At 39.4% G+C, this 72,089-nt stretch overlaps 1 protein-coding gene across 7 annotated transcripts; it reads left to right on the plus strand.

Annotated features, from left to right (window-relative positions):
* Positions 1-4,969: 4,969 nt before the first annotated feature.
* Positions 4,970-54,434, plus strand: PARP11 (poly(ADP-ribose) polymerase family member 11). 7 transcript variants are annotated; one of them, XM_087442886.1, is made up of 9 exons: positions 4,970-5,163; positions 25,083-25,203; positions 26,955-27,083; positions 27,940-28,060; positions 30,610-30,685; positions 33,721-33,793; positions 33,870-34,000; positions 41,916-42,067; positions 43,619-54,434. In XM_087442886.1, exons 3-9 carry the CDS (start codon positions 26,958-26,960, stop codon positions 43,933-43,935), a joined length of 996 nt encoding a protein of 331 aa, XP_087299012.1. In that variant the 5' UTR covers positions 4,970-5,163; positions 25,083-25,203; positions 26,955-26,957; the 3' UTR covers positions 43,936-54,434. The 7 variants fall into 7 exon arrangements, with proteins under 7 accessions (XP_087299012.1, XP_014649453.1, XP_014649455.1 ...); XM_014793967.2 differs by lacking the exon at positions 25,083-25,203 and adding an exon at positions 25,267-25,492; XM_014793969.2 differs by lacking the exon at positions 25,083-25,203 and adding an exon at positions 25,270-25,492.
* The last annotated feature ends 17,655 nt before the right edge of the window (positions 54,435-72,089 follow it).

Here is a 72,089-nt window from a genome sequence, read left to right on the forward strand (position 1 = left end):
GAGGACCATCCTGACTACTCTCAATATCCCTTACCTTGATCTATGGTTTTCTATAGTTCTTATCACCTTATAACATACTACACTATGTGTTACATTACATTATCTGTCCCCCTGCCAGCCCCAGCCCAAGGCCTGCTCCCCACCCCTAGCATATAAATTTCACAGGGGCAGAGATTTTTCCCTATTTTGTTCACTAATATATCCTAAGAGGCTAGAGACAGTGCATGGAACATGGAGGGTGCTTGCTAAATATTTGTTGAGTGAAGAATTGAAGAGTAATTCACATTAGTAGATCTTTTGTAATTTCTTGACCTTCCTGGATGTGCTCATTGGGAACAGGCGAAAGCCCCACATGTCTGCAATGACCGAAGATCAGGCATTACACCCTCCGGCTGCCCTTTTCACCACCCAAGGCTTTTACTTGCCTCCCTCTCACCTCATTTTTAAAATTATTTCTTATGGAAGTGTTTTCCTGCTTTCTGCTTTTAACCTCAAAGCTTCTCACACTCTTTCCTAAGTCATTTCTGTTGTCCCTTTCCGGATCATTCCCATTAAGTCCTTTTTTACAATGTGATGACCAAAACCCTAATGTGGCATTCCTGGAAGGAAAGCCCCAGCCAGGAATGTCACAGCTCCAGAGCCTTTTCAGAATTCTCCATCCTCTAATTAGGATGGCCACACATCTCAGCTGCTGCTTTTGACTGCTGCTGTGAGCTGAATGTTGATGCCCATCATTGTGCCTAGATAATTTCCCTGAGCAGCTAAAACTAATAATCAGTGGTATTTTCAATAGAGCCTTCCTATTTAGTCTGGGTGAGTTATTTAGCACTTCATTTTTTTTCAGTTGAATTTAATTCCTTGTCATGTTTCCTAATTAGAAAGATTTACGGGATTCATTTTGATTTTTTGAAAAATTCCTTCCCAGGAATGCTTATCTCAGCTTCAGCAAATGTTTCATCTGCTTACTTCACCTCTCAATTCCTGCTGGGGTTGTTAACGTGTCAGACTTCAAGAGCAGGGCTGATTCTGGGGCTGCCTCATTGTTGGCTCTTTTTCAGACGGAGGCTGCGTCTTTATATTCAAGGCCGAGGGGCACAAATGCAGCTTTTTCTCCCTTACTCCCGCACCCTCCTGTGGCCCCTCGTCTCTCCTTTAGCGCCTTCTTCCAGTCCCCTGCGTCTCCTTTCTGTCGAATCCAGGCTGTCTCCCATATGCATTCCTAGTGCTCCCCCATTTCTGGCTGTAAATGTGGCCTCTAAAAATAAAAACAATTATGAAAATAACATTAAAATAATAGATACTACTATATTCTGCATCTTACACTTACTTGGTTCTCTTTTCTCCTTCGATTCTCTTAAGGGAGATTGATTTTTTTTCCACACATTTACCTTGCTGCTTTCTTCATTCATCTACCTGTTTCCTCCCCCTGATTATTTTCATGCTTTCCAGCGACAGGTCTCCTCTGCTCCTTTCTTCTCTTCTCTCCTTTCCCTTGGGCATTTCCTTCCTCCCTTCCTGGCATTCAAAACGCTAATAAACTCAACCATTCAGGGTCCCTGGGCTGGGTTGAGCACAGCTTAAAAACACCCCCACCCAGAACACACATTAGAAAACAGGACAGATAAAGTGAAATGTCTTGCATTTGTCTGGTCTTCCCGAGAAAACTAGTGAGGGCAGGCGGTCAGTATGCACAGTTCCTACTGCTGGGCACTTAGCCCAGAACTGTGATGCAGAGGGGAGCATTCCCAGCGCCAGACTCTGTGTAACAAGGACAATTTCAGGCATCACATGCAGAGAGTAATCTACCGAAAGACGGTGAGAGGTTGAGCCCAGTGATGGAGCCCACCCTTCAGCAAGTTATAGGAAAGTGCAGTGACGTTTTCTACGAGGATATTTTAGAAAGTCCCAGATTCATTACATTTCCACGGCAAAATAAGAAGTGGATTATTGTTACTTACAAACCCAAATACCTAAAGGGCCCAGGTAGGTAATTTAAATGAGGATAAGAGATATTGGCCTGGTAGCCCGAAGTGAACCCTGAGAGCCTGAGAGGCTACAGGGGTCAGTGTGCCTTTGGCCAGTCGTTGGCATCTGAGAAAGTGTCTAAGGGAAGCTGGAGAGCCACGTTATCTAATGTGACACTTCCCAGTTTGAATATAGTGGCCACATATCAAAAAATTTTAAATACTTCATATGTGCTAAAGCTCATTAGCTACCAGTTTGCCACCCCAGGATTAAAAGACCATTAAGGTCCCTTCCCACATTTGCTCTCTAACTCAGTGGTCATAAATCTGGAATAATAAGGAAAAACATTATTTCTAAAATTTGTACAGCTATTTTCAGTTTATGAAATATGTTCCTTTCCTACTACATTAGAATATAGCAGTATATTGTAAGGCTTATCCACCTGATATACATCCAGATCACTGTGTTCTCTCCATCCCACTCTCTGCCCACCAGCCCAGGCAACCTCAAGGCTGCAAGGAAATGAAGTATTGCTCCAACCCACAAAAGGCTGAGGACCTGGTTCTAATTTTTCCAGTTAAACTTGCTTTGTAAAAATTTCCTCTATGTTCGAGGAAGAGCTGATTCCTAAATTACTTAAACTGCTACTGTTCACTTTACCAAGGGTGTTAAAGACAACCACAAAAAAACACCAGTAACAATAGGCCAATTTCATTAATCATAAATAAATTTGATTTCTAAATAAAAGATTAACAAATTGAACCCAACAGCGTATTCAAAGAATAATGAATACATGACTCAGCAGAGTTCATTTCAAGAATGTAAAGATGAGATGAACATTAAGATATCTACTAGTATAGTTCATTATATTAATGAGTCAGAGGAAAAAGTGAATATAGTAATAGAGTTTAAGAGACACTTGATAATATTTAACATCCTTTCCCACTTAAAAGCTTGTAGTAAACTAGGAACAGAAAGAAATTTCTTTAAAGATGATAGTCTATTTAAAGACTATCTAGCACCAATTAAGGGCAAATACTTGTCATACTACATGAAAGACTGAAGCCCATTATCTTGCCCTGTATTCTTCAAAAATTTTCGGAGGTTTTGGCCAATGCAAGAGGAAGAGTGAAAACTGCGTTATTTGTAGGTGAAATGATTGTCAACATAAAAATTCAGAGGTCAGCTGATGAACTATTAAAACTAATAAGACATTTTCAGTGTGAAAGGATACAAGATAAATACACAAAAATCTATAGTTTTCCTAACTTAGAGCAATGAAAACTATCTCATTCACAATAACAATAAAAACTATAAAATATCTAGAAACAAACTTCACATGAATTGTGCAAATCTATGTAAAAAAAAAACATTTTTAGTGTATTTAAAGATATAAAAGACCTAAGTACATGAAGAGATGTAATGGGAAAGACTAATGGAAGACTAATGGGAAGACTCATGATTTTGAAAATTTTGAAAAGAATTAGGAAAGGAATTGCTTTATGAGAGAGCAAATATATTACAAAGTTATAATAATTGTAAGTGTGGCATAGCATAGGAATGAATAAGCAGGTAGTTAATAGAATAAATGAGAATGTTCATAAATAGATATATAAATATGTAAATTTAGTTTGTGATTAACAGTGGCACTTCAAAGTAGTGGGGAAAGAATGGATTATTCAACAAGTGATATTGGAGCAACTGGTTAACCGTTTGGCAAAAAGTAAAGTGAAAAAAAGGTAAAGTGAAGATCACTGTCTCAATCCATTTACTAGAATAAATTAGAGATTGCAAATTTACACACTGTTCTTGAGTGTAGTTTGGCAATATGTATCAAAATTTGAAATTTCCATAATCTCTTATTAAGCAATTCCATTTCTAGGAACTAATTTCAAGGAGGTAAATGGACAAATTTACAGAAATGTCTGTATAAGATTGTTTATTGCTGCATTTTTTGGAATAGTAAAAAATTGAAAACTACTTAAATATCTATCACAATGAAGATTATTTCAAATGTATATTGTGTAACATACATACAAACTATGGGATGCCATGAGTCTACTTTAAAATGATGAAATCGATTTATGTGTATTGGAATGAAGGATAGCCACATCATATTAAGTGAAAAAATCAGGTTCTAAATCTGTAGGTATTCTTTGATCAAAAAAAAAATTTTTTTAATGTGTGGAGGTATAGAAAAGCCCAGAAGGATATTTAACAATTTGTTTCCTTTTCATTTCCTATGGGTAGATTCTACTTCTTTGCCTAGAAGATTCTTCCCCTCCTCTAGCTCTTTACCCAGGTAACTTCAACAGGAGCACACCCTTGAGTTCTTAGCTTAATCTTCTTGTGGGGAAGGGGGGGGGCGTGGGAGGTGGATACTCTATCCTAGGTAGGCATGCTCTCAAAGAACCCTGTACTTGCCATACTACCTATAACCCATACTGCACTTTTTTATCTAAATTACTTAACTTTTTGCTTTTTCTCTAGACTGTAAGCTCCATGAGGACTGCATATGGCTCAGTCCTGTTCCCTCCAGAGCCTGGCACTGTGTCTGGCACTTATTGAGCTCTTACTGGATGCCAAATACTGTGCCAGGTGTCTTAAAAGATCTCACTACACCCTTAGATGCTATTGTCCTCTCCTTTCTGAGGACCAGGACACTGAGTCAGATCGTGAAGTCTGTCCCCAATGCCACTGGCCACGCCGGCATTAATTCCCAGGCCTCTCTGACTCTCGGCCACTACACTCACGATATGGTGATCAATAAATGTCGGAGGACATACAACCAGCCGCGGCTTGCAGACCACTTGGTAAGGACATTGCAGTGGGGATCTAGCACCAGAAGAATGGTTAGACTAGACGCCCTTTCAACTCCGTTACAAACCAGAACCTCGCAGACCCCGCCCATTACGAGCCGCCCGCCGAGCCCGGAAGTGAGCGGCAGGGGCGAGGCGAGCTTCCGGGGCGGGGCGGGGCCAGCGCTGGTTGGCCGGCTTCGGGCGGAAGTCGGGAGGTGGCCCGAAGACGCTGGCTGGTGACAGGGAGGGGGAGAAAGAAGCCCTGCGCACAGGTTGTCTCTCCATCACTTCGCTTCCCGGGACCCCCGGAAAAAAACCAACACCCCAGCCCTGCGGCCGGCCCCTTCCCCAGGCTCTCTCCGCTCATTTCGCCACCGTGATGTGGGAAGCGAATCCGGTGAGTAGCCGGGGGACGGGGCGGACCCAGTGGGCGGGGTTGATGGAAGAGGGGCGGGAGGGGTTCCCGGGAACTGCTCCCCCTCGCCCGCCTCAGGCTGAGTGTTGAGTTCCGGAAGCCCGAAGATCCGGCCCTTGCGGCTTTTCCGGTCTCTGCGTTTTGAGTGGTGGAGAGGGCTCGGGGGTTCGCCAGAGCTGTATTGCTTTCCTATTACAGTTATTTGTTTTCCGTGCTGTGGTTTCTCCGCCTTCGTCCCTGCACCGTGTTTTTAAATTTTGTTTTGCTCTCCGATTGGAGTTCCTGGGCTTCGAACCTGTGCCTCTTCCTTTGCCTCAGGTGTACCTGCCGGTCCCTCCGTCTAAAGCCCGGGATTCGGTCCCCGGGTCTTGAGTGGCCTGAGGGGAGCCATCGGCCCTCCTCTTTCCTTCCTGGGGACAGCCATTTAAAGTTCGGGGACCGCGAGTGTGTTCTAAGCCTGCAGGCGGCGAGGTTCTTGGATGCTTTTCGCAGCGGGCAGAGCCGAGGGCCGGGAGCGTTTTAGGTCTCCTCTCGCTCCGTGTTTGACTCCGGTGTTCGCTTGGTGCCTGCGTGTGTTTTTGTTTCCTTTGCTTTTATACGTGTATTATTCAGTGTGCAGCCCTCCGAGAGCGGACTGTTTGCCGGGAGTGTTCCATTCATCTTGAGTTAGGTCGAAATCGCCGGTAGCGTGGCAGACGTTCGCTGTTGACACCTTTGAGTTGACTGGAAAAGCGGCAGGATCACATTTCAGCAAATTGATAGACTAACTATGTGAAATTACCCCATACGCTGAGATAACTGCCTAAATGTGCTTTAATAACCCTGTTTCCGTGCTTGCAGTAACTCCTGTGCTGTACTCAGTACTTCTTTTCTTTTCTTCCGTTCCTGGAACGTATTTCCAGATAAGTTAGAGAGTTTATCAGTGAGTTCCCTTATCTTTTTAAGTTTTTATCCAGTAGAAACTAATCTGTTGGTCTGGATTTTTTGGTTGCATATTGTGTTTCCATCCCAGACCATCATGTAACAGTGGTCATCATCTAAGATTCTTTTTTTTTTTCTTTGGTTCATACATGTAATCCTGTAATATAAGGCCACGTCAGAGGAAAGCAGTTTCTGGTATTTGATTTTAGCAAAAATAATTTAGAATTATGATAGTGTGCTCTCTGCATATATATTCAGTTTCATTATCTGTCATCAACAGTCTTCATTTTATATCATTATACATATGTATCTGTTTGTATATATTCAATTTTTTATTAGCAGTCCTTCTCTTCTTGATTTCTCCATAACAAATCCTTTAGTCACCCAAGTACATATCTTGCTCAGAGTCACATGTTTTAAATCCGTTATGCTGTGGGCAGGGATTTGTCAGTTTTGTTCAGTACAGTATCATCAGACTAGAGAACAGAGCCTGGCATATAGTAGGCGCTCAGTAAATGTTTGTTGATTTAGCAAAGTGATAAGGTCAGTATTAGAAAGAGTCCTTTGTTCCCGCTGTTCATTCTCCTTCCCCCATCACATATACTATATCAGAATTTGCTATTGGATCATTTCTATGTTTGTGAGGATTATAAAAGCATTAATGAATATCTCATGAATTTGGTTTGTCTCACCTCATTTCTTTGTAAGAAATCCTCAGTTTTCTCTGAAATCACTGTAACAATTTTGCGTGATTTCAGTGGAGCAGGCTGACTTGTGTTAATAGTGGTGAACCTTCCCCATATAATCCCACATTTTTTTTCTTGACCCTTATCATGTCCCCCTAATATGTCTTAAAGGTACTGTGTTTTCTTACTCACTGGTATTTTTCTTCCTTTGAGGGTATGAATGCTGTCAATAAGGACGGTGTAGTTTTTAAAAGTACAATCAACATTCTGCATGTGGGTTTCTCTAGTAATTTGTTAGTTTCTTTTACTAGATGAGGTTTCTGGATAGTCTGTCCAACTTTGCTCATGAAATGAAAGTTAATTTTGATGTTTCCCTAAGCCAAACACAATTGGGAAGATGAAAAAAAAAAACCTACAGTGCATCCTAAAAATAAATGCAGATGACTTTTGTATTATCCCCAATTTAAATCACTGTATACCATTTTTTTTCATTGAATGAGAGAACAAATTCTGCTTCTTGGAGGAGGGCCATTGTGAACTGCTTAAATGAAGACTTCTGCCTTGTTTCTTCCTGTATATTTTCGGTAATATCCATGACTAGTATGCCACGTGTGATCTGCAAGTATACCTTCTGTGTGATGCTGTATTCCACTCCCAAGTGTTTTGAGGAAATGGTACACTGACCCTGGCCATGGTACCACTCAGAAGCAGCTGTTCCTTCCAGGCGAAAAGTCTCCGCGACGTGGTTTGAGTGTGGAAAATCACCATTGAGCTTGCAACATTTGCTTGGAGGGAAAACCCGAAACTAAGAAGCTATAAATAAACTTTATCTCAGTACACAATTTTACTTTATTTTTTAAGACAGTCAAGAGGTCGGTGATGATTCTACTCAAGCCTTTCACTGACCGGGCACCTTGAGGTAAGCGTTAGATCCCTGCCAAGGCAGCCCAGATTGACAGAAGCAGCAGGCACTCGGTTCTGATGTGAGCTCTTGGCAGTTCCCACCCAGCTGGGGGAGGTAGCCCTTGACTAATAGACCCAGTTTAGGAAAGTGGCAAAATCTGTAGAAAGGAGTTGGAGAGGATGCCATCGCTGCCTTGACTCTATATACCCTTACTTTATCCTGCCTTTCTCTGTCTCTTTGTTGTTTTCTCATTGCTCTGTGCTGGGATTGGAATGAGTTGATCACTATTACATAGGAGAAAGTTTCGGCTTCTCTCTGTTACACTGATGAGGGAAACTGAAAATGACAGACATCTCTTCAAGCTTACGAAACATCTATTGCAGTAATAAGACCTTACTTTCAATGATAAACTCTTCCGTAATTCTTTTCCACTTATTAACTCATACTACTAGAATAATCTGATGAGTTAGCTAAGGGAGGGGAGAATGATTTTCCCAAGATCGCACAGGTGAGCAAGCAACAGAGTTATATAGATCCCCATGTCCTCTTTCGCTCCATTCTGTTTGGCAGTAGCAGTGGTAACGTTTATATATTGGTGCAGGGCTTTCCCTGCTGAACCACCTTTTTCTCTGATTTTATATTCACAGCTGCTTCCAAACTCCCTTGGGACTATAATTCCATCTCTCCTTTTCCCATCAAGCTTCTTGCAAGAGTAGTCTTACATTTTTTGTCATTCTTACTCATACCTCAGCTCCTCCAGCCCCGCTTCTGCCCCTAACACCTTACTTGCTAGGAGGTCACCAGGAATTTTTGAATGACTACATACAGTGGCAGCCTTTACACTTTTCACCTCTTCTGTCTTTCTGCAACATTAATGCCATTAGAGGTGTTTCTCAAAACTCTCCTTTTTGGTTTTCCTGGAACTGTACTCCTTTGGATTTCTTTTCCTCTCTATGATTTATGCTTGACTCATAATGTTGACTTAGCTGCATTGCCTTCTTCCATCCCTGAAAGTTTTCTCCTTAACCTTTTTATTCTCTGAACACATCCTTTATTGGTGAGCTCCAAGGCTTCAGATACCACTGTAGTGAATATGCCTGCCAGGTGTACATCTTTAGTCCCGACTCCTTTCCTGAGCTGAGTGATGGACAGCTCTACTGGTTGCCCCTCTGATAGTTCAAAGTTACTATGTCTAAACCAGAATCACCAGTCATTGATTCATTACTTCACTCAGTGGGTCAACAAATATTTAGTAAGTATAAAACACCCTTCCAGATGCTAGAGAGGGAGATTACAAACATGGATCAAATCAGAGCCTGTCCCTCAGGGGCCTTGCAGCATAGCTTGGAGGGAAAAAGTGATCCTAGGGGGTATCTGGGGGACTAGGAAGGTTTATTGAAGTAGGGTACATTTGAGCTAGCTGTTCAAGTTATAGAAGTGATCTGTAGAAGGACAAAGGAAGCCAAATGACAAAGCCCATGAAAGTGAAAGAGAATGACAAGTACAGTTTGGATAAAGGGGTGAAGTGGAGAAAGTGGATATCTGATGAGTGGTCTCAGTATGGGCCTCTTCAGAGAAGGAGGATGGAGGGATTGTGGGTGGTGGTAACTAACATCTGTGTACTGTCTCTTCCGAGTCAGGCAGTGTATTTTATAGGCATACCTTCAGGCTAGGGGGAGGGTGGAGGTAGGATGTGTTCCTGGAAATGAAAGTTTCTTAGAGAACATGGTGTCTAAGAAGATGTGTTCCTAGGATCAGCATACAATCAGAGGTTTCATAAACTGGTATCTTCATCTTTTTTGCATTCTTTATGGTTGTTCTCATAGTGGATTTAGCAAAACCTAGAGAGTGGTGTGATGTGCCAGTGTTGGGTGGTGGGGGCAGTGCTAAGCAAAGTGTGCCCACACGTGGGTTGTTTAATACCTCTATGAGGTAGGAATTAATAAATTATTATCTTCATTTCTTTAGTGCAATACTAAGACTCAAGGTTTGGTGAACTTTCTGAATAAGGTCAGAAACAGGTTTTAAATCCAGAACTTGCTGGCTCCAGAACACATACTCTTTCCAGTGTAACTTAGGATATAAGAGTAGTAGAAGACCTGAGGAAAGTCACAGGGAGTCTGAGATTAAGGAAGGATTCCTGAACTGCAGAAAAGCGTGACCTTTTTATGACACCAACTCCCATGTCTTTAGAACTTTTCTAGTGATGTAGCACATGAGCAGGAGTGGAGAAATAATGTGGCCTTTCCAGGATTGGCATGGCAGATACAGCACAAGTTAAGGAAATGAGTCTAATAGTTTTTGGTATCAGAGAAGGAAACAGAGTTTGGGATACAGGCTGGAGGCACGTGTTTGTGATAGAAGTTGGAAGGAATCAGGTGAGACGATATGCCAAGTGGGACCCGTTTGTCCTGAAACGCTCAGGCAGAATGTTGAGGTCTTTGGCTTCTGCAACTCACCCTCGAAGAGGTAGACCTGCTTTTGAAATAATGTCTGATGGCTGTCATTTATTTATTGAGCACCTGCTATAAGCCAGGCAGTTCTGACTCCCAGGGTTTATGGGGGTGAACAGAACAGGCTAGGCCCCAGCCCTCATGGGTTTGCAGTCTGGTGCGAGGAGGCAGATGTTAAACCAATAATTACACAAATAACATTTAACTCCAGTTGTAGTTAAAGCTCTGAAAGAAGAAGAGTACAATGGAGGAGCTAGGACTAGATGAGAAGATGAGGTAAGGCCACCCAGTGAAAGTCTCTTACGGAGATTTGAAGGATTGAGCAAGAGTTAGCCAGATAAAGGTTGGATGGGAGGCAAGGAGGGCTATTCAGACAGCAGAAATAGTGTGGGCAGAGACCGTGAGGCAGAAAGGAGCTTGGTGTTTGAGGAGCAGAGAGAAGCCGTTTGTGGCTGGAACATAGTGAAAAAGGAGACGAGGCCAGTAGGTAGGTAGGAAGGAACTAGGCCATGCATGTCTTTGTGGCACACTTAGGATTTTGAACTTTGTCCTTAAAGGAGTGGGAAGCCATTGAAAGATTTTATATAGGAAGTGACATGAACATATTTGTGGTTTAAAAAAGATCATTCTGCCTGCTGTGTGGAAAATGAGTTATGTGATAGAAAGTATGGTAGGCAGAATAATGGCCTCCCAAAGATACCCACCTCCTAATCCCCAGAAACTGTAAATATGTTAGGTTACATAGCAAAGGGGAATTAAGATTGCTAATCAACTGGCCTCATGATAGGGAGATTATCTTGGATTATCGGGGTAGACCCAGTATAATCATAAGCGTCCTTAGAAGTGGAAGGTGGAGACAGAAGGGAGTCAGAGAGAGATGTGACTATGGAAGAATATAGTCAAAGAGATGCAGCGTTGCCGGCTTTGGGGATGTTGTAAGAGGATGATAAGGCAAGGAATGTGGGTACCTTCTAGAAGCTGGAAAAGCCAAGGAAATAGATTCCCTCCTACAGCCTCCAGGAAGGAATCAAGCCCACCTTGATTTTAGGTAGATGAGTCCCATGTCAGACTTAACAGAACGGTAAGATAATAATATTTGTGTTATTTTAAACCACTAAGTCTGTGGTCGTTTGTTCCAGCAGCTATAGGAAATTAACACAGAGGGGCATCAGAAAGGCTGATGGAGGACCACTTAGGAAGCTGTAGTGTAAGTGTAGTCCAGGGTGGAGATGAAGGTGGATTAAGTGAGTGGTAGTGGGGAGAGAGAAGTGGATCAATTCAAGCTGCACTTTGAATCATGAACGCTAGGTTTCTGGCACAGGCAGCCAGGAAGAAGGAGGTGTTTTCACTGAGATGTTGAGATTGGAAAAGGGGAAGATATGGCATACGTGGAGAGTTTGGTTTGGGGCCTCTTATAGGTTTAATGCGTCTATGAGGTGTTCAAGCAATAAAGTTAAAGAGGCAATTGGATAGGTGAGTCTGGAGCTCAGAGGAGAAGGCTGGGCTAGAAGTTGCAGTTTCGGCCTCAGCCTGTGTAGATGGCCTTTAAAATTATGGGAGTAAGTGAGATCCCTAGGACAGTGTTTCTCAAACTTTCGGCACCCATGCAGATCACCAATTTTAAACAATAAAGCAGTATTTTAAAAATTAATAATGTTTTTATTATTGAAAAGGATGATATTTTTGCAGCCTCTTACAAAGTATGTATCTAACTTGATGGATAGCTTGAGATGTAGGTTAGACCTAAACACGTTGATTTTTTTTACCCTACATTTCTACTAAATTAGGAAATCCCATGTTGTAATTGTACATTGTCGAGACTTGCAACTGGTGTTTGCTGGCTCTGTCAGATGTTTTGGAATACCAAGATCAAACACAGACTGAGAACTTGTGGGAAGATTTCTCCCTAAAGACTATTCCTAGTGCTCTGTTATCAGTTGCCAAATTGACACGCTTATAATATTAAATAACTGGGGGTGAATGTTTCAACCAGCCTGAGTGTTTGCAAGATAGGAGCAAATGGAGTCTTCGTCCTTCTTTGATTACTTCAGTCTCTGGAAAGTATCTGTTCATGTTTCCTTGTAACATTTGGGTGTGTTCTTTATGTATCCATGATAATAAAATTAGTCTCTCTGATGAGTAAAGAAAACCATCAGATTCTGGGAAGGAATCACACCCTAGCAATTGAACCATTTGCAGCATAATTTGGTGACTTTGAAAAATCTGGTATCTTATTCTCAGCATTAAAAATTGGAGTATTTTGGCCTTGAAGTAGCAGGTTCAGGTTATTTAAGATGCTGAATATATTTCAGCTGTACACTTAAGCAGGCCTCTGGAATTCAAGAATGACTATTGGCATTATCAGCATCATGAAGAAACGTTTTTGTCTTATCCTTCCTTTCAGAAACTCTTGTCAGCACTTTTTCACTTGTCAGCCAGTAAACTTGAGTGGAAGAGTAATCTTGTAAACACTGCTGTTTCTTTCCTCAACATCTGAGAGTGCATACTCTTAGTCAAGATTTGCTGACGTTCAATTTTCATTATTTCCTTCAGTACTCAGTTACAGTCAAGAGGCGTATTGTTGACTTCTCACTGTTCCATATGTTTAAAACAGCTTTTAGTAATACAGCAACACCTTTTCTTGCTGTTTAGCTCGTGCTCTGTCAGTTTTGAATGTTTGCACCTTTTTCCAACCTATGTCACAGCTCACAAAAGTATCATTGTCTAAATGAAAACCGTCTTCTCTTGTGTTGTGAGTTTTCACTGGTAAACAGAGCAAAAAGTTGCTGATTACTTCTGCCTCATGACATACTATCTACACTACAGGAACTGGTTAGTATTTTCTCCACAAGTAGTTTGTTCAGTTTTAAAACAATATTTACTGAAACACTCATGTGATAATAATTGTTCTTCCATTATCATGTGCCATTGATATTATGTGACTTCCAACAGAGTCATTTAATAAAGAAATTTTGTCAATAGCTTGTTTTTCTCACAACAGTTAAGTTGGGCATTAAATTTGGATTGACAGGTTTCTCAGCAATATCAAGACTTACACCTGCTTTAGCTCAAGAATGGCCTCTTCTCTCTCCTTATCAACAAAGCAGGTTGATTTGGGGCTTTGTTTGAAAATGATGTGGAGGTTTACTTGGTTTTACACCACCATATTTGCTGAGTAGTAGCTGATATAAACTGATCAACACAGACTGAACATAATCAGATATTGTAATGAGTTGGTAACTTTGAAGAAAATAAGGAGATTTTCATGAAAGTCATCATTAATCTTATATTTCAACTTTGCAAAATGTATGTGAACAAATTTCTTTCATTACTTTTTCCTCTGAAAATGCCTGTGAACTACTTTATAATTCTTGGGGACCATGTTTTGAAGATGCTGAGAAAGACAAGAAAAGGGACTAGGACTGAGCCTGAGGAGCCCTAAAAGTTACAGGCTGACTAGAAGTCAAAGTGCAAAGGAGATTGAGAACTTGGGGCCGAGATGATCTGGAGAGTGTGCTTTCATGGAAACCAAAAAAAGAGAAGTAACTCAGGACAGAGGGTAAACTGTGAAATGTGATGGCCAGGTCTGGTAAGATGAGGACTGATCAGAGTGCCTGGGATTTACCAACGTTGCGAAGCTCATGGGAGATCCTAGCCAAGTGCCTTTTGTTTTTGGTGATGGTGGTGAGAGATATTAGGCCAAAAGCTAGAAAAGCTAAATTAGAGTGGGTTTTAGAGTGCATGGAAAGTGAAGAAATAAACAGAGTGTGTGTAGACAGAGTTATAGTTAATAAGCCACCCAAAGGAGTTAAAACACAATCTTAAAAATACTCAGTCCAAAAGGTGAAAAAGGGAACAAAGAACAGATGGGACAAATAAAAAGCAAATAGCAAGATGATACAGTTAAACCTAACCATATCAATAATCATACCAAAATAAATACTCTAAATACCCAAATTGGAAGACAGATTGTCAGATTAAAAAGCAAGACTTAACCATAAGTTGTCTCCAAGAAACACACTTTGAATATGAAGACACAAATAGGGTAAAACTAAATGGAAAGAGATATACAGTGCTAACACTAGTCAAGAGAAAGCTTGAGTGGTATATTAACATTAAACAAAATCGATTTCAGAGATAATGATATTATCAGGGGTAAAGAAAATCATTTCCTAATGATAAAGAGGTTACTTAATCTGTAACAATCCTAAACACTTATACACCTAATAATAGAGCTTCAAAATACGTGAAGCAAAACTAATAGAACTCTAAGTAGAATTAGACAAATCCTGTTAGAGTTGGAGACTTTAATACTCCTCTCTCAATAACTGATAGAATAAGTAGACAGAAATGAGCAAGGATATAGAAGACTTGAACAACACTATTAACCAACTTGACCTAATGGACATTTATAGACCCTTACACCCAACAACAGCTAAATGCACCTTTTTTTCCACCTACACGGAAAATATTTAATAAGGTAGACCATATTCTGGATCATAAAAAAAAAATCTCACTAAATTTAAAAGAATTCAAGTCATCTAAATTGTGCTATCTGATCAAAATTGAATTAAATTAGAAATCAATAAAAGAAAGATCTGTAATATCCCCACGCATTTGGTAAATAAAGAACACACTTCAACCCATTGGTCAAAGAAGTAGAAGGGGAAAATAGAAAGTATGAAAGCAACATATCAAATTTGTGATATGCTGCTAAAATAGTACTTAAAGAGAAATTTGTGGCTATATTAATGCCTATATTGAAGGAGAAGAAATGTCACAAATCAGTGACCACAGCTTCCTTCTTAAGAAACTAGAAAAAGAAGAGTAAATTAAACCCAAGCAGGAGCAAGGAAATAAAGTTTAGAGTGGAAGTCATTGAAACGGAAAATAACAGAGAAAAATCAATGAAACTAAAATCTCCTTTTTTGGGAACCAATTGATAAACCTCTAGCCAGACAGATCAGGAGAAGAAGAGAGAATGCAAATTATCAATACTGAGAATGAGAGAGAGAACATCGTTACATATTCTACAAACATTAAAGGATAATAAAGGAATATGATGAACAACATAATGTCAATCAATATGACAACTTAGATGAAATGGACATATTCTTTCTAAGAGAGCAACTACTGAAGCTCCCTCAAGAAGAAACAAATAATATGAATAGCCCAATATCTATTAAAGAATTTGAATTTGTAGAACAAGCCTACACACAAAAAAAATTCCAGACCCAGATGGTTTCACTGGTGAATTCTAACATTTAAGGAAGAAATAATACCAGTTCTGCACAAACTTTCAGAAAATTGAAGAGAAGGTAATACTTCACAACTCATTTTCTGAATCTGTCAATACCCTGATACCAAAACCAGTCAAAGACATTACAAGAAAACTACAGAACAATATCCCTAATGAATGCAGATGCAGAAATTCTAAACAAAATTTTAGCAAATCACATCCAACAATATATAAGAAGGTTAATGCATCATTAGCAAATGGTGTTTATCCCCAAAATTCAAGGTTGGTTTAGTATTTGAGCAGCAGTCAATGTAATTCACCATATAAACGAACTAAAATGAAAAACTATATGATCATTTCAATGCATGCAGAAAAAGCATTTGACAAAATGCAGTATGTTCCTGATAAAAACTCGCAGCAATCTAGAAATAGAAGTGAACTTGCTCAAGCTGATGAGGGTTGTGGGGAAAAGGGGTAACTCAGCAGGCCTGGGTTGCTCAAACCCTGCACATTCTCAGGAAAGGCCTGTTTCTGTGACTATCCTTTGCCTAGCTCCAGGGAACTGAGCTCTTGAAATGGTTTGTTTAGTGAGTGTATTTGCATGCCTGAGATCTTGAGCCATGCTATACCAGTTTGTCCAGATAGTTTATACTAGCAGTGTGATTTATGTTGAACACCTGCTTTTCCTTTGGAGATCTGGAACATCAGCCACTAAGGTCAATCACACAGGTGCTGTACGATTACATGACTAACTCCCAGCAAGAACTCTGGACACTTAGGCTCAGGTGAGCCTCCATCCTTGGCAACACTTTGTACCTGTCACACATGGTTGCTGGGAGAATTCATTGTATCCTGTGTGACTCCACTGGGAAGGGGCGTGTGGAAGCTTGTACATGGTTTCCTCTGGAGTCACCCCATGTGCTTTTTCCCTTTATTTATTTCACTCTGTATACTTTTACTGTAATAAACTGTAACCATGAGTAGAACAACTTCTGAGTCCTGTGAGTTCTCCTATGAGCCTAAGGGTGGTTTGTGGACCCATGACACAAGGGGCATCTACAAAATACCTATATCTAACATCAAACTTAATAGTGAAAGACTGAATACTTTCTCCCTAAGATCAGGAACAAGGAAATGATGCCCGTTCTTTATTCAGCATTGTACTGGAGATTATAACCAGTGCAATAAGGCAAGAAAAAGAAATAACAGGCATCCATATACTAGAAGAAAGAAGTAAAGCCATGTATATGTATGTGTGTGTGTGTATATATATATAGATACACACACACACATACATATATACATCCTTGGCAAGGATATATATATGATGCCTATATAGAAAAATCTGATGGAATATTCAAAAATCTAGAACTAAAAAGTGAGTTTAGTAAGGTTGCTGGATACAGGATCCATATACAAAATCAATGTATCTCTTTATACTAGCAACATTCAATCAAAAATTGAAGTTTAAAATGGAATTCCATTTACAATAGTATCAAAAATATGAAATACTTAGGCAGGAATCTTGCATAAATTATGTGCAAGATCTGTACACTGAAAACTATAAAACGTTACTGAAAAAAGTTAAAGATGACCTAAATAAGTCAAAAGATATACCTCATTCATGAGTGGGAATACTCAATATTGTTAAGATGCCAATTCTTTCCAGATAGATTGCTATGCAATTCCAATCAAATTGGAAGGACCTTGAATAGCCAAAGCAATTCTATAAAAGAAGAACAAACTTGGAGCGCTAACACCGCCTGATTTAAAGATTCAGTATGAAACCACAGTAATCAAAACAGTATAGTATTGGCATCAAGATAGAGAAAATGGGGCCGGCCCCGTGGCTTAGCGGTTAAGTGCGTGCGCTCCGCTGCCGGCGGCCCGGGTTCGGATCCCGGGTGCGCACTGAGGCACCACTCCTCCAGCCATGCTGAGGCCGCGTCCCACATACAGCAACTAGAAGGATGTGCAGCTATGACAGACAACTATGTACTGGGGCTTTGGGGGAAAAATAAATAAATAAAACCTTTAAAAAAAAAAAAAAAAAAAAAAAAAAAAAGATAGAGAAAATGATTATTAGAACAGAATAGAGAATCCAGAAATAGACCCGCAAACCTATAGACAATTGATTTTTTATAAAAGTAAGAATCACTGGAGAAAGGACAGTTGTTTCAACGAATGGTGCTAGCATAATTGAATGTCCATAGGCAAAAAAATGAACTTCAATCCATAGTTTGCACCCTCTATAAAAACAAACAAAATACATCATAGACTTAAATGCAACCATAAATTCTATAAATTTCTAGAAGAAAGCATAGTAAAAAACTATAAATTTCTAGAAGAAAACATAAGAGAAAAATTTTTGTAGCATTGATTAAGGCAAAGATTTTTTAGATATGACTCCAGAACCATAAAAAAATTTGATAAATTGGACTTGATCAAAATTAAAAACTTCTGCTCTTCAAAACACAGGAGAATGAAAAAATAAGCCAGAGACTGAAGGAAATTTTTGTAAAGCATATATCTAATAAAGGACTTGTAGCCAGATGTATTAAGAACTCTCAAAACTCTATAAAAAGAAAACAAACAACGCAATAAAAAAATGAGCTAAAGATTTGAACAGACACTGCACCACATAAGACAAGTAGATAGAATATAAGCACATGAAAAGATGCTCAACATCATTATTCATTAGGGAAATGCGAATTAAAACCACAATGAGATACCACTCCACATCTATCTATTAGATTGGCTAAAATTAAAGACTGACCATACAAGGTCTTAGCAAGGATATGAAGCAACTAGAGCTCTCATACATTGCAGATGAAATGTAAAATGATACATCCACTTTTTTAAAATTTAGCAATATCTTAGAAATTTAAACATAAACCTATCGTATGATCCAGCCAATGAGCTCCTACGTATTTACCCAGGAGAAAAGAAAGCATATGTTGATATAATAAAAGACTTGTACATAAAAGTTATAGCAGCTTTATTTGTAATAGTAAAAACTGGAAGCAACCCTGGTGTCCATCAACAGGTAAATGGAGAAACTGTGATATATTCATACAGTGGAATACTACTCAGCAGTAAAAAGGAATTAACTTTTGATACACACAGTAGCCTGGATGAATCTCAAAATAATCATGCTGATTGAAAGAAGCTAGACAGAAAAGGATACATGCTATATGACTCCATTGTTTAAATCTTTAGAAAAGGCAAACTAATTTATAGTGACAGGAAGCAGTTTAGTGGGTGCCTGGAAGCAAGGGAGGGAGCGTAAAGAAACTTTTGGGGGTGATAGAAATGTTCATCATTTTTATTATGATGATGGCTTAATGAGTGTATACAGTGTCAAAACTTATCAAGTTGTACACTTTAAGTATGTGCAGTTTAGTGTTTGTTGGTTATACCTCAATAAAGCTGTTTAAAAAGATATCTATTGTTTTCTAATACAAAGTCTAGAAAGTAAAACTTTGCAAAATCCTTAATGGTGTTTGGTGAAAGATACTGTGTCATGGTCAAAAATACTATGGCCTCAGATGCCTGGAGGCACATTTCTGGCAGAACAGGAGTAGATGAGGGAACTTAGAAAATTTGACCCTTGTGCTTTCCTAGAGACGTTACCTATCGTCCTGATTTTTTTGATATATAAAGGAAAACCTTTCAAGTAATTTATCCATAATTTCTTAGGAATTTTCTTTTTGTCCACTATCTCTGTTCAGGCATGTAACCTTTTCTAGAATTTCTTTGTTTCCTTCAGAATCTTTGCCTTTGAAGCATCTTTTCAGAATAACTGTCAGTTTTTACCTGGCTGTACGAGTCCAGTTCTTTGTTTCTTAGCTTTTAAAAGGAATACCTTTGTTTAGATGTAATTCACATACCATACAATTAACCCACTGAAAGTCTACAATGCAATGTTTTTTAGTAGATTGCTAGGGTTATGCAACCATTACCACAATTGAATGGTAGAACATTTTTCTCACGCCCAAAAGAAACCGCTACCCGTTAACAGTCTTTCCCCTTTCTCCTTCTTGCCAGTCCCAAGCAATCACTAATGTACTTTCTCTTTCTATTGATTTGCCTATTCTGTACATTTCAATGGAATCATACAATATATGGTCTTTTGCATCTTGTATCTTTCACTTAGCAAAATGTTTTCAAGGTTCATGCATGTAGCATTTATTAGTACTTCATTTCTTTCTAAGGCTGAATAACATTCCATTGTAATGAAGTTCCATACTTTATCCATTCATCAGTTGATGGACATGTAGATTGTTCCACTTTTTGGCTATTATGAATAATTCTTCTATGAATATTTGCATGCAGGTTTTGTGAATGTATATTTTTGCTTTCCTTGGGTATATATCTTGGGGTAGAATTACTGGATTATATGTTAACTCTATGTTTAACTTTTTGAGGAACTGCAGACCTTTCCAAAGTCACTGCACCATTTTACGTTCCCACCAGTAGATATCTTACAATGTATGAAGATTCCAATTTCTCCATGTCTTTAACAACACTTGTTATTGTCTGTCTTTTCGACAGTGGACATACTAGTAAGTGTGAAGTGTTATCTCATTGTGGTTTTGATTTGCATTCCCTGTTGACTAAAGATATTGAGCATTTTCTCATGTGCTTCTTGGCCATTTGTTTATCTTCTCTGGAGAAATGTCTATTCATAGCCTTTGCTCATTTTTAAATTGGATTATTTGCCTTTTTTTAAATTGAGTTATAAGAGTTCTTTATGTATTCTGGATACAAGTTCCTTATCATATATGTGATTTGCAATTGTTCTTTCCCTTTTTGTGGATTGTCTTTTCACTTTCTTGAAGGTATCATTTGTACCCCTAGAGTTTTTAATTTTGGTGTAGTCCAATTTATCTACTTTTGTTGCTTATGCTTTTGGTGTCATGTCTAAGAAACCACTGCCTAACCCAAGGTTGCAAAGATTGTTCCTATGTTTTCATCTAAGAGTTTTATAGTTTTGGCTCTTAACATTTAGGACTATGATTCATTTTAGTTAATTTTGGTGTATGATGTGAGTTAGGGGTCCATTTTCAATTTTTTGCATGGGGATATCTGGTTGTCCCAAAACTGTTTGTTGAAAAGACTGTGCTCTCCTCCATTAAATTGTCTTGGCACGTTTTTTGAAAATCAGTTGACCATAAATATAAGGGTTTTTTTCTGAACTCTCAGGTCTGTTTCATTGATCTTTATCTGTACTCATGCCAGTTCTCCCCTTGCTTGTTTACTGTAGCTTTGTATTAAGTTTTGAAATCAGGAAGTGTAAATCCTCCAAATTTGTTCCTTTTCAAGATTGCTTGGCTATTCTGGGGCCTTTGCATTTCCACACAAATTTTAGGATCAGCTTGTCAATTTCTGCAAAAAGGCCAGCAGGGATTTTGTTAGGTAATGCATTGAATCTGTACATCAACTTGAGAGGTATTGCCATCTGAACAATATTAAGTCTTCTGATCTGTGAACATGGGATGTCTTCCTATTTATTTAGATTTTCTTTCATTTATTTCAACAGTGTTAAGAAGTTTTCACTGTATACATCTTACACATCTCTTGTTAAACTTACACCTAAGTGTTCTATTCTTTTTGGCATTATTGTAAATGGAATTGTTTTCTTAATTTCATTTTTGCAGTGTTCTTTGTTAAAGTATAGAAACATAATTGAGTTTTGTATATTGATCTTTTATCTTGAAAACTTGCTGAACTTGTTTATTAGTTCTAGTAATTCTTTAGTGGATTCCTTAAAACTTTCTACAAATAGAGAGTCTTACTCCTTCCTTTCCAATTTGGATGCATTTTTATTTATTTTTCTTGGCTAATTGCCCTGGCTAGAAGCTCCAGTACAATGTTAAATAGAATTAGTGAGAGCAGACATCCTCATCTTGTTCTTATAAAGCATTTGGTCTTTCAACAGTAAGTATGATCTTGGCTATGGAGGTTTTGTAGATGTTCTTTATCAAGTTGAGACAGTTCCCTTCTATTCTAGTTTTTTGACCATTTTTATCATGAAAGTGTTTTGGATTTTGTCAGATTCTTTTTCTTTGTGTACTAAAATGATCATTTGGTTTTTTGTTTTTTATTCTATTAATATGGCATATTACATTAATTGATTTTTTTGTATGCTAAGCCAGCCTTTTGTTCCTAGGGAAAATCCCATTTGGTCATGGTGTACACCCCTTTTTATATGTTTCTGGATTCAGTTGGCCAGTATTAGGTTGAAGACTTTTTTTTTTTCCTATATTCATAGGAACATTTGTCTCTAGTTTTCTTTCCTTGTGATCTCCTTTTTTGGTTTTGTATCAGAGTACTGTCAGCCTCATAGAATGAGTTTGAGGAGTATTCCTTCCTCTTTTATTTTTTGGAAGACTTTGTGAGGCATTGGTATTTGTTTTTCATTGAATATTTGGTAAATTTCACCAGTGAAGCAATCTGGCACTAGACTTTTCTTTGTGGAAAGTTTTTAAACTACTGATTTGATCTCTTTGTTTGTTATAGTCCTATTCAGACTTTTTCTTTCTTCTTGAGTCAGTTGGATAATTTGTGTTTATCTAGGAATTTGCTCATTTCATCTAAGATATCTAAATTCTTGGGATACAGTTGTTCATAGTATTCCTTTATAATCCTTTTTATTTCTGTAAGGTCAGTATTGATGTCCTCTCTTTCATTCCTCATTCTAGTAATTTGAGTCTTCCCTCTTTTTTTCCTTGTCAGTCTAGTTAAAGGTTTGTCAATTTTGTTTTTCTTTGCAAATAAACCAACTTTTGGTTTTGATTTTCTCTATTGTTTTCTATTCTCTACATTTTTTTTCTTCTCTAACCTTTATTATTTTTTTCTTTTTGCTTGCTTTGGATTTAGTTTGCTTTTTTCTTTCTATTTTCTTAAGGTGGAATATTAGTTTTTGATTTGAGAGTTTTTTTCCTTTTTAATATAGGCATTTACAACTATATGTTTTCCTCTGAGCACTGCTTTAGCTGCATTCCATAAGTTTTGGTATGTTGTGTATTAATTTTCATTCATCTCAACATACTTTTTAATTTCTCTTATGATTTATTTTTTTACTCATTTGTTATTTAGTATTGTGTTGTTTAATTTCACATATTTGTGAAGTTCCCAAATTTCCATCTGTTATTGATTAGTAATTTAATTCCATTTTGGTTAGAAAACATAGTTTGTATGATTTCGTTCCTTTTAAATTTATTGAGACTTGTTTTATGCCATGACATATGATAAAATGTCCTGTGGTTGACTCTAATCCAGGAGGGCTTTTCTTGGCTGTCCCTGATTCACTATATTAAATTTCTGCCTGCTCTGCCATTCTGCTTGTATCAGAGCTTTGAGCCTCTTCTTAATGGTTTTTTTTCTTTTTGTGAGGAGGATCAGCCCTGAGCTAACATCCATGCCAATTGTTTTTTTTTTTCTTTTTGCTGAGGAAGACTGGCCCTGAGCTAACATCTGTTGCCTTCTTAATTGGTTTTCGTCAAGATTTCCATTTTTTTTTTTGGATAGTGCTCTTAGGCATGAGGTTCTCTACTCTCTGTTCCAAATAAAGTTAATCTCCTCAGGTAGAGGTGTGCAGGTCTGTGTCCTTATGGCGTGCCTTTCCCTACAATAGAACCTCTGTGCCACTGCATCTGGGGTCGGGGGCCCACTTTTCCCAGAGTGACACCCCACTCTTTGGGTGGGTACTGGGTGGGAAGGGTGGTGGCTGCCTCTGGTCTTCTTGACTTACTCCTCCTGGCAGGAAACCTCAACCCTGTGAGCAAACTGGGGTGCTAGCAACCAGGGCCTAGTATTGTTAGTCTGCTGGGCCAGGAGTAGCGCTTCCACCAAATGAGTGTGGACTGGCTGGAGGAAAGGAGACCAGCTCTCTGTGTGCCTGCCCGGGACAGACCTCTGTACCTCTGGGCTGAAGTGATGAGAAACACCAGAAGCCTGCACCCTCTAGGGTGAAACTAGCCCCAGACTGGGAGCTGAAGGGAAAGGGAGCCCCTGTCTTGTCTGCACACACCTGAGGTGGAGCTTCTATAACACAGAGCTGGTGGAGTGGGGGTAATGGAGCAGGTCTTGGTTCAAACGCCACAGACTTTTGCCTGTTCTGACTGAGATTTAGTAGATTTTCTTGAATTAATGTTTCTCCATTTGCTGTATACCCTTAGGACAATTTCCAGAGACTTTAAATTTATTTATTTATTTTTTTAAATAATGTTCACCAGTTAAAATGCGGTTTTGCTGGGGAGAGAGTCCACCGAACTCTTTACCTTGTCATTCCAAAATTTCCACCCTGTTTTTAAGCTTTTAATATCAGATTTTGGATCTTCTTTCTATAAAAGACAAGGAAGTTTTCATTACCAAATATGATTTCCTCAAGGTATTATGTTTATACTAACAAAATAAATTATACTTTGTTTATTGTAATAAGTTTACCAGAAAGCTTTCAACCAGTCTGGAAGGTGGCATTATTTTTCTTCTATGGACCAGGATTTTGACTTTAAACTCTTTTTCCACATCGCCTTTCAATTTGATGATCCAGACCATTCCCAGGCTCCATAAATATTCCTTTTGGAATAGATAGCATTATAGACAGGTCCCACCGGCATACCCATCCCACTTGAAAATTTACAAAATTCTTTTCCGTTTTATACTATTCCGTTTTTCTTCACAGGCTGATGTGCAGGAAGTATCAGTATCTGCTAATTAAAAACTGGAAAACCAAGGCAGAGTATGGCACTGGGGCTGAACTGATTCATTCAGCTAACAGTAATTGCCTACTCAGTGACAGGCAACTTGCACATGTTCCTTTTATTGCTTATAAATGTGTTCTAACCTAGATCCATTATTACTCTGGTGGCAGTATTTTAAAGTTATTAATTTAAACTTGACATATTTTTTGAGCCTAATTATACAGAATAGCCATTCCTTTGGAGGGAAAAGTTTTGTAGAAAATTGTAGGATTTAGTTTTCTGAACTGAGTCTTTGGAAAGAAAGCCGTAGCATCTGTGAAGCCAAGCAGTCATATTAAGCTTTGGCAACAGGAGAGAAGGGACAACTCTGTGTGTGAAATGAGGCGGTGGAGGTTGGCAGCCTGGGGAAGAACCACCGCTCAGGAGGCCTTGGGTTTCTCTTGAATCTTCTTTGTACTGCTAATTCCAGGATGCTAGACAAAATAATTGTATTTTCTCTGCTTCAGTTTTTTCCTAACTTTAATTGGAGAATAATGACTTCTGCACATTGGATTGTGGAGGAACAAATAGTGTAAATTGACAGAGAATTTTATAAAATCAGAAGTGCTTTAGGAACGTTCAATACAGTGGTCCCTGTCTATAGTGCTGCCCTCTCTCAAACCAGGGATAAATATGCGTCTGTCCTAGGTCCCACCCAAAGCTAGTCATGACGGAAAGTTCTGAATGGACTTTAGTAAAACACCTTCACTTGTAACCTGGCTTAAAGTGTGATCTTAGGAACAGTGTGATGTAGCAAAGCACACATGTTGCATGTATGCTGTATAAAGGGTACTTTTCTATTTCCCATTCCCTTTGCTAATAGAGAAGAGATAGAACTCATAAGCCAAATATTTATCTTAATACCTTCAAACTCATTCTTCCAAATTTTTCTGGTTATTTTCAGAAGAAAAGCTAAATTGAGGTCACTCTTGCTTTCTTTGTCTCTCACAGTAAGATGGCCAAATGACGTGAACAGCAGTAGAGAGAAGAGCAGGATGTGTGAATAGTTCACCTGCGCCGTCGATCCTAACTGTTAGATCATTGCCTTCATTATTTGGTTAGAGTGTATAAGGTAAACAGTGGCTCCTAAACTGGAAGCTCTTGACCCTAGGGTGTTCTGTTTTTCATTTCTTAGCAGCCAATCAACTTTAAGACATGAAGGGAAAATCCAGAAAATAATCATAAAGCATTCCTTGGAGAGAGTTTCCAAACATGAATAACAAATAACCAGCCCCCTTCATTGAGCTCAGGTGCTGTACTTGGTACTTTACTGCATTATCTCACTCATTTCTAACAACAACCCAGTGAGGAAGGAGCCTTTCATCTCCACTTTGTGAAGAGGAAACTGTGGCCCAGACAAGGTAATGGAAACTTATCCCAGGTTACACAGCTTCTGGAAACAGGATGGACATTTTAAATAATTAAATTAAAAACAAATATTTTCCAAATTACTCGAGTAGTACATATTCTTTGTGAAAAAAATAAATCAAAGATATAGGAAATCAAATTTTTAACAGATCACCAATAACCATATGTTTATATGTGTGTATATGATTACACACACACACTCAGAAAAGTGTGAAACATACATAGTAAGTTGATAGCATTGGTTAACCCTGGAGAAGGAAGGTGAGAAGGTACCGGAATGGAAGTGATGGTTGAAAAAGTCTTTAGCTATATCTTGAATGTTCTGATTTTTTGCAAGGAGAATGTTTTCATGTATTAGTTATGCAAATTTAAGTTAATAATTAAAAAACTCTTAAAGAATGAGAACAGAAAGCCACATTCCAGATAAAGTATACTCTTCTTTGATTAACCTCTTTACCCCTTTTCTGGTTGACCTCTTCTTCATCATAATCTCCACCCGAGAATGTTTAAAACTTTTCAAAGATAATGTGTCCATGAGGTACATGATAGAGTGAGATTATATAATCATTGATCATGAAGTATAAGGCAGTATACCATGGTGGTTAAGTGCACAGGCCCTGGGTCCAGACTGCCTGGGTCTGAACTGGCTTCCCCATTGTATGAGCTCTCTGTGCCCCAGTTTCCTCATCTATAAATTTGGGGTTGTTGTGAGGCCTAAATGAGTTACTATCTGTACAGTACTTAGAACAGTGCTTGGCACATAGTCAGATCCGTAGAAGTCAGAGCCATATAAGAGTTAGTTACTGTTATTATTATTATTGTTATCCTAACACTCAGAAAAAACTAGGATAAATTGTTGTATAGCCATCTGGACTTTTTTCTGTGTGTGTGTACTTATACATCTACATACATGGATGTACACCTACATTTATGTGGGTAAATATAGATGTATTTTTTATTAAAATTGGATCATACTATTTCTATTTATTGTGACCTTCTTTTGTACTCAACACTATATATTATAAACATCTTTCTAGGCCATTAAATGAAATAAACGTTTAAAATAAAATGCAGATGTATTTGGTCTTAACTAGTTGTAATAGCATAGATCCTTTTGGCCAAATACATGAGCATAAGATAAGACAGAAGTTTCTTGGCACTATACTGAGAATCTGGAGTGCTTATCAGTGTTGATAGAGCTTACTTAAATGGTTGGATGGGCATTGATACCCCCTACCTAAGTGTATGGTTGTTCATCTTATTTGTTAAGCAGTGATAGTCAAGCTTTGTAAATGTTTATCTTCAGAGCCAATATGCATGATAGAATGCTATTTTTAAAGTACCACTGTGGGAAAGACTCTTGGAATACAGTTCTTTGTAAGAATAAAAATATGTAAAAAGTATGTTGGTTATTAAGAAAATTATTTCTTCCTGTACTTCTTGCTGGCTTTTCAGGAGATGTTTCACAAAACAGAAGAATTCTTATCCAAAAGGACAGAGAGTGAGATGGATGAGATGGACACCTCAGATACGCAGTGGGGCTGGTTTTACTTGGCAGAATGTGGGAAGTGGCACATGTTTCAGGTATGTCGTGTCCTCAAATGTAGCAGAAGGGTTGAGAGTCACTTAGCATCATCCTGCTGATGTCTAAAATGAGTGTGAATGCAGAACCTGAAAGAAATCAAACCTTAAGGAAATCAGATAGCCTAACTAAAAGAAAAATTAGAAATTCTTCTCGTTCTTTTCCTTTTCTTTTCCCCAGGTTTTCACAATAATTTATTTAGAAGAAACAATATGTGTTTTCTCTGTGTACAGAGGGCGAATATGACTGAGAGTTGCATGGTATCAGTACATCTGAGCAACTCCAAGTTTGATTTGGTGGACAAAGAGAAAGGGAAGAGAACAAGCCCATATTAAACACCTTCTGTATGCCAGGTATTATGTTAGGTGTTGTACATATATCTTCTCCTTTATCTTCACAACAGCTCTGAAGCAGATCTTAAGACTGTCTTAACAGCCAAAGAGAGTGAAACTCAGAAAAGTTAACGTAATTTATCCAGAGTCACTCAGGTAGTTGATGGTTAAGATGAGATTTGAACCCATACTCAAAAGCTTGTGGTCTTTTTTACTCACCAGACTACTTAAAGAAGATTTAATTTGAGCCACTTAGGAAGTATAATGATTGTAACAATTTGTAAAAATGGTAATAATTTGGAAAAAGGGATTATAACCAGTTGAAGTTTCTTTGGTGGAAATCCTTAAACCATTTTCAACATGCTGGCTGAGCTGTGATTCTCCCTCTGTGTTGGGAACTAGAACAGATGATTAGTAAGTTTCCCTCCTCCCTCCATTCTCTGTCTCTGTGACCACAGTACCACCTCTGTGGCCAAGCCGTTAATGTGAACAGCTGGTAAATGAAACTTTCTGGTTTGTCTTAAAGCCGGATACCAACATTCAGTGTTCAGTTAGCAGTGAAGATATCGAAAAAAGCTTCAAAACAAACCCTTGTGGCTCCATTTCTTTTACTACTTCCAAATTCAGCTACAAGATAGACTTTGCAGGTATGTTTTTTTCCCTAATAGTTGTGTGTTTTTAGTATATTGATATGGTAAAATCTGTGGTTCTGAAGATCAGGATTAGTTGATATATTTGTAAACAGTGAAGTAAATCCTTTTTTGTAATACACAAAAATACCTCTATAAAAACTCAAGATTTAAGATCTACTTGAGGAACATTACCTTTTGTAAAGGAATATTTTTATGCTTATAGATACTAATGTATATGGAGATTGTCATGTTTTTTGATTTTACATAATGCTTCTCTTCTAAGGAACATAAAACACTTTTTAGCTGTTGTTTTATTCATCAAGCCATCAGTCTTTTGAAATAGATAGGAACTCTTTTATCTTAAGGATCAATCTGAGAGGTTAAGTGACAGAGTCATAGGTAGGTGGTGATAGTTTTAAGATGAAAGTTCAGCTGAATGACCCGTCTCTTGGTGTCTTTGCCAGAAAACTATTTTTTCAATGGACATTGCCTTCTGCCATTTTCTGATTTCATTGGCCCTTCCACAGATTAACCAGCTAATCTGGAAATCAGCGGCACTTTGGATTTCATTTATGATATACGGGTGTGTTTTTAGGTATCCCATGGAAAACCTGTTGGATTCAGCCCCTTCAGTTTCAAGCTGCTAGCTTTAGCTGTTTGCTGCTTAGAGGCAGACAAGACCTGGAAGGGGAGGCTTTCTTAATGCAAGTGCATTTTGGTTGCTCCTCAGTTCAGTGCTCTGGCTCTTCTTCCCCAGTGTTTGTGAGTGGTGTCTTTATGACAGAGTTAGTAGTGTGTTTTGCTGAGGTAGGGTGGTGAAACCATAGGCAAGTCCCTAGGATGAGCCAAGGCCCAGAAGTGGTGAAGGGGATTTGTCTGGTAAGAGGTTGATACAACCAAATCTGTAATGGTTATTGCCCCCCAAAGCTTTTATTTGTTTTTATCAAGAGTTAAAACCATTAGATTCTTACTCCTGACTAACCATAACTTTTTTTCATGACATTAGGCAAATAGGCTGCCTTTAACGGGTCCCCGACATTTGTCTTCCTGCTGCAGTCTAGACAGAAGGTGTCTGGTGGACATGTTAGTCTTGTGTACAGCTGCCAGTTTTGAAGCAACACTGAGACATAATGATACTCACGGGCATCAGGCTTCATGTAGAGGATGAAGTTTGTCAAAGCATATGGGATATAATCCAGCAAGACACATGTTTCTGAAAGAATATTTTCTAGTAAACTGTATCTTTTGGAAGCTTTCTCTCAGACAATGCAGTTTATTAAAAAACATCTTTATCAAAGGACAGGAGTTACATGTAATAACTCAAGTTCCCCAACCCTCTATATAATGATACTGTTTCAAAGGTATAGGTATTAGCATTTTACGTGTACTATTTGCAAAATTAGCCCCAACTGTGCTGCCACAAGCCAACTCAGGTTCTCTATAAAAATGATGAAAAGTAAAGTCAAAATGAGGTGGTATAGGAGGAAGCCACCACAGGTTTCACTCCATGTGCTGAGGCGATCTTGCTTTTTCCCTGTGTGGCTGTAATGCCAGTGTGTGCAGAGCCTAGGACAGAACAGACTTGATACAGCATTTGCCTGGGTGGGTGAACCCCTTTATTTTGGAATGGAATGATGGCAATTAGACAAGATAAACTGACTAGAATCTCATGTTAAGACTAAGTACTTAATTAACTTTGTGAGAATGAAGAAATGGACCTGATAACTATTGCCATAGCTGAGGCATAGATGAAAGAAGAAAGTGATACTTCTGGTTAATTAGTCTTTTATCACTAGAATCTCTTATATAGTCATGTGCCGCATTAGGATGTTTTGGCCAACAACAGACCACATATACGACGGTGGTCCCCTCGGATTAGTACCATACAGTCTAGGTGTGTGGTAGCCTACACCATCTAGGTTTGTGTAAGTACACTGTATGACGTTCACACAATGACACATTTCTCAGAAAGTGTCCCTGTTGTTAAGCGATGCAAGACTGTGTATGTATGTATTGAGTCTACCTAGGTTTTCTGTTTTTTGGTTTAGGTATATAATTTAAAGAGAAGGCAAGAAATGTATAAATTTTTGAAATTCTGTGAATTGTACAAGTTTTGTAATGGTAATATATCTTTTTTATCATTTTCAAAATTTTTGGAGAAATCAAAGTACATTTTCCACTTAATAAACCAACCAGAAAATTCAGTACTATAATTTCTTTCTCTTTCTAGTACTCTTAATTTTCCAAAGTTTAGACCTTTTCCATTTTAGGGTCAGTTTAACCTAAGTGTGATACAGAAAGGAATAGACCCTGCATACTGAGCAGTGTATGAGATTAGCATCCTTACTTGTGAGCTTAGCTCAGGCAGTGAAGCTGTGCTCCCTCAGCAGCACTTCTAGGAGAGGATAACTAGATACATGGTAAAGTATCCTTAGTATGCTGTGCTTGTCAGCTGCTGCCAGAGCTCCATGATTCCTGACCATCATGTAGTGCGGCTACAAATCTTCATGACAGTTTTTAGCACGTTTCTGTGATTTATCTAATATCTTTGTGTTTGTATACAGAAATGAAGCAAATGAATCTCACCACTGGAAAACAGCGCTTGATAAAAAGAGCCCCCTTTTCTATCAGTGCTTTCAGGTATTGTAAAGAGAACAGGGGTGGAAAGAGTGAGCTTCTCCTCTCCCTCTTTCTTAATACTTGATAGAGGAACAAATAGGCTGAAATGTTTGGATAGATTATTTAATGATCTTAATATCGATCTTTTCATTACTGAATTTCATATTAGTTGATGAAATAGCAATATTAGTATTTTCTGCCCGTGTTACTTTTCCTGTTATCCTTTTCACTTCCCCTTCTATATTTATACTTTTCAATTCTTTAGAACAGTTTGCATGGTAGTTACAAAATGCTGTAACCTGCTGAAGTAAGTTTGAATTAACTTGGAAATGCTCTCACAGAACCATCCAATTACTGGGGCCATAAATCCTAAGTAGTTGCCCACTTTGTCTCCACCTCCACTGATCCCCGTGGGGCAACTCCTAGAAGTAATTTTGCATCTGTGGTGACTAAAGGAGACCCAGGGAAGATGGGAGCAAACGGACGACAGCACAGCTACCTGTTCCCTGGATTTGGGTTGCGAGTTTTCCTTTGTGCCACCTCTAAGCTGTATATAGCCTGAAAAGAGAGGTGGAAGTGCCAGGAGAGAATAAGTATTTGTTTTTCATGTGAATGGAATTGAAGGGAAAAATCTTGGAGCATGTCTCCTATTTTCTGGAACGGTTCCTCAGCCAGTATTGAAATTCTTGCAATTCAAAGAATTTAAATTGAAATAGAAAAGAAAATGTTAATATATGAATTGTAGGGGATACCATTTCCTCCTTCCAAGGAGATATTTTGAAAGGATCAGAGTAAGGAAAGAAATGTTTTAAGTTTTTATCAGTTTGTTTCTTAAGACTTTTGGCTTATATTTTAGCATCATGATTTAAAGTTATTCAAGTACTTATATAATGAATGCTCTAGTACTTCCACGGAATATGAAGAATATTATATCCTTACCAGCAACATCATATCCTCATTCTTAAGCGCAAGGAATATAATCAAGGAATTACTTATCTTCAAAGGGAAAAAAATGAGACATAATAACAGAAAATGTTATTGTAACTATGTTAGTATATCTGGTATATTTTGGTGGAGAGAAGAAGCACATGATGGGGTCAAGCACTTTGTTCTGTCACAGACTATACAAACCACAGGACAAAGACAGGCGAGGGAGAGAATTGACCAGAATGGAGGCAGTAAGCAAGATAATGAAAGAGGAGGAACAGTTAGGTAGGATACAGGAGGGTGGTGAAGGTTGGTAGGTGCTGATATAGAAATGTTTATTTACTTATTACAGGAATATATTGAGCATTTATTAATACAAGGTGAATAGTACATGTTTCCTATTGGCAAGGAATTTACAATTAATTAAGGTTGTAGGCTACATAAAAATTTTAAAAAATTTCCATAGCTAAAAGATACTTTAGGCAAAGTGAAAAAAAAAACAAAAAACTGGGAAAACTATTGTTACTTATTATCATAGTCAAAGGGTTTATCTCTATAGTATATGAAGTACTTCTAGGAATCACTAAGTAAATGACCAACAACCCATAGAAAAGTGAGCAAAGAATTTGAATAGTTCATACAACCTCACTCATAATAAGAGAAATACAAATTATACTAGACTATTTTTTACTGTCAGATTGACAAAAATTCAGAAGTCTCGTAACACACTTCTTTGGAGATATTGTTGGAAAATAGGCATTCTCTATATTTCTGGTGGGAATGTCAATGAGTATAATCTTCAAGGAGGGCATTTCGGCAGTATCTGTCAAACTCATGAATAAATATATTTTTTGACCCAGAAATTCCATTTCAAAGATGTTATCCTACAGACAGACTAGTGGATATGTAAAATGAGAAATGGACAAATTTGTTCTTTGCAGCATTCCTAACAGTAGCAAGAAGCTGAAGACAAATGAAATATCATCAACAGGGAACTTGTTAAATACGTTATGGTACATCCAGACGATGGAATTCTGTGCATCTGTAAAATAGAATGCACTCATTCATTCAGCCGTACCTACTGAGTGTCTTCATGTGCCAGGCTCTTTGTGGGGACTCGGGAATGATGATTCTATCTACTGATATGGAAAGATCTCTAAGAACATATTAAGTGGAAAAAAAAAAAAAGCTGCAAAAAACATGTGTATGCTACCATTTGTGTAGGGAGAAAAATTGGCTTGTGTTAACCCAAAGAAGTTCTAGAAGAATACCCCAAAGACCAAAAACAATGATAACTTGGAGTTGGGGCAAGAGGTGAGAATAGGACAGAACAAGGACTTGAGTGGGAGGGAAACTATTCACTGTTTACTTCTTTATACTTATTAATTTTTAAATCATATGATTATATGATCTTTTCAAAAATTAAAATTTTTGAAAGCTAAAGATAGGCTTGAAATTTATGAATTTCTTCCAGTAACCTGCACTCACCAGAGAGGATTGGTATGTCAGTTTCAGCCTTTTGGCGTTAAGCCCCCCAACTTACTGTCGTCTTCTGTATTCACATCCACTGGCTTAAGCATGGTCCATAGTTTTTAGAAGTTTTGCTAACTGACTGCACTAAGTGAATAATGTGGACTGTGTAGGTGATAGTGGGCGATAAACAGAGAAAAGTTTAGGTTTAAGTTAGGTCTTTAAGGACTTTGAATGCACAGCTCAGGAGTTTTTATTTTATTTAATAGGCAGTATAAATCTGTTAAAGAGGGGTTTTTTGAATCAAGAGTTTGATTTTCTTCTTGTAAATTCTTTTTCTTTATCTAAAATCTTCCTTACATTTTAAAGAAATTCTGGCAATTTTAGAAAAACGAAGCAGAATTAAACAATTGTTTTTGAAAATTTGGTGTTATGTAGGGTTGGATGTTTTCCATCAAACTTCTCAATTCAGCACCTAAAATGTAGCACACAGTAGACATTCAATAAATATTTTAAACCAAAGAAACCAGGAGGCTACACTTAATTGCATTTGTTACAATACCTTAAACGTGAAAATTTAGTTTTGGAGAAAAGGCTAAATTCTTGGCAATAATTATAATCAACTTCTAATATTTTGTTTTGTCTTTTGCTATTTAAAGTTATATCTGTGAAAACGAGGCTATCCCCATGCCAGCACACTGGGAGAATGTGAATACTGAAGTACCCTATCAGGTAAGAGCAGAACTGACTACACTGTGCAAGAGATTGGAAAGGACCCCAATAAAACTGTGCAAACTTCTTTTTCCAGCTTATTCCTTTGCACAATCAAACACATGAATATAATGAAGTTGCTAGTCTCTTTGGGAAAACAATGGATCGCAACAGAATTAAAAGAATTCAGAGAATTCAAAACCTAGACTTGTGGGAGTTCTTTTGCAGGTGAGACAGTTTCTAATCTGAACCCTCTCCTTGACCTCTAAGACTTTTATAGTTTTAGAGACAGTGAAGCACAAATGTTGAATTCTGTTAATTTTCAGCGATGCCGTATGAACCGTGTAGATGTGCTGTGTTTCTCTCGTGCCGTGTTTTGCTCTAGTCTCTCAGCTTTCTTCTTCAGCATTCTTGGAGTCAGAGAGAGCTGCTCTGTAAGTAAACGCAGGCGTCGCTTACAACGTTGCAATGCGATGCTGGAGGTCAAAGTCTCTCCAGCACTTCCAGAAGCTCTCTGCTCTCAAGCTTTGGGACTGTGCACCTTGGCTGACATTAGCATTACAGAGGAATCCGGGGAACTGTTTAATTTTGTTGATAGGACTTTGTTGGCTCAGACTTTTATGTTGAATTAGAAGTCTCTGGAAACACTGTTGAATTTTTTTTTTTTTTTTAACAATTATACTATTTTGCCTGTAGTCATTCACTTGTTTAGTTTTGAAGGACATTGTAAAAAATACCTTCAAATTTCCTGCTTAGCTCAAAGTTTATGTTGTAGGTTCAATATCTCAATTAATTACTCAGTTTGGGCTGGAAATGACTCATTGGATTGCTCAGTGTGCACTTAACCTAAAAATAAAGCCCATTACAGAAAACTTAAAGGTATTATCCAAATTAATCTTTTATGCTGCATTTTTTTATAACAAGTGTTACTTAAATAAGTGATTTTCTGAAATATATTAAATTTGTGTATGAGATTTGATTTTTAATATTTTTTAATATAAACAGACCTTTTAATATTTATTCAGGAAAATTTCAAGTAATAGAGTTTAATATAAAGAGCCCCTGTGTATCCACTACCCTGATTTAACATTTATCAAGATTTACTGCACATAATTTATCTCCTTTTTTGCTATTATTGTTGTTGCTGAAGTATTTTAAAGCAAATCCGGGACCTTAGCTCATTTCATTCTCATATACTTGAAAATCAGGCTGACTCTTGTTTGGTAATGGTACATGGAGTTCTTTCCTGCTTCTGTGAAGTCAGTTATATGGCCTGAGTAAATTCCGGGTTTTATTCTCATAGTAGTTTATATTATAAAATAAGGGGTTTTCAGCTTGTATTCTTTATAGTCTTGAGTCTTTGGACCAAGCCAACTTTTATTGCTGACAATACTGAGTTTCACTGAGTTTAAAAGGTTTTATTCAGTTCTTGTTTGGATGATTCTGTTGTAGAGGAAGATGGAAACCTCCCTCCCCTTTGGTTTTATTCTCTCAGCGAATAAAGTAAGCTTTTCTAAAATGGTCAGATGAAAACTTAATTCGTTATTTGTAATCAGGCCTCTGAAGTGGAGTTCATATTCGTCTCCCTCATAATTTGAGTCTTCAATTAAATCCTAGTGGTAAGAATGTACCAGTGAATCCCCAAAATATCTTATACTAAGAATTTCACTGGAAATGGTTTTATTCTATCGATGCGCTTTATGATTTTATGTGATGTCGGCCTATAGAAATCTGTGATGGTAAAGGAACCTGCCACCTGCTATGACAGAAAATACTGAGTCTCACTGTAAGGGCAACCTGTCATTTTGACATGTGCCTGAAGAACTAAAATAACATAGTCAATCTCACTGTCATGTAACCTGTGACTCACTCTGTAGGCAATGAGGCCCACGTGAGTCCATCAGGCATCAGTTTGCATGTCGTCCAGGCCTTTCTTCCTTCCTCCCTTCTTCCAACAAATATGTTTTAGCACCTACTTTGTGACAAGCACTCTTCTAGGCACTTGGGATATAACAATGTACAGGACCATAGCTTAGACAAAGAGCCAGACCATTGCACCACAAAACATAGAGGTGAGCACAGGGCATCCTGGGAGCATGAAGTGAGGGTATCTATTCACCCTGGGTGACAAAAGGAAGATGTATGTTGTGGGGCGGGAAGTATCGTGGAGCACTTGCTAAAGCAGGTATTATTTAAGCTAGACACAGGTAGGAGAGGGGAGGGGCATCCTAGGCATCAGGAGCCGCATGGGCCAAAGTTTGATTACAAGAGGGAATGTAGAACATTGAGATAATTTCAAATACAACAAAAAATAGGATGAATGGTTAGAGAAGATGCTAGAAAGGTACTCGAGGTAGAGCATGCAGGCGTGTATAGTAGAACTGCTGGGGTGGTTGTATGATTGTCTTCAGTAGCCTTACTTGAGGTGGACTGATCCAGAGTTGAGGTCAGAGAGTTAGCAGGGGCCAGGCCATGCAGGGCCTTAGAAGCCAAACTAAGGGGTTTGGTTTTACTTCCTGAGACAGTGGAAAGCCATTGTAAGACTTGAAGCAAGAGAGTGATGGATCTGATTTGCATTTTAGAAAAATAATTCATGAGGCTCTACTGTGGAGAAGGAGTTTAAAGCAGTGGTTCTCGATTAGGAATGGTTTTGCCCACCAGGGAACACTTGGCAAGAACGGGAGACATTTTTTAATATCATGTGGTGGGGTGGGGAGATACTACTGGCATCTACTGGGTAAAGGCCAGGGATGCTAACCATCCTACAATGCACAAGACAGCCTCCCACACAAAGAATTATCCATCCCAAAATGTCAGTAGTGCCAAGGTTGAGAAACTGGTTTAAACACAGTTTCTCACAGTTAGAAGCAGGGAGACCAATTTAGGAAATTGTTGTTTTTAAGACATTGTAATTAAACTGAGACACATTGGGTGACCTGAATCAAAGTGGTATCTGCAACATTGGAGTGAAGAGGACAGTTTTGAGACACTAAGGACGCAGAATGTTATTGCTTGGTGCTTGATTTAATGTGTGCGATGGAGTGGGTAAGGGAGATGGGAAAAACAACTCTGAAGTTTCTGACTTGTTTGTTTTAATTGACTAAGGGAAAATGGGTACAAACAGATTTTGGTCTGGGAAGGATGAAGAGAGAGGAGTAGTTGATATATAGATTGAGAGCTCAGAAGAGTGGTATAGACTAGAGATAAAGGTTTTGGAATTGTTAAGAAATGTGGGGCAATAGAAGCTATAGGAATGGATAAGATGACCAGGGAGTTTTTGTAGACTAAGCAAAGAGGGCCAAGGACTGAACTCTGGAAGGAATGGACAGAGGAAGAGAAAACCCAAGGAAGAAACTGAGTAACAACCACAGAAAGTGGAATAAAACCAATATAATGTGGAATCACAGAGGCCAAAGGAAGAAAGTGGTTTATACAGGTAGATGTCATCCTCAGGGTCACATACAGAAGAGATGTCAAGTAAGATAAATATTGAAAATATCCTGTGGATTTTGCAACAAAAAGCTCATTGGTACCCTTGATTAGGGCAATGTTGGTAGATGCTATACTGTGTTTACAGCAAATGTTGACAACTCTTTCAAGAAGCTTGGCAGTGAAGAGAATGAGAGATGTGAGAAGATGGGTAATATGGAGTTGGGAAGGGTGTTTTTGTTTTCTTATGTGTTCTGAATTTAAAGACGGGAGAGAAATGAGCATGTTTAAATTATAATAGGAAAGAACTTATGGAGACAGAGAGTTTAAAAGACAGGAGAGAGAGGGGAAGGGTAATTGATGGATTAAGGCTCCTAAAGAGGTTTCTTGGGATGGAATTCAGAGAACATATGTCAGAAGGAGATAGACGAGGGTGGTCCACTTATGTTTATAGATACTGTCATGTGTCGCTGTATGACAGGAATATGTTCTGAGAAATGCACCCATTAGGAGATTTCGTCATTGTGTAAACATCATAGAGTTTACTTACACAAACCTAGATGGTATAGCCTACTACACACCTAGGCAGCACGTTACTAATCTGTAGGACCACTGTCATACGTGCAGTCCGTCATTGACCAGAACGCCCTTATGCATGCATGCCTGTAAGTAGAGGTAGGGGATGAGGAGAGGACGTAGTTTAGGGAGTTCCCTCCTGATACTTTCTGTTTCTTTGGTGAAATAAGAAGTGAGGTCACCTGCAGAGAACAAGGTGTTAGGAAAGTGTGGAGAAGAGGGAGAGGTAGAGGAAAAATGGAGATTTGAAATGGCCACTGTGGAATGTGGAATCCCAGAGCTAACCTGGGAACCACAGAATTTCCCTCAGTGTTGAGGGTTTCCCTAAAGCTGGAATATGTGAATTTGTAGTGGAAACCATGGGGATGTTGTTTGATTTATTTCAGCAGTCCAAATTTAAGAGCAGAGAGGGGAGGTGGTTGGATTGATCCGGGTTGGGAAGGATAAGGCAGCAAGGGAGTAAGAGCACTGAATGCTGCTACCTGATTAAGAATGTGGATTTAGATCACAGGTGCTCAGCCCTGGCTGCGTCTCAGAATCAGTGGAGCTCTGTAACGAAGCAGAGATTATCTATCACCCATCCCGATCCACTGAATCAGAACCTCTGTGTTCTGACATTTTTATCTTTAAAAAGTTCTACAGGTGATTCTGATGTTCAGACAGGATGGAGAACCACTGGTCTAAACCTAGGCAAATTTCTTTCAACCCAGAGCATGAAGACATTCCTGCTGCAGTTCAGAGTATGTAGCTACACGACTTAGCCGTTTTGGCACTCTAGTCCCTGACCGGGTGGGTAATTTTAAGACATCTTTCAGAGGTGGGTGATACGGTATTTTCATTCAGTTCAGAAATGAATGTGGGGCAAAGGTGGACAGGGCTATGAAGAACTTAGTGTAGTTTGAATCCTGTGACTCTTCCCAAAGGTTTAACTGCAGTCTGAGAGGCCCTGGAACTCAACGTTAGCCTTTCTGGAACATTAAGGTGTTCACTCACCAAGTATGTGAGTCTCCACACTTCATGGGTGCTTGAGTAGTGGGCACTAGAATAAACCATGCTGTGGGGATGCACAGCTTTGACCACTCCATCCCACTCTGCCTTCAACTGGTTTATATGCTGCATCCAGTCCAGCAACTGAGCAGGTTTTCAGTGCTCACTCCTCCGGCCCTTTAACTAACCAACACTTCATTTATAATATCTGAGAGAGACTCGAGTGAATTTTCAAACAAAATTCATTCTAATCTGTGCCTGGAAAGTAGTGATGAGTGCATATCCTGATTTTAGAGTGGATTCTAGTCATTACAGACATGAAGCTTGACATTAGAAGGATATGTATTAACTAAATATTTATTTAGAAAAAAACAGTATGGGTTCACTAATGCCCAACTAACTAAGAGGATTACCATAGTGGTAGATGGGTGAGCGCCTTAGTCTAACTTGATTTCTACAAAGCGTTTGAGAAAGGTTCTTATGATGGAGACAAGGTAGAGAAATGTGTACCAGGTGATAGTATAAACAGAAAAATTAATACCCAGTTAAAAGTCTTATGCAAAGAGTAACTTGAATGGCATGCATGCTTCCTTCTTGAGCCCTTCAACATTTTTATCAGAGATTTAGATGAAAATGTAGAAGGCATGCTTATCACACTTGTGAAAGATTTAAAACTAGAAGCGGTAGCTTATTTGTTGTGTGAATGAATCAGGAGTCAAAAAGACCTTGGAAGACTGAAACAGTGAGTCAAAAAAAATATGATTATCATTTTTAAAAAAAGATTTTTTTTCTTAGAAAAGCAACAAATGTGCATTGTAAAAAAAAAAAAAAAAGACAGTACATAAAGGTCTAAGAAAGTTGGCATAATTTGTTTTTAGTGAAAACACCAATACTGGCTTTTTCTGAAGTAAATATTTGTTTAATGCACATTCTTCTAATGTCATGCTTAATGGTCTGAAAATACTCTCACCAATGAATTAAAGCATATACAATTAATATACATATTGCCAGATGACTCTTGAGAAAGGCCATATACGTTTCCATTTCTCGCATCATTTAAATGCAAGTATCCAGTTTTAAATGCAAATATCCAGTTCCCCCACATAGTCACTAAGCTGCATGTTGTTTATAAATTCTGTAGTTTTAAAATTACTAGATCAAGGTAAAACTTAATTGAAATAAATATACTGTGTTAGGTTTATAAATCAGTTGTACAAATATAACAAGCCAAGAGAAGTCTGGTTTGAGAACGTCCTGGGAGTTTTAATTGACTACAAACTTATGTTAAGTCATCAGTCTGAGACCCTGCTGCAAAATGAATGAATTCAGTGGTGTGCCACTAGTCAGCGCTGACGATATCTGAACGCTGTTTCTGTTTCTCACCAACATTTGTCAACTGGAGGGTACCCAGCAGATTCTTGTCAACTAAACCTGTTCAGGATGGAGAAGGGCCTGCCTGGAAGCTATGCTATATGAGGAATAGTTGAGGGAATGGTGTATATTTAACCTAGAGAGGAAAGCCTAGGTCAATGTTCCTAGTTATTTTTGGATATTTGCGGAGTTGTTTTGTATAAGAGTATTTGAATTGTTCTGTGTTCAGAAGAGAATAACTAAGACCAATCAGTAGAATTAACAAGAAGGCAGATTTTGGTTCAGTGCTGGGGTAGATGTACTTTCTAACAGTTACAGATGATCACAAATAGATTGTACTGTCTTGCAAAGCGGTGAACACTTGACTCTGAAATGAATTAAAGCAGGCATTAAATAGCTACCTGTTAGAGATATAATGGGGGAGGGGATTATTTTAATTTTTAAAACATCTTTTTTATGAAATATCTAAAAAATGAAAATGCAGCAATTTATAGATACCCATGTGCCTGCCAATCAGATTTATTTAATATTTTAATATTTGTCACATTTTCTTCATCTTTGTATCTGGGTTTTCTTTAAAGATACAAAGCATTAAACATACAGGTGAAGCGTTTATACCCCATCCTCATTCTGTTCTCCTTCTTTCCTCCTGAGGTTGGAGTGATGCCTTCCTGTCCATATTTTTATATTTTTTACTACCTATGTATATATACCTATACAGTGCAGTATTATTTTGAGTTATATGTCTCTTTTTGCAACATTCTTTGTACATTCAACATTATTTTTCAAGAGTTATCTGTGTTAATATATGTAGATCTAGTTCATTACTTTTAACTTTCATGTATAAATATATAATTATTTATTCATTTTTTTATGAAGGAATTTTGGACTGTTCTCAGTTTGTTTGTTTTTTACTGTTACAATCAGTCCTACATTGAATATCTTTTTATGTGTTAGAAGAGATTGTCCATTGGGAAAGGAGTTGAACTAGATGGCTTCATGTCTCTTCCAGCCCTAAGATTCAGACTTCAGTTCAATTCAACCAACAGTCTCTGGGGATAAAAAGATTAAGACATGGTCCCTGCTTAAGTAATTCGCTGTTTAAAGACTCTGTAAACATTGTATTATTTAAATGTTTGTAGTGTCATTTTTAGGCATCTATAAAGCTTGGCTGGTTTAGGCAATCAATCACCTTTGCTATGATGGGGCATTGTCTGGGAGAGCTGTAGTTTTTGGTATAATTTTCAACCTTAAGTTTCAATGTTAACTTATAATTTTTTTTTTCATCTTTATACTTTTTTTCTTTGTTTTTTTTTTTTGAGGAAGATTGGCCCTGAGCTAACATCTGTTGCCAATCCCCCTCCTTTTTTTCTCTTTTTTCTCCCCAAAGCCCCAGTAGATAGTTGTCTGTCATAGTTGTACATCCTTCTAGTTGCTCTGTATGGGACACCACCTCAGCATGGCTTGATGAGCGGTGCTTAGGTCTGCGCCCAGGATCTGAACCCGTGAACCCCAGGCTGCTGAAGTGGAGCACGCAGACCCAACCGCTACGCCACCAGGCCAGCCCCTTAACTTATAATTTTTGATGAGATTATTTATGTGTCCAAGAGCATTCAAGATTATTTCTTTTCCAGAGCTGCCGTGTCTACTTATGATTTATGTTCAAAAAGTATTTTCTGTTTCACCCTTTCTATTGAACTTTGCTCCTTGAAAAATTAATAAATGCCACTTATGATATATTTCTGTGTGTGTTTTGTGTCTATATGTATTGTGTTTTTAGGAAAAAGGCTCAACTCAAGAAAAAAAGAGGTGTGCCTCAGATTAATGAGCAAATGTTATTTCATGGTACCAGCAGTGAATTTGTGGAAGCAATTTGCATTCATAACTTTGATTGGAGAATAAATGGTATACATGGTGCTCTCTTTGGAAAAGGTAATTATCAGAATTCCAGGTCCAATTTCAGTCCTAGGAAACATTCTCCTCTCTTTAGAGATAATTGATTGTGTTGTAATTCAGGATTTGATAGTCATTAAGTTCAAAGTTACTGTACTTTTAGGTTCCTGGCACACTCTCAGAATTTCTGAGCCACAGAAAAGCCACTTCCTCCATGAATAAGGTGGAAGTCAGACTTTTACATTTCACCCTACATTTTACGTTTCAGCTTGGATTAAATAGCTCGCCAAGTCTCAGTCATTTAGATGGGGTATCATGTCCATATTAGCTGATTTTTGCATTACATTTAATTTTCATGTATAAGTCCTTGTCATGGATAAAACTAAACTGTTTTATGTCAAATATATAGAAAACTATAAAATAAATTAATTACATTGTGCACAGGTCTAGGTACTAGTATTTTTTGTTTGTTTTGTTTTTTAGAAAATGATAGGTAAGAATATTAATGAGCGATAAGGAATAATGGGGGAAATCCTCACCTTTTTTTTAATGTTGTGAACGTCCAAGTTCTTCAGTTTATGCCCACTCCTCAAGCAAATTAAGGAGAGAGGTGAGGGGAAAAGGTAAGGGATGGACATCTATTTTCTGGTCCTTACTTTGTACCTTACCTCCATCAAGAGAACTGACTACCAATTAGGATCAGGATGTGCTTCATTTTTAAAAAGTAAATTAATTTTTAAAATAACTACTGAAAAGGGCATCCTATTACTGTAAGAGGATCTGAAAAGTATTACATAAATCCCATCAGTATTGGGTAATACTGTATGAGACTTAGCAATTCATTTCCAAAATTTTTTAGAGTAAGTATTCCCTTAATGATGTCCTTCTCCGTGGCCTAACATTTGAGAAGAGTTGGATGCTTTATTGAATTTTCATATTTAGGCAATGAACCAGTGAAATTGTTCTTTTTGAGTGCTCAGATGTGAAGAGCATTGCACTCTCTTGAGAAATCTTTTCCTGGATATAGGGTTCTATTATTTCCAGAAATACTATTGAATGATTACCCGTATCATAGAAATGTGGTTTCTTGAGGTTTGAAATAGTCTCTGTAGACCAGTAGTTTTCATTGTGCTCTCCAGAGCTTCAGTGGATGCTGGACAAGGGTGGCAGGGTAAGGAAAGTGGTGGAAGGAGATAGAAATGGGAGGGAGGTCCAAGTAGTTACAGCTGGGATCCTGCTACACTTTTAATCACAGAAACAATTTGTATCTGTCTTACGTGGTACATTTCTTTGTAAGATTTCTTTTGAAAACACAGTTCTGGTAGCTACATTTTGGAGGGGGTGGGGATGGTGTTGGAGGTGGAGACTGATCTGTACTAACAGAACAGTCCCTGTGGCAGCCTGCATCACGGCTGTCCATTACAGATGGATTTCTGTTCTTTTCTGAAGGACCCACAGATGAGGAAATTCCACGTTGAATTTTGTTATACAGTTCCAGGTTTATGTTCCCCTAACAATTAGAGTGTTTTTGCTTGTTTTTCGTATATTCTTCAGAATAATCTTGGCTTTTTTTGGTCCTTTTTGTTTAAGGAACCTATTTTGCTAGAGATGCTGTTTACTCCAGTCGCTTCTGCAAAGATGACATAAGGCATGGAAACACATTCCAAATTCATGGTGTAAGCTTGCAACAGCGGCATCTGTGTAGAACGTATAAATCTATGTTTCTTGCTCGAGTGCTAATTGGAGATTACATAAACGGAGACTCCAAATACATGCGACCTCCTTCCAAAGACGGCAGCTATGTGAATTTATATGACAGCTGTGTGGATGACACCTGGAATCCAAAGATCTTTGTGGTGTTTGATGCCAACCAAATCTATCCTGAGTACTTAATAGACTTTCATTGATTTCACTTCCAAATATTCGTGGTCAAGGAAGTTTTATTCTCTTTTGCAGGAAGATTTGCTCTCCTGTCATCTAGCCACTTAATGTTAATTATCTGATTCTTTTGAAACAGATATGAAAAAAGTGGCCTCCATATAAAAAGACATACTGACTTTAAGGTTGGTTTTTTGTTGTTTTGTTTTTGTCCGTTACTCATAGTCTTGTTTGTTAAAGATTGATACCATTGCCATTTTAACATATGGGGTGAAAGGTACCACTCAAAATTGAATCAGCTGAGTCTCAATTAACATGGTCATTCAGAGTCTTTAAAGTTTACGTGTATGTTATCAGGATAAATGTTTTCAGTTCAAATAGACTTATTCATATAAATCTTCAAAAAATAAAATGTAGACGTACATCTGTCCCTTCAGAGGAATTGATCCTTTGTAAATTGAATTCTGATGTTATTGTCCACCAATCAATATACTGCTTTGTTGATCTTCTGAAGGGGGGGTTTAAAACCTTGAAGCAGTCTGAGTACCTTGAGAGAAATCACAAATAAGGCAGTTATTTGCAGTGCTGCCAAACCAGCCAGAAGGAGGAAGTCAGGGTAGAGTGCTGTTTCCAATACTTTAGGATAGTGGCTGCAGTCTCAGACCTGCTCAGGTCGTGCTCTTCTGTTTCCTACATCTGGATTGATGTAGACTAGAATTGCCGCAGACTACAGTTAGTCTAAAGTTCATCCACCGGGGCTCTTGAATTCTTGTACCAAGACTTGCTGCAGAAGGTGTTTATTGCATCTTCAAAGTGAAACTTGTATTTATTATTCAAAACATTATTTACGTTTTGTTTTGGGGTCCCTACAATAATTACTTCCAAGATATTTTTATCTGCTCCCTCACACAGCTATTCAACAATGATTTATAAAATTCACATTTCTAAGTTGTATCTTCCCATTTTGAATCATTGCAGAAAGCCTGAGATGTTTGGAACAAATCTGGTTTATTCCTTTGTGTAGCAATTGACAATCTGCTAACTCTCTTGAAAAGTTAGATACATTTCATAACTGTGGTTAATGGAAGTTAGTTTACCTGTTCCATCTGTTTTGCTGTTCTATTCTAAGGAGGAATAAGGAATGTTGGAACAGCTTCCTGCCCCTAAAAGTCTTTTAGCAGAGGCTGGACAACAACTTGGCAGAGATATTTTACAGGAGTTCAGGTATCAGATGGGGAAATTGGCCATATGATTGTCGAGAGTTTTTCTAACTCTGATTTTCCTTGATTCTACCTGAAAAAAAAGAACGCCTGTATCAAGCCTTTCCGAGAAAACCTTTTTCTAACTCAATCTAATATTGAATTCTCTTTCTGTTATCCTCATCCAGTTTTGGCTAAGAGGTAGTGAACATAATTAAACTTCTCAAGAAAAATCCAGTAAATATGCATGCTTGTGCTGTCCAGTTCAATCATTTGAATTGGGAAGGCATCTAGAAATAGCAAAAATAAAAGAGTATAGAGCAAGATTAGGTATGGTAATTCTTAAACTGCCATATATCCCCATATTTTTGTTATAGCTCAGGATACACGTTATTGTGCCGTCGAAAGTAAGTGGTACACAGGAAATTGCTTGTACAATATTTTGAAACCAAGTCACAACAAAGATTTCCTGACTCAGATGTGCAGACTAACAGCCAGTTTAGATGAAGTGCTGTGGATATTTGAGAGAAAACGTTTTAGAAACATGCAGACTTCATGGTGGAAATAATTGGAGGAAAACTCACTAGGCTGCCTTGTGAGAGGTGCACACCGTTGCTCTTGATGTGTTCACAAAAAACATGTTAGAGACATTAGGAATTCAGATTTTGAAAATCTTTTGTTCTATTTATTTGTTATTTACGTACCGAATACTATTAAAATAGTCCCCAGTTCAACATGGTTATCTTTTTTCCGCTTGAACACGATTGCCTCTCCCATCGCTTGAATGGAATAACTGTTGTAGCCACTGGGGGTTATTTTTCTTTTAGACATGTGCAGATCTTATCTCAAGGCGACTAGCAGCCCAGAGTTGAGACTTGCAAGGCAGTCTGTGGGAACTCTGACCTTAGCTCATTGGCTTATGCATAATAAGTAGAGTGCACTGCAGTAGACGTTGTGAGAAAGAATGCTACTGTTATTCCTGTCTGAGAAGGCGCAGCCAACTCCCCGTTTATAAGAAAGAGCTGATTTTGATCAATTTTTTAAATGTGGTAGTGTAGAGTTAATTGATGTTAAAATTCTATTTCTTTGTTTTGATCAGTAGGTCAGGTTGAGAGTCATATCGTCGGTGTATAATAAGACGGGACACAACCATGTGCCGTCTTTCCCTCTTGTCATCACATAGTATGGGTGGGCAAGGTGAAGAGAAGCCATTCCAGGTTAATGAATAAATGACTTAATTCTACATTGAATAAATTCCAGCTGATACTGACTTTTCGTTTTCACTTTGGTGATATCAGCATCAGGATTAAAAAAATGTATTTATAAGAAACAGTTTTATAAATCTTGCCGTTATGAACAGGAACGTTTTGTGTTAGTGCACCTTTTGTTTCTAGACAGTTATGGTGGTGATGATAAAGAATTTGGAGCCATTTTTGATATGTTCTTTTTTACGTGTGATGATTCAGGCTTTCTGTAGCAGGTCTTGCTTGTCTGTGTATGCCATATATTTGTTTCTGTGATTTCTGTGTCTCATCTCTCCACTTGTATGATTTAAACCTAAGTTTTCAGCTCAAACTTAATGGAATTTCAAGGAGTTTGTTGCCTGTAACTCTTATGTAACCTATATGCAGATGGGGGGAAGTCTCTTGTTCTCAGTTTGAATCATCTAGAGCACAGCTAATCAAATAACCTATGGGAAAAATCATTTACTCTGTGCTCTTGAAAATTCCAAAATAGAGGAAGGCCTGGCACCCACAGCATCCTTTACTCTCAGCATGCTCCCTGGCTTAGAGGAGCAGTTCTGGAGGGTGTGTCTACACTCCCCCGAGGAGCATGCTTTCTGCAATCCATCCAACCTCCAGTCACTCCTGGTAGGTCCACAGTAATGCCTTTTGAAGCGAGTTAGACATTTCATTTAATCTTAAAGCTTCTATTGGTAAAAAGGGAAGGTATCAAAAGATATCTTAATTTTAGAGCTGAGACAAGTGAGGGACAGAATGATCAAGGCTTACCTGTGGAAACAAATCAAGTTTTCCATTTACAAAAGTCGTGTCCCAGGCTGTACAAATGTTGGACTATTCTCAAGACTCATTGTGATGAAAATTCAACTGAACCTTGGTTGATGATGTAGAAATGTGACATCGTTACAAATTTTGTTCCTAGGCCATTCAGGTATTTGAGGTCACCTCCCAGGTCGTGAGGAATAACTCTAGAAAGAATCGTATAGTGGTCCCCCTTGTGCGTTAGTCCCAGATTGTCCATGCTCTTTTGGGAAGGATGTTTTATTTTTAAATAAACATTTTATTTTGTCTAAAACAAAGAGTCTATTTCTAGATGAAATTACACATTCTGTACTTGTAAAGAGAAAAATAAAAACTAATGAAAAAATAGCAGAGAAAAGAAAAACAAAAGTCTTGTCAAAAATTAGTTTTGGTTAGGGGCCAGCCTGGTGGCACAGACGGTTAAGTGTGCATGCTCCACTGCGGCGGCCCGGGGGCCTGGGGTTCGCCAGTTCAGACCCTGGGTGCGCACCAACGCACTGCTTGGTAAGCCATGCTGTGGCAGTGTCCCATGTAGAGTGGAGGAAGATGGGCACGGATGTTAGCCCAGAGCCAGTCTTCCTCAGCAAAAAAAAAAAAAAAAAAAACAGGAGGATTGGCAGATGTTAGCACAGGGCTGATCTTCCTCACAAAAAAAAAAAAGAAAAATTAGTTTTGGTTAGAAACTTGAGCAAAGTGGTTTTACTTTTTTTTTTACCCCTCTCCACTCTATGCAGGAAGAGGTTTGGTGAAATAAGTTGCCCTGCCTCACTTCCCGTGAATAATTTTATGATGTTGCTTGGGGCAACACTGATAGAAGAAATGCACATTTCAAAGAAGTATGAAGTACACGATTCTTTGGGGGCTGCTGGTTAGTGTGACTACTAGATATAGGAGAGGGGAGCCCTGAGTATCTAGGAAACACATTCCAACTTTATCCACTAACCTTCGCTTTTTCGCAGAGGTGGTTTACCTGTGTTATCATGGACTCCGGGCTGGGAGGTGGTTTGGAGATTGTGTCGTCTCTCTCTCCCCCTGCCCCCTTTCTGTACTGACCTGTACTTGATCCATCCCAGGTAGAAAGCTGTCTTGGTGATTCCTAACACCCAGACAGTAACTCCTTGCTGTAACTGATCTAAGTCTCCTCCTGTAAGAGTGTGTAATTCATTTTCTCAGCTCTAATTGCTTGGCTTTCATTTTTCAGTACTGCAGGCTAAGGACTTGGCTTTTATTTGAACTTTCCCACTGTGTGGCTATGTATCTAAGAATTTAGTATTGGTCTTACTCATTTTTAAGTGGCTTCTCCTGAGAGTGGAACCTAGGGTTATGCCAAAGACGTTTGTGTTTTCTGCAGCTTTTTAGCTTTGCTGTACCCTCTACCAAGAGGCCATACAGCAAGCTGACTCTGACTCTGGGTTATGCTGACTTCACTGTGGTGAACCAGCTTAGGAGAGTCACAACCCAGAGTTTAATTCAAATCATTGCTGCAATATTAATTGTAAATCCAGATCGTACTCCTTGTGTTTTCCTGTTCCTTTTTAAGAAATACCTTTTCCTGAAGGGCTCATTATGCTTTAATGTCTCCTAGATAACATGTGAAAGCTACAGGCGTTGTAAGTCCATATTTGATTAACATTCTTAGAGAATCAGTGTTCGAGCACTGTTGCTTCTCTTTATTCCTTTAAGAAGATCAGGCACCATCTTGGGAGCCGCTGATCTGAGTTTTATTTCTAGCTTTGATGCTTGACTCAGTGTGACCTTGAATAACTAACTCACTGGGGCGGCCAGGGGCAGGTTCGCTTTTCAGAAGGTGAAGTTTATGAAGGACTGCTCAGACTCTTGTTAAAAGAGAAAGACCTGATAGAGCATGGCTACATTTCTGTGGGCAACCTCTGCCCCAGCTGAGGACGATTTTTCAGTCTGAGTCTAAGAAAATACAGTAGCAGGGATCATGATGCAAGAAGCAAGATCAGGAAGCAAGAGTTTGGAATGGAAGGGAAAGGAGTTGACCTGGTTCTCCCTGAATCTCTACTGCCATTCAGTTCCCCTTTCCCCTTCCAGCTCACAGCTCAGATCCTGCGGTGTGCCAGGCAGTGAGCAAGTCACACATGGCCTCTGCCCTCATGGACTTCAAGTCTAGCAGAGAGAACATATACTGAACTCTAACAAGAGTGATGAGCTTTACCAAAGGGGAAGTTGAGGCCACTGTGAGAGCCTGTGACAAAGGGATCTAGCCTATTCTAGGGAATCAGAGAAGGCCTCCCTAAGAAGTGGCATTTGAATGTGGAAACCTGAAAGATGAGTAGGTGTTAATTAGGTGAAAGGTTGATTTTACATCTCCCTGGCCACACCCAACTATGCCACACCAAGCTTTGGGGAGATGAGAAAAAACAAGATGTGGGCTGGAAGCAGATTGGAGGATTTTTTTATCATTAAAATTAAGGTGACAGAATCAAAGCCACTGAAAGAACCAGAATGTGTTGCCCCCAACCCCTACACCTGGCCCTGCAGGTCAGCCGTAAGGGAATGAGAACCAGCGCCAACGGGTACATGGAACGAGGAGCAGGGATTTTTATAACTTACTAAGAGGATCGAGATGCTCTTTAGATAGAGGTGTTCCTTCTTGTCCCTGTGCCTTTGCTCATGTCTTGTTGCCTCCCCCCAGAACACATACTCACATACGTACTTCCCTCCTACCTTCAGAGTCCTATTTATCTGAAGCATGCACTCTCGAGTCAGATGACCAAGTTGAATCCTGGCTCCATCACTTGCTGTCTGACCTTGGGGAGGTTACTTAACCTCTCTCTGCTTCAGTTTCCTCTTCTGTAAATAGGGATAATAATAATGCCTACCTCGTGTGACGAAATAATGCCTGTAAAGTGCTTAGGATAATGCCTGGCTTCAGTAAATGTTAGTGGATCTTAATATATAAGACCCTTCCTCTTGTAGGAGTGTTCTGTAACTAATACAACTCTCACAGCTCTGGAATTCTTAAAGGACTCACATTACACTTGGAATTAGGGACACAGTTTTTTCCCCTTGGCATTTACTTGGTTAATACCCTTCAGCCAGAGACCACGAGAAGCAGCCTGTAGTTAAGCAAGCTGAGTTGTGGCGAGAGAGGAGACAGACCATGGGGAACTGTGGAGGGTCCCCATGAGAGGGTGTTGGAAAGGACTTGTTATAGGATTTGGGCTTTGGTTGGGTGATTTGGGGGAGCATGTAAGGAAGCGGGGTTTTGCTCTCAATCGGATGCTGTCAGAAAGCAGGGCAGGTCTATGATTTGGTGTCTCAATAAAGCTTATCTGTAGGAAGGGAAGACTAGCCAGAGCATAAGCTGTAATTTGTAAAGAAGCAGCAATCACTCATTTTGGCTGAGAGATGAGGGGTTGGGTATTCTCGGGGTGGCACAGTGACCTTTTTTTGTCTGTGCTTAGACAAAATTATGAAGTGGCTTTTCTTTTTCTCATTTTATCAGGGTTTCCAAGTAATCTTGTCTGAGGTTGGTGTTCCATGAGAGAGTTCATGTTCAGGAGGAGAATAACACGACTTAGCATGATGCCAGGGCAGTTTCTAAATGTCAGGGGCTGCTCTTTGTTTCTTTCTCAACCTATTAAATAACTATTTATTTGGATTAGTGTTCTTCCTCTGGAGAAATTGTGAGTGAATATATTCATTCATTCAGCAAAATACTAACCAAGTATCTGTATCTACTCCATAAACACGCTGTGCTCAACACAGGATATGGCGGGAAAACCCTGCCTTCAAGGAGCTCACAGTCTAGCTGAAGAGATTTAAAGATAGTCTGCTTCAGTGAACCATTCTGCTGGTTTGAATGCCTTCTTCAACTTTCCCATGAAGATGTACTCCAGCCTATGTCTGGACACTCCCAGTACAATAAACCTGCTCCCACTAGACAGTGTTAGAAATTCAGTGCTAGGTGTTAGAAAACCTTACCTTGATCTGTAGTCTCCTCCTCATCTCTTTCACCACTTGGACCTACACCCCCCATGAAAGGCACAGAGAATCGCTTTTCAGGGTGTCCCTGTGGCGCTCTACATAGTCAGCACGTGGACGGTGTAAGTCAACTCTGGATTCTCACATCTCAGTGCTGTTCTGACTGCTTTCATATTTTCCTCAAAAGAATATTTTAATTCAACAAGTGATTTAATGTTGATTCTGTTTTCTGAGTGGCTTTGCTATGTAGGTCTATTTTGTCCAACTGGAGGCCAGAGATCACGTTCCTGGGGGTCCCTAAGTGGATCCGTGTGCAGGCACTCGGATGCTTTGGAGGGTGAGAGCAGCAAGCACTAGGTGGCAGCATCTTCCTTCAGAGCTGGCACGCCAAAACCTGAGCGAGTTCATCTCTCTGCATCTTAGAGAACAGGGTAGAAGCACCCTCCAGAAAGTATCTGGTCTCTCCATTTGCCGCCAGGTGGGACAGCCCCGGTCACATCCACCTGGGTATATATTTATCCTGTTTGTCATAATTACTAGGAAAAGTGGGCCCTTCCCAATAGTAAGCTCTTCTAATGGTTTAGGATCTTGCCTGTCTGAAAGTTCTTCCTAAACGACCTTTTCACATACTATCATTTAATTTATTTTCTTTCCTTTTCTCGTATGAAGTTGTATTTAACCCAACAAATAATTATTGGATACTTTTTGAGTCCATAAACACAAAGATAGTTACTTTTCAAACCTTTCCTCTTCTGGCATAAAATAAAATAAAAATCTCTCATCCTCTAATTTCTTTCTTGCCTTACCCTCCAGCTCTTTATCTGCCTGTGGTGCTATCTTCTGGGTGTGCTCTAGGTCATTCTCAAGTTAGGGAACCAAGGTTTGCCATCCTTGGCTCAGATAAGATACTCAGTTTCTTACAGTTGTAAAGTTAACACCTCAGAACACAATATGCATGTTCTGTGTTCTGTATAGAATGCGTTTCAGAAAAAATAGGCCATAAACTTAGCTTAAAATTGGAATCTATGATGTATCAACACACACTTTTCTGAAATACTTCCCGCAAAGTCTGAGAAGTTGAACTTGGTGCACTACATTTTTTAAAGGTATAATTTCATACTGTTCCTATGAAACTGGGGTGGGATCAGTTAATAATTTGCCAATGTGGAAGACAGGAGGAATTGACTCTCTGAGATTGTGTTTCAATGTCAGAGCTGGCATAGACCCCAGGCACTGTGATTTCCAGTTGCATATGGAAATGTGGAAGTTTCCATCATGACCGGTGATCTATCTTTTAATGTAAATTTGTTGCAATGTGGCTATATTTGCCTGATCTTAGCACTGATATCCTTCATTTTAAAAATATATGTATTATAAAATCAACATTTTAAAAATATCTGTCTCATGGGTTTAGCATTTTGTGTTTGAAAGCAGTGTGCTATAATGAAAAACATAAGTTTTTCAGTCAGACCATCCTAAGTTACAGACCCAGCTTTGCCACTTTCTGGCCCACGTAACCTTGGAGAAGCAGCTCAGCTTCTCTGAACTGCTGATTCGCTGTCTTTTAATGCTGTTGGGAGAATCACCTGAGGCTCTGTGTATATGAAAAGCGCTTGGCACAGTGTCTGACCTATGCCAGTTGCTCTACACTTAGATACAGTTGTTATTACTAGTTGCGTGGTTTTGAAGAGGAGGATATCTGTAAGGCTGTGGTGACAGGCCCAGATGGTCTGAGAGAAGTCATACTGGAGTGCTGTAGTGTCAGAGCACTTCACCTCTCAACATGATCCTTCACCTCTCAAGAAGCACAAGAAACACGGGGTGCAGGAGAGAAAAACCAAAGCTCAGAAAAGCCAAGCAACATAAATAAGAGTACATCTACGATTTAGATTCCTAGCACCCATCCCCTGGCTTCCAGACAGACCCGTATCTCCTCCACTCCAGGCAGCCCTAGTGGGCTGGGGTGCAGCGGGGTTGTGGATAAGGTTAGCGTGATTTTGGATATTCCTTTCAGTCTGAGGACCTTCTATTGAGAATCGTTTGTACATGTTTGTTGTCATCAATAACAACAATAGCACTGGATGCTTTGGCTGTATCTAGGTTATCACAGACGACAGTTAAGTAACCTGCCATCATTGGCTGTCAAGTCCTCAGGGCCAGGTCATCATTTACTCTTCTCTTTTCTTCTGGCAGCACCTAGCTCAGTGCCTTGAATATCCACATTTATATTTGTTGATTTTATAATTAATTTACCTTAATCCAGTCTTGGCTCTTCTACCAACTTGGCAACTTACTTCCTCTTCCTGGGTCCCAGTTCCACAACTGTAAAACTGGTCTGAAGGCCCCTTATAGCTCTCATTTTCTGTGATACACAGATTTTACTCTCTCAAAGTTGCCAAAAATGAAAATAAGATGAATTCTGCAAAGCAATTTATGTTCACAGTTTTCTCAGCTTAGAATCAGACTTGGACCATAAAATGGAGGGTAGAGAGAAAACTAAATAACAAGCAAAATATATGAAAATACAGGATAAAGTAGCAGAGATTGAGGGTGTTTTCAGTGTAGCTAGAGGTGTTTTAGAGAAAGTTGACCTTCTTGACAGATGACCTTTGAGAGTCTAGTCCATTCTAATAAGAGGAATGACACCACTGGGGGCCATGAGATCTAGCATGTCACTTCTCAGGTGTTCTTCCTGCTGCCACACAGGTTAGGTGACATCCACAGGCAGGAAACATCCTCATAGGTAACCTAGATGTGGAGGGATTCCCCCAAATGTATGGGGCAATGCAGCATGAGTTGTAATTGGCACAACTCTGAGTGGTAAATCACTACCTCCAGCAGAGAGAACCCGATGGGCCTGTAAGAGGCAGCTCCTGAACGTCATGCTTTCTTCTCCTACATAAGAGAGCAAATGGCAGAGGGATGGGGTGGGGGTAATCGTGAATAAACTCTCATGCATATATGAAGTTATAGCACTCAAGAACAAAGGATCTTTATTAGTAGTAACGTTTGCTTATTACAAACCTCACAACGGTTTGGAATGTTTGCTGTTGAAATCTGCTAATCTAGGGAAAAGAACTTATGACTGAAAAACAGGTATGTGAACTGTTTAACGCACAGCCAGCTTCACAGGTGCGTTGTTCATGTATCGGCCAGTGGCGCGGTGCACACTTTGGAACCCAGGGGAGATAAAATCTATTTCTAGTTTGGAGTAATATAACAGTGAAAAAGCTTCAAAAGTACATGACAATACTAGGTGGTGGGTACTGCAATAGCATTTCGCAAATTGGAATAAAGTATTTTGGATGGAAATAATAAAACCAGATTAACCTACTCATTATCCTTTAATTCACTCTCATTTCCTAAAGAAAAAAAAAGGAACCTTTAGTTTTGGTACTATGTGGTTTTGGTTATTAAAACTACCAAATGAATTCTAAAAATTAGAAGTTTTTAATTGTTGCTTTAGTCATTAAACATTTATTCACCATCCACCATATGCCAATTCACATACCAGGCCCTTTGCTAGGACTGACTGCAAAGATGAATAACACATGGTCCTTGCCTTCCAAGAGCTCTTGGCCGAGTGAGGAGATAAGTATGTAACAAATATATGATAATGTCATATTAAGTGCTGGTCAGAGATAGGAATTCACGTGTCATGGGAAAAACAAAGGGACCCGATGTCCCTGAAGAGCAGGGTAGGCTTAACCTAAGGATAGGCAATATTGTAGCTAAATCTGGAAGGAAAATACTAGGTGACCAAAATGAGAAAGGACAGTCCAATCCAGGCGGAGATGAGCATCGGCACATGTGCGGAGCTGGGAAAGGGGCCTGCCTGTCTTAGGAACAGCAAGCAAGTATGGCAGCAGTGCATGGTTGTGTGGGGAAAGCAGAGAGGGAGTGGAACAGAGGGTTAGAGGAGATGAGGCTGAAAAGATAGATTGGGGCAGGTTGGGAGGAGATTTGTATTCTAAGTTAAGGGGTTTGGATTTTGTTTGGGGAACTGACCAAAGTTTGTTGTTGGTGGTATTGTTATCTCAGAGTCGTCCTGAGCTAACATCTGTTGCCATTCTTCCTCCCTTTGCTTGAGGAAGATTAGCCCTGAGCTAACACCTGTGCCAGTCTTCCTCTATTTTTATTTTGTATGTGGGTCGCCACCACAGTATGGCTGAGAAGTGGTGTAGGTCCACGCCTAGGATCCGAACCTGCAAACCTGGGTTGCCGAGACAGAGCGCACCAAGCTCAACCACTAGACCGTGGGGCCGGGCGGGCCCCTGACCGAAGGTTTTAGAGAAGTTGAGGCACAGTTTGTAAGACCAGATAAGTAGAGATGTCATTAGTAGAAATTAAGGATATGGTGCATAGAGCGTTGTTGGAGGGTGCAGTGGGCATTAATGTTTTGTCTACCTGGCACTGCTCCTATTTCCTGGGAACAGCAGATATAACGGTTCTTGCCTGCCCAAACTTGAATACGTGAACCTAACAAGAGCTGCCTCTTTTTTTTTTTTAAACATGACCCCGTCTCCTTAGCTATAATGATTGTTCTAGAGGTGAATACCAGATACAAGCTAGTTCAACCATATTATCTTATTCTCTCCACACTGTCCAGAGTGGCCAGTATGGGCATGTGACCCAATCTGAGATTTTCCCTGATAATTCTGAATTTGAATTGGCATGAAGGGAAAGGGCCTTTCTTTTCTGATGGTGAATCTGTGAAGATGCACATCTAGAGATGCTAGTGGTTATGTCTCTTATATGTGGAAAAAGCTGGTCTTCAGTAGAGAAAACCTGAAACTAACATATGGAGATAAGCAGATATGAGAGAGAGAAGGAAGTCAGTTCTGGTGGCTTTTTAGTCCTGGTTCCCGGCATCCCTGAAGCTAGTTTAATCCCTGCCTGTTAACACGAACCAATAAATTACCCTTTTTGCCTGAGGTCATTACTATTTGGTTTCTGATACTTGCAACCAAGAGTCCTGACTAATGAAGACAGGAAGATAATTAACTCTGATCTTGATACATTACAGTTTAAAAGACTCCTCTCTAGATGGTAATGGAGCTCCAGAGAAAGGCCAGGACCAGAGAGAGAGATCGGAAAGTCATGTTTACATAAGTGGTTGTTAAAGCTGTGGAAGTGGATGAGCTCGCCTCGGGTGAGAGTAGAAAGCGACCAGAGGCCGAGGATGGAATCTTGAAGAATGCCAACATGCAAGAGTGTTCAGAGGAGGAGGAGCCAGCTGTTGCACTCTCAGGTCATTTCTGATTTTATCCAGCTTTTCCAATCTCCTGGTCCACAGTGGGGAGAAGGCAATCTCTTCAAGTCCATGAGGGTGTCACTAGCTTTCTTTTTCTTTTTCTTTTCTTTTAACTGCTCTAGGCCACATCTTCTGAAATCTGCCTTCTATAGCTTTCAGGCATCAGAGTAATTCTAATTCTTCTTCCCCAAAATTCTCTTTCCTATATTTGAAATCTGTGATCTCATAACCTCAGGTCTTCTCTTCTTCAAGGTTAAATCTCTCACTTCTTTCAGCTACTACTCATCTGATAATTATCAGATTTTATTGAACTCTTCTAAATGTTTGTCCATGTTGCTTGTGAAGGGTGGTATCTGGAACAGACACAATATTTCAGATATAACATGCCAAGCGCGGAGTACAGTGGAACAAAAGCCTCCCTGATCTGAGCACCATGCTGGTTGTACTTGTGAACAACCAAAAAATCCTAGGTCTTTTTTTTTCTAGAAATTTCAGGGAAGACAAACAAATAGAATCTATAATTGTGTGATTGCGTTTGAACCTAAATAAAGGCCTTCACCTGTCCCTATTAAGTTATTTTAATATAAAAGAATGATTATTGTAACATTACTTATAAGATCAAATAATTGGAAATAACATACCTGGTCGAAAATAGGGGAGTGTTAAGTATAGTACATACATAAGATACAGTATCATGTCTGTGAAAATGATCTTTCTAAAGAATATTTAGTGACATAGGAAAGTGCTTATGACATATGTTTAAAAAAATGCAGGGTTTAAACCATATGTAATAAGAAATTGTTATAAGTCCTTCCACTGGGAAAGCTACTGGGACTCGGGGAAGGCAGGGAGTGTCCCTAGTCAATTTAAGCTTTTTGGTATTAATCCACTGTTCCAACTTCAAGAAATATTTTGATCCTAATTCTATTGCTCAACAATTTTTTTCATCCAAAAATTGATCTACCAGATGGGAGATAAAAGTGTTTGTACTATTGGGCAAGTGTAGAGGGCTGCAGTTAATATCCAGGAAAACGCCAAATTTTTGGATCATAGTAACCTAGACCTACCTGGATATATTCTCCAATCACTATATTAATCTCTAACGATATATTAATAGGAAATACATTCTGACTGAAAGGCTTCTTAAAAGATCATGTCATCCATCTTTCCACCTCTAGCCAGACTTGGTGTTATACTTTTTAGGAAGAAGGTTATAGCCCAGGATTCCCATTGGTTGTCTGGAAGTCAAAAGTCCAGAATTCAGTTTGTGCCTCAGTATATGATTTTGACCAAGACACTTAACCAGGACTCTTGCTTCCCCTGTCTGCAACGTGGAATTTGCTTTAGGTGAAGGTAGGTCCTCATGTTAGTCTAGTCTCAGGAGACAAGATGTAATTCAAACAAGGGGCTGTTGGATCCAGCTGCGGCAGAAAGAAAGTGGATTAGAACAAAGACCTTTTCATCTTCAAGAACCTCGGATGGAAATTGAGGAGCACTGACAGCACAATATGGAAAGTGAAAAAGAAAATCAAAAAAAGGAAAGGATGGAAATTCTGACAAAGAAATCACGGAGCATGTTCATGGATGTTTCTTGTTTTGATGATAGCAGAAGAATGGTATATTTGCATAGCATGTAGATACTGTGTAAGCTTAACAAAAGTCCAGTTTCCTTTCGTAGAGTTCTTGAAGGATAGAAGAGATCCATCTGTCTGAACCCTGTTAGACAGGGAAATGATTAATGAGCTACTTTCTGAATACTTCTTCAAATCTGATGTCTATAAAATACTTGAAAAACTGGCAAAGAAGAATAACAAAACACAAGAAAGCTTTATGGTCAGTGCAGGGAAGGAAAGATCACTCTCCTCTCCTTTCTGAGTTCTTGGCTGAGACCCCTGTAATGGAAGACAGATTAACAAGAAGAAAACAACAGAAGTTTATTAACTTGTATACCTTACATGTACATGAGAGATACCCAGGGAGAAATGAGGAACTCCCTGAGGTGGCTTAGAATTCAGCCTTAAATACCATCATAATGGGGTGGGAGTGGAATATAGGCCTCTTAGGGGTGAGTAAATGATTTTTAGGAAAGACGAATGGGCCCTTAGTAGAATAGATGGAGGTATGACAGTATGTGACAAAGTTTGCCTGGCTGTAGTGCTGACATCTAGTCTCTTCTCCAGTGATGAGACTCAGTCTTCCCTGGTCGATGAAACTCCCCAGGAAGGGGATTTATGACAGTTGGGTTCCTTTGGCAGAGTCTGTCTTTAGGCAGATAAAGGAAGTTCAGAGAAAGCCTCTCCCCGCATTTGCTGTTTTTCAAGTGCCTACAGCTAAAAATAATCAACATACCAAAGCAGCATATTTTGGGGTAGCATGTCCTGAACTATGTAGAGGCGTATTCTGGAGTGACATATTCTACTCCCCTTCATTAATATTTGCAAATAACAAAGTATTTCTTAGATTGGAAGTTACTGCCTCAGCAATGGGCATTATTACCCCAACAGTATTCAGTACTTCGCAGTTTAAAATTATTACCATTTGAGGTATATTATCTGAGGATTTAAAAGGTAATAAATGGGTATGTTTTTTTTTCTTTTTAACAACTGATAATACAACATCAAATTAGTTAGGATCAAACTAAAATATAATCTTGATTTCCTCCTTTACCCCTCATTTTACCACCTGGTTCTCCCTAAGCAGGTGACTGACTATCTGGATGGGGAGCAAACTGCCCTTGTCCTCTAAAACTGAGGTTGTCGAATGAACTTGTGTGGGGTTTGGTAATGCAGCGCTCCTCGGGATGCATCGTGGTCTGTTGTCCTCGGGAGAACACTGACCGCCCTGCAGGTGCTCCCTCCAGCATCTTGTCCGTGGCCTGTCCTCCATGTCACTACGTTCCCGCAGAAACTCATTTGCCGTGGAAATGAAGTACAGTGTCTGCTTCCTGTATTCCCTGTCAATCCACGATGGGTAATCAGATCTGGAGCTCACAAGGAACTTCATAACAGTCTTCAATCCCCTAACAGGTTGTTATGCAGGAGATGGTGGCCAGCTGTTCTCCATCTTCTCTGAGAACAGACCAGAGGGACCAAATTTAAACTACAGCACAAGATGTTTCAGTTAGACATCAAGAATTGCCTGTTAATGGTTTTAAGACACAGACTTGGTGACCAAAGGCTGCTATGAAATTGCTTGCCTCAAGGATCTTAACAACAGGAAAAACAGGCAGATGGGCCAGGCAGCCTGCCAGAGTGAGTGACACGTAGGGGTCACCCTTCACCGACCTCCCTCTAGGAAGAGGTGCACTTGTCCTTCGAACTGCTCTCCTCACAAGGCGGGTTCATTCCCTAGCTCCCCTACTAGACTCGAACTACGTTTAGGGCAATGAGAAGGTTTGGTGTGGCACCTTGTACATAGTAGACACTCAAGAACGATTTTGGAGTGAATGAATTCAATTCAGATGAAATTTGTCTTTGGAATTCCTCAATTCCTCACCTTCTTTCACCCTCTTCCTCCTTTCAGCACCCTCCCATCTGAGTGATCTCTAAAGTCTCTTCCAGCTCAGAAATTTTAGTAGTCTGGGTTTACTCGTGTTGTTACTACATCATTTCACTGTTCTTTGGAAACACAGATCTTATAAGCCATACTTGAATATGAATTCCTTAATAACAGAACACTAGCTTCCAATTATATATGTTATTTCACAATTCTATGGATTAGGCATCGTCATCCCAATTTTATAAATAAGCAAACTAAAGTTTAGAGAGATTGTGACATGTCTGAGGTCAAATAGCTAACAAGGATGTAAACTCAACATCTGTGCCTCCAAAGCCCAGCACTTACACACAGGGCCGTACGAGCTCTCTCACCTGGGAATACACAGAGTCACTTACGTATACTGCAAGGAGGAGGGCCCAAAGGGTTAGTCTCCAATGAGGGCACGGCAAATCCTGTTCTTCGGGGTGAGGGAGACATAAATTGAACCATGTGAGGAACTAAATCCCCACCTACATTCAAGGCCAGTCCTGGGTGCCCAAGCCTGCCTGGCCCTACCTGCCTACTGCTTAGTGCCTGCAAAAAGCAGGCAGGTCTCCAGGTTGTCTACTAGGATGGGGGGACTAGAGGTGCCAGAAGCTATAGAGGTGCTGAGGGCCCTGATATTTGAGTCTTTATGTTGTCTTGGAACCTTGGGATTCAAGCATTTCATCCACCTCCAGAGTTAATTTTATCCCTCCCTTTCTGGCATCTCAGCCACTGGAAGTGTGATCTCTCTGTCAATAGTGCAATTTGACAGTTTATTTTTCTCTCCTTCAGTTGTCTTTTGTTCCCGTCTTGGGTCATTAATCTGCTGTGGGGGAACTTTTGATCAGAGTTGATCACAGAGGATCAAGGCTGTGATGTATGTAGCTGCTATATCAGAAACAGCAAATTCTGAAACCTGCAGTGCCCACTGCCCACAGGCCTTGTGCTTTGAGCTCTTCCAGTGAATCTCTTGCTTTTTGACAAAATGTTGATCTTCCCAGACTTCTTTTACGGAAAGTTATAAATTCCCTCCCCGTAATTATAGTGTAATTCTCTGGGAAAGTGTGGTACATAATTTTCTTGGATCTAATAAATCACCCTAAAGCAGTTGTCTGTTGAAGTTTTGTTTATTACATAGTCAGAGAACATCGTCCAATTATCATTTAGAGTGAGGACTGGCCTGTTCTACAGTGAAGGCTGAAAAGGGAGTACAGGTTTATTTTCAGCGGCACTTGTCTAGTTTCCGACAACTGCCATCCTCCGTCCTTAAGACATGATAGGGCAGTAGGAGCTTGAACTTGGAGCCTCCATTTTGAAAGGGTAATAATCTGGGAATACACCCACAAGACTTAAATTCTCTGAGGATAAGGCCTATGCTATATGTTAGTTAGTGCCATTGAGTTGATTCTGACTCCTGGCAACCTGGTGGACAACAGAGAAGAACCCTGCCAGGTCTTTTTGTGCCATACTCTCACCTTCCAGCACTGTATCAGACAATGCTCCATTGCTATGCACAGGGTTTATTATGGCCAGTTTTTTCCAGGTCCTTCTTCCTAGTCTGTCTTAGTCTGGAAGCTCTGCTGAAATCTGTCCACCACGGGTGACTGCTGGTATTTGAAATCCCGGTGGCATAGCTTTCAGCATCACAGCCACACGCAGCCACCACAGTATGACAACCAACAGGTGTGTGGTGTGATTCCCTGCCCAGGAAATGAATCTGGGCTGCAGTGGTGAGAGCACCAAATCATAACCACGAGGCCACCAGGGCTGGCTAGCATGGTATAGTGATTAGGAACATATGGGGGCTGGCTCCGTGGTGTAGGGGTTAAGTTTGGCATGCTCTGCTTCAGCTGTTCGGATTTGTGGGTTTGGATCCCAGGCACAGACCTACACTACTTCTCAGCCATGCCGTGGCAGCAACCCACATACAAAATAGAGGAAGATTGGCGCAGATGTTAGCTCAGCATGAATCTTCCTCAAGCAAAAAGAGGAAGATTGGCAACAGATGTTAGCTCAGGGCAAATCTTCCTCAACGACAGCAAAAAAGAGGGATATAGACTCCAAAGCCAGACAGCCTGGGTTCAAGTCCTGCCACAAGCACTAGTAGGCTGTGTGACCCCTCTGTGCTTCAGATTCCTCATCATTAAGACAGCACCTGCCTCCCAGGGCTGTTGTGATGGTTATATGAGTTAATATATATAAAGTGCTTAGGACACAGCCTGGAATGTAGTAAGTACCTGATGCCTGACACAGGGCCTGGTGCCTAGGAGCCCAATAAATGTTTGTGAATGAAAAGTAGCAACATTCCCCTCCTTACCTGTAATAATCCCTGCAGAGTATCCTTACCACTAGATCAAGAAGAAAAACTGAATAGTTGGAATGACTGACCAAGGAGGGAGGGAAATGCCTTTCTTTGGGGTTCTACTAACAGTATTGACTCTCCTCAGTCAGAGATTCCTGTGAATAGTCCTGCATGTTTACAAGGAGCTAAAGGCCTGGGAAAGAGGGGCACTGTGAGTTCTTCAGACAGGAGAAACGATTGTCCTCACGTTACAGTTCGCTAGTCCATACTGTGTAGAAGCCACTGAGTTCCACTAGAGGGCGCACGGAGGTTGACATGTCTTGAGCCAATAAGTGCTCAAGACCTTCCCAGTGGGCTTGCTGGTGCCACCCCCTTTGAAGGAGTCTTCTGGCTGGACTTCTCAAGTATGGTTCTTGGTCTCTACTATATTTTTAGCCCCTGGTGCCTTACACTGCCAGTTCCCTCTCTTCCCATCCTTCGTCATCCTCTTTCTTGTGACCGCAAGCCTCTGATTAAGAATTCTGTAATTTATCCGTTCACAATATATAGATATCACTGAAAACGTGATTCTGTGATCCATGAGAGGGCAGTTGTCTGGTAGTCTTCTAAGCATTATAGCTGTGGCAGATCCACTTAGCTTCAGTGTCTTTAATACATGTGTTTGTATGCATGTATATATGTGCATTTATACACATATGCATGTAATTTATAAGTAATTATACATACATACCCTTTTAAAAATATGATGCTTGTACCCATATTGCCCTAAGCTATAGAATACCTTGCCTCTCCTGCTGCCCGAGTCTTCTAGCTCTCTGTGTTCCTTCTACCTTTCCATGATCATAATCTCCAGAACACTCTGTATGCCAAATGTTAGGTGTAGTTCAATGCCTGGAAGGAAAAGAAAAGAGAAGAAAAAATTTGTACCATCACATACTTTGCTAGCATGAGAATGTTTTATATTTTTCAGAAAAGGTTAACTTTACCAGTAGGTGGACTTGTAATTCCTACCAAGTACATTAGTTGACCATACTTCATACATACCTCCATTTTGACATTTACTAAGTAACATATTGTCGCTTATCTCCACATGAGTCCTCCCTGTATTCCCTATCCTCCAGGCTCTGCAGTCTTCAAGGAAGGAGATGGTGCTTCTCAACTTTGTATCCCCACCTTCCCTAACAGTGCCCAAGATATCATAATTTGTTAAATGGAGTAGGGATGTTCATTTACTTGATCAATTGTGTGTGTGTGTGTGTGTGAGACAGGCAGAGAGGTATATGTGTTATTTGCAAGGAGCAGAAACTCACTTCTGCTATCTCAAGAAAAAAAGGGGTTTATTGTAGGATTGTGTGAGACCCGGAACTGGAACACATCAGGATTTCAGCAGTTTTAAGACAACTGCCCTCTTTCTCTCTGCTTCAAAGTGTCTCTCCGACAAATCTTCTCATTTCTGCATATATGCTCTTCTTCCCTTTGGTCCTCACTGATCCCTCCCCTTCATATTCTCCAGCCTATGTTCTGCCTGGCTTAGCCCCTTCCTACTGCTCTACTGGACAGCATGGTTTTTGCAGACTGCCTCATGGATGAATGCCCGGTCTCTCATTGGGCTATCTTGGGTCAGATGCATACTCTGATCTAATCCATTGCCAGTCCTGCCAAAAGACTGCTTGACCATGCTACTTTGAAGGATGAAAGGTGGGGCTATGGGCAATGCAGTTAAAGGGAACTGAATGAGGAATAAATGAAGCAGGAACATTTCAGTTCACAGCAGAGTATCCCTGGAAAGGGGTGCTGGTACACTGCAACAGAAGTGACAGAAGGACTACCTCCTGGGCGATTGTTATGTGCCGGGTTAGCTTCAAGCCCTTCACACACAATCATTTACTTGACCTTTTATGATGTAGTGTCAGGGTTTACAGATTTAGCACGTAAAAATACAGGATGGATACCCATGCAATATTTGGGACATACTTATATTAAGAAATTATCTGTCATTTACCTGAATTTCAGATTTAACTGGGCATATTATATTTTATCTGACAACCCTATTTATTCCCATTTTACAAATGAGGACACTGAGGCACAAAGAGACAGTTTGCCCAGGGACACACAGGAAGTAGCAAAGCCAATTTGGCTTCAGTTCCTGTGCTCTTAACCACTGTGCTAAACTGCCACTTTTAAACCTATATTAATGGCAAGCCCATGCAAACACACACACACCCTAATAAAAGACGGTTCTTGGTTCTTGTCATCTTTCAAAAAAAATCAACACAAAGCATCCTTAGATGGTGTATCAATCAGGGTCCAGGCAAGAGACAGAAATCAGATGGACATTTGAACAGGAAAATTTAAGGTAAAGACTTGTTAACTACACCAAGGGTTGTGAACTACTAGGAGGGGTACAAGAGAATGCTAAGGAGCAGAGAGGCAGTGACTGCAGAAAGTGGCTATGACACCTAGGACTAAGGGAAAGTGAACAAGGAGGAAACTTAGAAACTTGGAGAAAAGGGCCCTGCGAGGCTGGATTCAGACCTCGGAGGAGAGTGTCCGGCTGTGACAGGAACATGCTGTCTGCAGCACAAAAACGAGGAAACTAGCTGGAGGATGCCCAATGGTGAACCACCAAGGGCAGCCTGCTGCTGCTATAAAACGCTGCTGGGTGCCTGTGTACTGGTCTGCGTGCCACTGCATGGAAAAACAGAGCGCTGGGAGGAGAAGAGAAAGGCCCTTCTTTCTCTTCCAGCCTTGCGTTGTCCCTCCCACACTGCTATGGTCAAAACCTAACATCGAGCCAGCTGGCAAAAGAGAAATATAGCCTGGAGAGTCCAGCTCCAGTATCACAAAGCAGGATAAAGAAGGAGCCGAAAGACATTAAATTAATAACCAGCACAGATGGAAAGTACATTTTTCATCCCAGGGATGGAAAGAAGCCCAAACCATCATCACGCAAAAGGAAGATAGATTGACTAAGAGAGGCATTTGGACCTAAGAAACTGAAGGTTTGCATGACAACATCTCTTGGAGTAGAGCTACAAAATGCAGTCTGCTGCCAAGGTATTGGATAAGCAAGACCAGGTGTTATAAGCCTATTATGGAAAAATATGCAGAATGCTAAGAGGTTTTCAACTGAGCGAATGCCAAGTACAGACTTAAAATAGCTGAGAAATTCATTCTATAGGAGATTGAATTTAAAAAAATTAATCATTAAAGGATAGATCACTTCCGAGAGCCTCCTTAGTTATTACTTGCAAAAGGACGGTGAGAAACATTTACTATGCAAAGTAGTATTTATCCCTTGAACTCGGGACATTTCTGGAGAGTCTAGGACTGGTGTTTGTAGAGCCAGGGGCATAGACTTGATGAACTGTGAGGACCCCATTCACTGGCAGAAGGAAATGAGTCTGAGGATGATGAATGGAGACAGTTCTCTCTATGTGAAGGAGAGTCAGTCAGGCGCCAGGTCTGTTACCTTTAGTTGTGAGAGAGTAACCATTCTGTACAGTCAGCAGTTCCTTCTTTTCCTATAGAACTCTGACTTTCCTGCCTCCATAGCAACTTCTCTAATTGCAAACTGTCCTTTCTGATTTGCTCTCTAGACAATCATGTCTGTCCTGCGAAGTGCTGACTTTCAGCCTTGCTGGGCAAATTGAACACATCACTCTTTGAAATGCCGATGTTGCCGAGGTCAGTCCAAGGGGCATTCTTCTGTAATGGAAGCATGCTTTGCCCCTCCTGCCTGCCCCAGCAGTGGTGTCTGTTAGTAGGAACATCTGCCTGCAGCTGCACCTGGTCCACATTGATTGAGTCGAGGCCCAAGCCATGCTGTAGGCATGAAAATACCTCCTACCGATAGCCCATGCTTTGCGTTCATCCTCTTCTTTAAATTCGAGATCAGGGATACATCCTAGTCCTTTTTTCAAATATCTAAGTGTGCCTTAGGGATTTTTATATTTTTAATACTTCCTTGAGAAGAAATATAGTATGGTGCTTAAAAAGCATGGGCCACACTTCCTGGGTTCAAATCCCACCTCTAACCTTTACAGATATGTGAATTTGAGTGAGATTTTTTTGTTTGTTTTTTATTGATGTTTTAATAGTTTTTAACGTTGTGAAATTTTGGGTTGTACATTTTTGTTTGTCCATCACCATATATATGACTCCCTTCAGCCCTTGTGCCCACTCCCCCCACCCCCATTGCCCCTGGTAACCACAATACAGTTTTCTCTGTCCATGTGTTGGTTTATATTCCACATATGAGTGAGATCATACACTGTTTGTCTTTCTCCTTCTGGCTTATTTCACTTAACATAATACCCTCCAGGCCCGTCCATGTTGTTGCAAATGGGACGATTTTGTCTTTTTTTATGGCTGAGTAGTATTCCATTGTGTATATATACCACATTTTCTTAATCCAATTGTCAGTCGAGGGACACTTAGGTTGCTTCCACTTCTTGGCTATGGTCAATAATGCTGCAATGAACATAGGGGTGCATAAGCCTCTTTGGATTGTTGATTTCAGGTTCGTTGGATAGATTCCCAGTAGTGGGATGGCTGGGTCATAGGGCATCTCTATTTTTGATTCTTTGAGGAATCTCCGTACCGTTTTCCATAGAGGCTGCACCAGTTTGCATTCCCACCAGCTGTGTTTGAGGGTTCCTGTCTGGCCACATCCTCTCCAACACTTGTTGTTTTTTGTCTTGGTGATTATAGCCATTCTAACGGGCGTGAGGTGATATCTTAGTGTTGTTTTGATTTGCATTTCCCTGATGATTAGTGATGTTGAACATCTTTTCATGTGCCTATTGGCCATCTGTATATCTTCTTTGGAGAAGTGTCTGTTCATTTCCTCTGCCCATTTTTTGATCAGGTTGTTTGTTTTTTTGTTGTTCAGTTGTGTGAGTTCTTTATATATTATGGAGATAACCCCTTGGCAGATGTATGTTTTGCAAATATTCTCTCCCAGCTGGTGGGTTGTCTGTTCATCTTGATTCTGGTTTCGTTTGTCTTATAGAAGCTCTTTAATCTGATAAAGTCCCACTTGTTTATTTTTTCTTTAGTTTCCCTAGTCTGGGTAGGCATGTCATCCAAAAAGATTCCTTTATGACCAATGTCAAATAGTGTGTTGCCTATATTTTCTTCTATGAGTGTTATAGTTTCAGGTCTCACCTTCAGGTCTTTGATCCGTTTTGAGTTAATTTTTGTGACTGGCGATAGCAGATGGTCCACTTTCATTCTTTTGCATGTGGCTGTCCAGTTTTCCCAACACCATTTATTGAAGAGACTTTCCTTTCTCCATTGTATGTTCTTAGCACCTTTGTTGAAAATTAGCTCTCCATATATGTGTGGTTTTATTTCTGGGCTTTCAATTCTATTCCATTGATCTGTGTGTCTGTTTTTGTACCAGTACCATGCTGTTTTGATTACTATTGCTTTGTAGTATGTTTTGAAGTCAGGGATTGTGATGCCTCCTGCTTTGTTCTTTTTTCTTAGGATTGCTTTAGCTATTCAGGGTCTTTTGTTGCCCCATATAAATTTTAGTATTCTTTTTTCTATTTCTGTGAAGAATGTCATTGGGATTCTGATTGAGATTGCATTGAATCTGTAGATTGCTTTAGGTAATATAGACATTTTAACTATGTTTATTCTTCCAATCCACCTGCATGGGATATCTTTCCGTTTCTTTATATCATCATCGATTTCTTTCAATAATGTCTTGTAGTTCTCATTTTATAGGTCATTCATCTCCTTGGTAAGATTTATTCCTAGGTATTTTCTTCTTTTTGATGCCATTGTAAATGGTATTATCTTTTTGAGCTCTCTTTCTGTTAGTTCATTATTAGCATACAGAAATGCAACTGATTTTTGTAGATTGATTTTGTACCCTGCAACTTTGCTGTAGTTGTTGATTATTTCTAATAGTTTTCCAACAGATTCTTTAGGGTTTTCTATATATAAAATCATGTCATCTGCAAATAGTGAGAGTTTCACTTCTTCGTTACCTATTTGGATTCCTTTTATTCCTTTTTCTTGCCTAATTGCTCTGGCCAAAACCTCCAGTACTATGTTGAACAGGAGTGGTGAGAGTGGGCAGCCCTGCCTCGTTCCTGTTCTCAGAGGAATGGCTTTCAGTCTTTCCCTGTTGAGTGTGATGTTGGCTGTGGGTTTGTCATAAATAGCCTTTATTATGTTGAGGTACTTTCCTTCTATTCCCATTTTGTTGAGAGTTTTTATCATAAATGGATGTTGTATCTTGTCAAATGCCTTCTTTGCATCTATTGAGATGACCATGTGGTTTTTATTCTTTGTTTTATTGATGTGATGTATCACATTGATTGATTTGCGGATGCGGATGTTGAACCATCCCTGCGTCCCTGGTATGAATTCCACTTGATCATGGTGTATGATCTTTTTAATGTATTGCTGTATTTGGTTTGCCAATATTTTGTTGAGGATTTTTGCATCTATGTTCATCAGCGATATTGGCCTGTAATTTTCTTTCTTTGTATTGTCTTTGTCTGGCTTTGGTATCAGGGTGATGTTGGCCTTGTAGAATGATTTAGGAAGTGTTCCATCTTGCTCTATTTTTTGGAATAGTTTGAGAAGGATGGGTATTAAATCTTCTTTGAATGTTTGGTAAAATACACCGGAGAAGCCATCTGGTCCTGGACTTTTATTTTTTGGGAGGTTTTTGATTACTATTTCAATCTCTTTACTTGTGATTGGTCTATTCATATTCTCCATTTCTTCTTGGTTCAGTTTTGGGAGGTTGTATGAGTCTAAGAATTTATCCATTTCTCCTAGATTGTCCAATTTGTTGGCATATAATTTCTCATAGTATTCTCTTATAATCCTCTGTGTTTCCATGGTATCCATTGTAATTTCTCCTCTTTCATTTCTAATTTTATTTACTTGAGCTTTTTCTCTTTTTTTCTTAGTAAGCCTGGCTAAGGGTTTGTCGATTTTGTTTATCTTCTCAAAGAACAACTCTTTGTTTCATTAATCCTTTCTACTGTTTTTTTGGTCTCAATATCATTTATTTCTGCTCTGATTTTTATTATTTCTCTCCTTCTGCTGACTTTGGGCTTTGTTTGTTCTTCTTTTTCTAGTTCTGTTAGGTGTAATTTAAGGTTGCCTATTAGGGCTTTTTCTTGTTTGTTAAGGTGGGTTTGTATCGCTATGAGTTTCCCTCTCAGGACCGCTTTTGCTGCATCCCATATGGTTTGGTATGGCGTATTATCATTTTCGTTTGTTTCCAGATAGTTTTTGATTTCTCCTTTAATTTCATCAGTGATCCATTGGTTGTTCAGGAGCATGTTGTTTAATCTCCACATTTTTGTCACTTCCCCAGTTTTTTTTTTCATGGTTCATTTCCAGTTTCATAGCCTTATGGTCTGAAAAGATGCTTGTTATGATTTCAATCTTCTTAAATTTATTGAGGCTTGCTTTGTTTCCCAACATATGGTCTATCCTAGAGAATGTTCCATGCGCGCTTGAGAAGAATGTGTAGTCAGCTGTTTTTGGATGGAGTGCTCTGTATATGTCTACTAGGTCCATCTCATCCAGTTTTTCATTTAAGTCTACTATTTCTTTATTGACTTTTTGTCTGGATGATCTATCCTTTGATGTAAGTGGGGTATTAAGATTCCCTACTATTATTGTGTTGTTGTTAATGTCTCCTTTTAGGTTTGTTAATAGTTGCTTTATTTATATAGGTGCTCCTATGTTGGCTGCATATATATTTATAAGTGATATGTCTTCTTGGTGGAGCGTCCCTTTTATCATTATATATTTCCCTTCTTTGTCTTTCTTAACCTTGTTTTATCTTGAAGTCTACTTTGTCTGATATGATTGCGGCAACACCTGCTTTCTTTTGTTTGCCATTAGCTTGGAGTATTGTCTTCCATCCTTTCAGTCTGAGCCTCAGTTTCTTTAGTGCTGAGATGTGTTTCCTGGAGGCAGCATATTGTTGGGTCTTGCTTTTTTTTTTTTTTTTGTGAGGAAGATCAGCCCTGAGCTAACATCCGTGCTAATCCTCCTCTTTTTGCTGAGGAAGACTGGCTCTGAGCTAACATCTATTGCCAATCCTCCTCTTTTTTTTTTTTTCCCCCAAAGCCCCAGTAGATAGTTGTATGTCATAGCTGCACATCCTTCTAGTTGCTGCATGTGGGACGTGGCCTCAGCATGGCCAGAGAAGCGGTGCGTCAGTGCGCGCCCGGGGTTCCGAACCCGGGCCGCCAGCAGCGGAGCGCGCGCACCTAATCGCTAAGCCACGGGGCCGGCCCTGGGTCTTGCTTTTTAATCCATCTTGCCACTCTGTATCTTTTGATTGGAGAGTTCAATCCATTTACATTTAGGGTAATTATTGATATATGAGGGCTTAATCTTGCTGTTTTGTCACTTATTTTCTGGTTCTTTTGCATTTCCTTTGTTTCTTGTCCCATTTGTTTCGGACTGCCAATTCAGTTTGGTTGTTCTGTCTTATGACTCTTCTAGTTTTCTCTTTTTTTTATCATATGTGGTTTTGTTTTGATTATTTGTTTAGTGGTTACCTTGAGGTTTGTGTAAAAAATCTTGTGTATGAGATATTCCATTATCTGATGGCCTCCTATTTCCTTATACTAAGTCAATTCAATCACTTTCCTCTTCCCCTTCTAAGTCGTTCTTGTTATACCTTATTCTATCTTGTGTTGTGGCTGTGTGTTTACAGTGCTGAGGTTAAATTTATTTTTGGTGAATTCCTTCCTTTGATCTTTGATTTTAGTATTCAGGTGGTTGCTAACCTATTCTGGTAAAGATCTACTATTTTTCTGAGTTTATCTACCTATTTTTCTCCTTGCTCCAAGCTTTGTATTCCCTTTCTCTTCTTTTTTTCAGGCCTGAGGGCCTTCTTGAGTATTTCTTGTAGTGGGGGTCTCGTGGCCATGAACTCCCTTAGCTTTTGTTTATCTGGGAGAGTTACTATTTCTCCATCATATTTGAAGGATATTTTTGCTGGTTAGAGTATTCTTGGCTGAAAGTTTTTGTCTTTCAGTATTTTGAATATATCATTCCAGTCTCTCCTAGCCTGTAAAGTTTCTGTTGAGAAATCCGCTGAGAGCCTGATGAGAGTTCCTTTGTACGTTATTGTTTGTTTTTGTCTAGCTGCCCTTAATATTGTTTCTTTGTCATTGACTCTGGCTAGCCTTACCACTAGGTGTCGTGGTGTGGGCCTTTGCCTGTTGACATGTTTAGGTGACCTGTTGGCTTCGCTTACTGGTATTTCCTGCTCCTTCCCCAGATTTGGGAAATTCTCAGCTATTATTTCCTTGAATAGGCTCTCTGTTCCTCTTTCCCTCTCTTCTCCCTCAGGAATACCTATAATTCTTATGTTACATTTCCTAATAGAGTCAGATATTTCTCGGAGACTTTCTTCATTTCTTTTTAGTCTTAGTTCTCTCTCCTCTTCTGTCTGGAACATATCTGTATTCCTATCCTCTATAATGCTAATTCTTTCCTCCATATTGTCAGCTCTGTTCTTTAAAGATTCCAGATTCTCCTTTATCTCCTCTGTTGTGTTCTTCATCTCCATCAGCACTGATTGGTTTTTCTTTATGATTTCAATCTCTTTTGTGAAGAAACTCCTAATCTCATTGAATTGTTTGTCTGTGTTGTCTCGTATTTCGTTGAGTGTTTTTATGATAGCTATTTTGAAATCTCTGCCGTGTAGATTATGGATTTCTGTGTCTTCAGGGTTGGTTTCTGTGTGCTTGTTGTTTTCCTTCTGGTCTGGTGATTTCATGTATCTTTGTGTTGTGGTTCCTGTGTTGGCTTTGTTTTTCCTGATCCTGGAAATCTCTGGTTGCATTTCCACCCGCCGCCACTGTGTGGTGGTAGAGGGCTGTGTAATCTAAGCCCCCTGCGCTCTGCC

This window comes from Ceratotherium simum, chromosome 17, assembly GCF_057802395.1.
Source record: "Ceratotherium simum simum isolate JZ-2026a chromosome 17, ASM5780239v1, whole genome shotgun sequence".
Taxonomy (NCBI): Eukaryota; Metazoa; Chordata; class Mammalia; order Perissodactyla; family Rhinocerotidae; genus Ceratotherium; species Ceratotherium simum.

Bases quoted from the DNA above. Each gene is read 5' to 3' on its own strand.
- PARP11 (XM_087442888.1), top strand. From the start codon at position 24,224: ATGTGTTCTAACCTAGATCCATTATTACTCTGGTGGCAGTATTTTAAA. The intron at 30,686-33,720 runs GTATTGTAAAGA...TGCTATTTAAAG, and splicing joins TTTTCTATCAGTGCTTTCAG to TTATATCTGTGAAAACGAGG. The intron at 42,068-43,618 runs GTAATTATCAGA...TTTTTGTTTAAG, and splicing joins TGGTGCTCTCTTTGGAAAAG to GAACCTATTTTGCTAGAGAT.